This window comes from Mytilus edulis, chromosome 8 (genome assembly GCF_963676685.1).
Source record: "Mytilus edulis chromosome 8, xbMytEdul2.2, whole genome shotgun sequence".
In the NCBI taxonomy this organism is placed as follows: domain Eukaryota; kingdom Metazoa; phylum Mollusca; class Bivalvia; order Mytilida; family Mytilidae; genus Mytilus; species Mytilus edulis.
Window position 1 is genome coordinate 72,578,960 of NC_092351.1, and position 60,948 is coordinate 72,639,907.

The 60,948-nt window shown below is 32.9% G+C and overlaps 3 protein-coding genes and 1 long non-coding RNA gene across 6 annotated transcripts in view; 2 read left to right on the forward strand and 2 right to left on the reverse strand.

Annotated features, from left to right (window-relative positions):
- Positions 1-8,714, reverse strand: part of LOC139486222 (stomatin-like) — a 20,508-nt gene extending 11,794 nt beyond the window's left edge. Inside the window, exon 1 of one of the 2 annotated variants that reach the window (XM_071271013.1) lies at positions 8,320-8,714. In XM_071271013.1, coding sequence (XP_071127114.1) covers positions 8,320-8,332 — 13 coding nt within the window. In that variant the 5' untranslated portion in view covers positions 8,333-8,714. Of the gene's footprint in view, positions 1-3,567; positions 3,668-8,319 lie in introns of those variants that run through there. The other variant, XM_071271012.1, reaches the window with a different exon arrangement.
- A 20,651-nt stretch (positions 8,715-29,365) lies between these two features.
- On the forward strand, positions 29,366-30,066 carry LOC139486197 (uncharacterized). Its single transcript, XR_011655503.1, has 2 exons — positions 29,366-29,536; positions 29,783-30,066. It is a non-coding gene; the product is annotated as an uncharacterized lncRNA (long non-coding RNA).
- LOC139486196 (stomatin-2-like) lies at positions 29,824-45,880 on the reverse strand. Of its 2 annotated transcripts, none has more exons than XM_071270986.1 (9): positions 45,806-45,880; positions 40,361-40,446; positions 37,497-37,612; positions 36,897-36,969; positions 36,155-36,237; positions 33,618-33,821; positions 32,616-32,671; positions 31,356-31,434; positions 29,824-30,616 (listed from the first exon to the last, which is right to left on the reverse strand). In XM_071270986.1, exons 2-9 carry the CDS (start codon positions 40,374-40,376, stop codon positions 30,431-30,433), a joined length of 813 nt encoding a protein of 270 aa, XP_071127087.1. In that variant the 5' UTR covers positions 40,377-40,446; positions 45,806-45,880; the 3' UTR covers positions 29,824-30,430. The 2 variants fall into 2 exon arrangements, with proteins under 2 accessions (XP_071127087.1, XP_071127088.1); XM_071270987.1 differs by lacking the exon at positions 45,806-45,880 and adding an exon at positions 42,326-42,451.
- A 1,187-nt stretch (positions 45,881-47,067) lies between these two features.
- On the forward strand, positions 47,068-56,816 carry LOC139484322 (uncharacterized). The gene is made up of 8 exons (XM_071268059.1): positions 47,068-47,596; positions 49,010-49,192; positions 50,000-50,092; positions 50,637-50,785; positions 53,428-54,078; positions 54,776-54,974; positions 55,326-55,448; positions 55,774-56,816. Exons 1-8 carry the CDS (start codon positions 47,068-47,070, stop codon positions 56,559-56,561), a joined length of 2,715 nt encoding a protein of 904 aa, XP_071124160.1. The 3' UTR covers positions 56,562-56,816.
- Positions 56,817-60,948: the final 4,132 nt, after the last annotated feature.

A 60,948-nucleotide genomic window follows, 5' to 3' on the forward strand; every position in this document is an offset into this window, starting at 1 on the left:
AATAAATTTCACCTGACTGAACATGCTTACTCACTGATAACCACCAAAAACATACAATATTACTGTAGTATTACTCTATGAATTTCACGTGACTGGACTTGTTTACTCACTGATAAATAACATACAATATTACTGTAGTAGTACTCAATAAATTTCACCTGACTGCACATGCGTACTCACTGATAACCACCAAAAACATACAATATTACTGTAGTATTACTCTATGAATTTCACGTGACTGAACATGCTTACTCACTGATAACCAACAAAAACATACACTATTACTGTAGTAGTACTCAATAAATTTCACCTGACTGAACTTGCTTACTCACTGATAAATAACATACAATATTACTGTAGTATTACTCAACAAATTTCACCTGACTGAACATGCGTACTCACTGATAACCAACAAAAACATACAACATTACTGTAGTATTACTCAATAAATTTCACCTGACTGAACATGCTTACTCACTGATGACCAACAAAAACATACAATATTACTGTATTATTACTCAATAAATTTCACGTGACTGCACATGCTTACTCACTGATAACCAACAAAAACATACAATATTACTGTAGTAGTATTCAATAAATTTCACCCGATATATATTTTTTCTAAGGTCTAAGTTCAAAACCTGGCGAAAAAAATATTTCGAATGTGTTTTTAGTGAAAGTTTTTTTGAACGTCAACTGGGATCAAAAAATGATAATTTACGATTTTTTTTTTAACTTTTAAAGTCTGAGGGTTTGACAAATAACGGATGGCTTAATTAAACAACAACATGAACTGTTTGTTATCCATAAAAACAAATTACAAACAGAAAAGACTATTTTCCTATTTCCGACTTTTAACTTTCGACAGGTAACCTACTCTGCGGTTGGACATCCTAGTACTCAGTAAAATAAGAGTGACCAAAATAAGTAAAATCAAATATATAATCGGTGCAATTTGGGGTTTCTGTTTGCTGATGATTTTGTCGTGTACAGAAAAGATAAAAGAGTTAATTTTCACCAAAAATTGTACCGATTGAAAGCTTGATATTACTTCTTTAAGTCTCTCTTACTTGATCGAGTACCAGGATGTCCTACCACAGAATAGGTAACCTGTCGAAAAAATATAAATTCTGGAGTCAAATTAAGTCGGTATTATGAAAATGGTCTCGATTCTTAATCTTTTCATGCTTGGTATAAGGTAGCAATACAAAGTTAGGAGTTTGGTTTCGCATTTTGGCCCCTGTGGATTTTTCAAATATGAAAGTTATTGTGCAATAAAATTCATTGTTATTTCCGACTTTTAACTTTCGACAGGTAACCTACTCTGCAGTTGGACATCCTAGTACTCAGTAAAATAAGAGTGACCAAAATAAGTAAAATCAAATATATAATCGGTGCAATTTGGGGTTTCTGTTTGCTGATGATTTTGTCGTGTACAGAAAAGATAAAAGAGTTAATTTTCACCAAAAATTGTACCGATTGAAAGCTTGATATTACTTCTTTAAGTCTCTCTTACTTGATCGAGTACCAGGATGTCCTACCACAGAATAGGTAACCTGTCGAAAAAATATAAATTCTGGAGTCAAATTAAGTCGGTATTATGAAAATGGTCTCGATTCTTAATCTTTTCATGCTTGGTATAAGGTAGCAATACAAAGTTAGGAGTTTGGTTTCGCATTTTGGCCCCTGTGGATTTTTCAAATATGAAAGTTATTGTGCAATAAAATTCATTGTTAGACAGGTGAGTGCTAAATTAGCCTTTAAAGATGGTTTATAAGAACATCAAGATTATTTTTAACATGCTTTATGGGCTCTTTTCTGTTTGACTGTTCGTATTTGCATAGCTAGACCGGCCATTAATGTAACATTAATGTGATGTTTACAAACACATTTTTTCTACACGCAGTTTGTCGAAATTTTACCAAAAAAATGAGATGAAATACATATGATTTTTATTGGATTTCTTGATAGATATATGTAAACAGTTTCAGAAAAGGTATTAAATCAAGCGATTGAAATTCTACTTCTGGCCAAATTTTGGGGGAAAATGTGACATCTTTTCCCCCCTTTTTGCAATATTTTATAACAAATAAATGCAGATTGTTGCCATAAAAACACCAAAAAGAAATTATATTTTACCATTTTAACTACTGGATATAAAATCTATGGAAGATTCTGATTACATACATATGCACATATTTGACACAAACAGCTAAGCTTAATTTGCAAGAAAGGAATGAAAAGGGGAAGGTAATATTTATGAGGGTAAGTTTTAATATTTCTTCCCAACTTAAGAACACTATAGAAATTAATTTTAAAACGCATTTATGTTTGACGTTTTTTTAACACTTTTACCACCAGCTTAGTTTCTCACACGAGGCGTAAGAAGTTATATACCCAAAAGGAACAAAACACTTTTACGAAATCTATATGGTTCGTTATTTGTATACAAAAATCAATATAACTAAATAAATATTTATCATGTTTTTTATTTGTCATGATTATACATTTATATTTTGTGTCAATATCAGTTATAACTATTATCGACATTTTGCAATGTTATAAGGTTAAATTTTGGCATTTCGTTAAATCAATATGCATGTACAAGTACCTAAGATTCAATTGATAAATTAAATATTAAGCTGTTGGTTTCATTTGAATTCAATGCTACAATTTCCCATAGGAACTCCTTTTACGCATGTATTACTTTTACTTTGATTTTTCATGAAATATCCTATACTGGAATGAAAACTTAAACATGTACATTTTTTTTTTCTGCAGGTCTGTATGTAGGGTCGTGTGGCACGCTTATAAGCCTTCATTTCCTAACAACTGTGTGGTATATATAATCAGTGGCGGATTCAGAGGGGGTGTACCTTTGATTGGAAATATATCATTTGTATTAGCATAAGATCGTATACAAAGTACGAAACATATAGTGATTATGATTGTTTTTAGTTATACTCCCCAAAAGAGACGTGGTTTGTGAACCAACTATACTCCCAATAGAGGCGTGGTTTGTAAACCATCTAAAATCCCCAATAGAGGCGTGGTTTGTAAACCAGCTATACTACCAAATAGAGGCGTGGTATTTGAACCAGTTATACTCCCCAATAGAGGCGTGGTTTGTGTACCAGCTATACTCTCAATAGATGCGTGCTTTGTGAACCAGCTATACTCCCGAATAGAGGCGTGGTTTGTGAACCAGCTATAATTCCCAATAGAGGCGTGGTTTGTTAACCAGCTATACTACCCAATAGAGCCGTGGTATTTGAACCAGTTATCCTCACCAATAGAGGCGTGGTACGTGAATCAGCTATATATACAATATTCAAGTGATACTTGTACATGTATATAATATAGCCCATGTTCGTTATATCGGGTATCTGTTACAGTGACACGTAGCTTACACATAATTTGATCTCTTTTCTGATTTATACAAAATCACATATGATTATGTACTTCCTTCTTCATCTATTGTGTAAAAACAACTGTAGCTGAAGATTCTAAAAATAGACCTATATATCCCGTTTAGACCACTGTCCAAAAGCTGTTAAAACTTACTTGAATTATAATATGCAGAACGTACAAGGATAGACTTTTCACCTAAAAATACAATTCCAAAAGATTTCATGATTGGAGACCGCATAATACGCCCCCAAAATAATCATGATAATATAATAAGAATTCGTGCACATATTCACTTCTAGCGTTTTCCAATCCGTTGAAAAAGGGCTGGTTTGAAAAAAAGCCACCAGGGTACACTATTCTAAATTGCTTTTTCAGAATCACTGATGAAATCACTCTTAGGTTAATTGAATGTTCCTTGTTTAACGCGTTCAGTGGCTTACTCTTAAATGAAGTTTGGCCATGCACATGCAAGCCTATGTCATTGTGCACATAAAAAAGGTAAATTAAACGAGTAGTAAATATTTCAGATACCAAATTCGTCTTTTCAAACAAAATGTGCTACGGTCAACAAGCGGAAAATCTCGGGAGATTTTGGTACTTTATATCTATGTATAATCTGCCGAGGTGTGCCGAATGTGCTTTTACAATACTATAAATCAGCACAAAAGGGCTTTTAGCATTACATTGTAAAGCGAAAACCAGGAAATAACAAGTTAAATCGAGCTTTTCATTTTTTTTTAATATAATATTCCAACGTATTGGTACGTAGACAGCACGTGTCGTCATGGGTGCAAGTTGTGTTGTATTGGGACATAAACACAACGTGATTTTTGTCAGGGAATCGTGGTGAAACATCTATGTTATATGATTATGAAAAGCTAAAGATAATAAAATGAAATTTGTATATTTGTATCACGGGACTAAACGTGAGTAAGCATTTTACATGATTATGGTTTTATAGTTTATTGGTTTTAGTACAATAGCTTGTTCATAAACTAATTATAAGGGCACGGTTTAAATTTTCAAATTCCTCTATTTTCATGTCCAAAACTGCCAAAAAAAAGTGTTTACGAATTTCGTTGACTAATTCAAATTCAACTTGTTTAAGCACAAAATATTATATACCCAATAAAATGCCAATGACATATATACATATAATAATGGCCAGACAATATATTTACTTTAATCTTACCTTGTTATGGTTTGAATAATATAATAGATTGTTTTTTGGTTTTTTTTTTTAATTTTGTCATTTTTCTGACAAAATAATCTATCTAAGGAAATTAACTGTAAAAAATGTATCGTATTACTATTAACATCCATGAAAATGTGATTACTGATCATGCTGATAAAACTAATCAATTATAATGGGAGAAGACTTTATAAGTTTGGTTAACTTGTGTCTCATCCCTTTTGCACATTTACGCAAATAAAATATGTTTAAACTAACTAATCAATTCAAAAAAGTGCAACAAATACTATTGGACAGGCGAGGATCCAGAATTGTTTTAAATGGGATGTTAATCTAGGCCAGGGGCGGATCCAGCCATTTTTAAAACGGTGTTCCCAACTCAGGAGAAAAAAAAAGGTGTGGGGGGGGGGGGGTTCCAACCATATGTCCCCATTCAAATGAAAAAATCAAAGAGCAGAATGCTCTGAGGGATACGATTGCCATATAGTTTTCATTGACACATGTATAGCAGTTCTGCCAACTTTTCATTAAGCAAATTCGTGAGATTTGGCCAAAATAGAAAAGATCAAAGAGGAAAAAATTGATCTCAGGATACTGCTGCAAAAAAGCATGAACATGCGTGAGTCTCACGCATTTTTAACAGCCCTGGCCTTGATAGTCCAAATAATTATGACGTCTTGGAAGGCTATTATATTTATTTTCTTTGAAGCCCTAATTATGACGTCTTGAAAGGCTACTATATTTTTTTTCTTTGACGCCTTACTTCGACGTCGTTTTTTTCAAAACTAATTCAACTGCACATGCAAAGGTAATATAAATCTGAATAGTCACTCAACTTTAAAAATAGCTAAAACAAGTGTACGAGCAATGTACTTATTGTGTTTTATTTGTGTGCTATGAATTCCAAGTTTACTTTCCACAGCAGTCACTGAGAGAGAGAGAGAAGGTATTTCACTTCATAGTTCGAGATTACTCTGATGTCCGACGGCTGATTTGCCAGACAAGCTGGGACCGTGGGGGACTTTTATGCTAGTATACTTAAATTACAAACTTAAATAGTCCCAGTCCCATATATTATATCAAGTATTATTGGATGCCGAATTGAATTTTAAATAGGTGCCGATTTGACTAGATGCCGATTTAACTAGGTGCCGATTTGACTTGTACCCAGTAATCTCGGGACTATTCACTTCGTAACTTATCACCGTTAATTCTAGGAGGAACCCCATTTCCCAGTCCCATATATTATATCAAATATTATTGGATGCCGATTTGACTAGATGCCGATTTAACCAGGTGCCGATTTGGCTTTTTCTATGGGTGCCGATTTGACTTGTACCCAGTAATCTCGGACTATTCACTTCGTATCTTATCACCGCATTTCTAACTCTTTAATTATTAATTTCCCTTGGGTCAGTGGGCATGAATCCTTCCGTACACACTCCTCTGTTTAAATTGAGATCGTTCTTAATATAATACGACGTTTATCGACATCTAACGAGTTATTTTTTTCTTGACGATTTTGACGGGAAATACTTCTAAAAGGGAGACAACTCGAAACGATAATATGGAAGACTCCATTTCGGCTAAAGGGGTGTTATAGGTAAAACTTCATTGATTTTAATTTAAATGATGCATATGATTTTAAATTATGCAACAACAATATTAAACCCTCAATAGCAGGCAGACATAGAAAGAATCCAATGAGTTTCAAATTAATTAATAAGCGGGGAATCCAGAACAACCACTCAATCTGATACCCCTTGAAATCAAGAAAACTATACGCATGCGCATTAATACATAAACAAACCCGCGACTTGAGATTTGGAACAAGAACGTTTATTAAATTTATGATATGATGAACGAGTCTCAATTTCTTTATGAGAGTACAGTATCAGTTTCATAACGGTAAAACATAGAAAACTCCACTTCAGTTCTTATATGACAGAAATAGAACTATCGGAATTCAAAGAACTCTCGCATTTATCAAAACTGGGGAATTCCCTCTGACGTGTTTCTAAATTTATAAAAACACTAAATATAAATACTGCTTAATTCTGATTTTCCGTGTTGTTAAAAACACGCATATAAGTCAAGGGAAAAATCAAACATGAAGATTATGAGAAGAACATTACAGGAAAGTGGTTTATGTTCAATCCTTTTGCTTGTTTTTACCTTTTAAGGCAAGACAATCATACGAATCTGAGATGTTGCTGAATGTTTAGAATAAAACGGTTGACGTGAGGGAATGAGCCCTGAGTCAACGGTAAAAGTCTACAGATTGCTTAAAAGCAATCGTATCCCAAAAAACGATTCATTGATCGTCAAAAAGGGGGTTCCAACCAGTGGAACACCCCTCCCCCTTATCCCTTTGATCCACCACTGTAGGATGTTCCTGCTGTATATTGGAAGAGGGAGTCAAGCCTAATTTCCAAAAATTATTTAGATTTAAAAAACATCCGAAAAAAAGGTGTTTCCATTTATTTGTGCCCGAAATTTCGTCCAGCACTTTTATTGCATGTTTTTCTTATCATCATGATCATACTTGTTAAGCAACCTTAAAATCTGACGAAGTCAGTCCTTTTATATTTGGTTTGATTTCAGCTAAATCACAATATATTACATGGTTAGCAAGGATTGCATGGTGCATGGATGTTTAACGATAGGCGTGGATGAAGATTTTTTTTAAGTCAACTGGGTTTCACCTGGAAAAGGAGGATGGTTTCAACCTAAATTCCGTCGATTTAAGGGATAAAAAAATCAAACAAAGGGGTTTCTACTCCTGAACCCTTTTGATCCGCTTACGAATTTAATCAAGCGGAGAATCTTTCGTTAATATATAAGATGAGACAAAAATATATCCTGGTAGAATTTTGGTACGCAGCTGCGGACCTGCATGCTATCATGAGACCAACAAAGCGGCTTTAATCATCAATGATTCGGTTTTTTTAACACGTGACCCACTGTGACGTGACCCGAAGAGCAAAGATATATTTTAATGTCGCATATACAATATATAAGTTGTTTACGGATTTCCTCGCAAGATGTGTACTTGATAACAAACATACATGCGTAAATAGTTGTGGTCATAGCATACGATGTGAATATAAAATAATGAAATGAACAAATTTGTCTATTAATTGTTCTATTCCAAAGCAACAACAACAACAAAAAAACACACAAAACAAAACATTTCAATTAAAAACGAAACAAAAACAAAAATTATATTTATATCATGTGTTCAAACCGGGAAATATTTCCTATTTTTAGGTACAGCACATACATCATTTTGAAATAACTTCATAAGATATAGAAATAGTTTTGTGTATTTGTGTATTAATTGGCCATTGAAGGAACTTCTAACGGTTTAACAATCGATACATGAGATAATTAACAAAAATAAAAATAAAAATTTATATTAACATCGCTATTTTGCACACAACATGCACAAAATCATTTGATACATTTGATTGCACAATAAGCATGATAAGTGTATTTAAATAAATTATATTTTTTCCACAGTCATTAAACGCTTACGGGGAGACGTTAATTACTGTCCCAAATGTTGCACTCAACTGGGCTAACTCATTATAAACTGTGTTTATGTTGTTCGCCGAAGCCAAAAGTCACCATGACCCATTTTACCTTTACATATTAAATACAAATCAATAAACAAATGTTTCTCAATACACTGGTTATAACTATAAGCTTACCTTTGGTTGACATTTCAGTGTCTAGATTTGTTGACAAAAACTGAGTTGTCTTAATCTCCAAAACGAAATTTAAATGGTCACAAGTCTCAGAGTCACAGGTAACAATTTAAGAAGCCGGAAAACAAAAATAGATACGTCACAACACACATGACTATCAAATGCATGTATGTTTTAAATCAATAGGTAGGTATATTTTGTTATCTACCCTTGCTCATCCTTAATTTAGCTCTCCCCGAATATTCACGTACAGTTCGATTTTTTAAATTATATCCTGCAAATATTAATAATTGTTGTAGGGTTTATGAAATTCAATGCGCTCTAGTTTATAACGGAAAATAAATAAATACAGTTTACTTTTAATTAAATGCGTTGAATTTATAAATAAATGTCAAAATAATAAATTGGACTAGCTAAGTCCTTAAAATTATCTTTTAGGTAAATCTTGTAAAATTTCAGAGACTAGGGGCAGATTTAAAAAACGTTATACAAGAACATGAAGAATAGATTTTTTATCTAGTATATAAACATGATAAATATAACATGGTGTGTAAAATATTCCACTCCGGTTGTCATGGTTGTATAATTCAATTCAATTTTTCAATTCAAAGTTTTATTGCCATATAAACTTTACAGTTTGTGACATATAACAACAACAAAAACAAATAAAGACAATAACTAAGTAACTCAATATATATACACAAATTCAGGTAAATATTAAAGGGTCCCCTGTCCTCAGTTCCATTGACTTTTTTATAAAGGATCCTAGTTTATTCACTTGTGTTGGTGTTGATGGGTTAAGTATATATATAACTTTGTCATTGTCAGTGAGATTAGCAAATAAATTACTTTCTCTATTAATGCAATCAAAATATGTTAATCTAATATTTGAATTATGAGAACAATTTATTAGGAAATGTTTCTCATCATCTAGTACTTTACATTTTTTGCAAAGTCTCTCTTCGCGAGGAATTTTAAAATGCCTCCCTTTTTCAATTAATAATGAATGGTCACTGATTCTAAGTTTTGTAATTAATTTTCTAAATTCAAAGTTTGGGTTAGAGAGGTAAGGTTTGATCAATAGATTTGGCTCAAGTGCTTTATAAAAATTTAATTTACTTTTATCATCAATAGATGTTAACTTATTTATCAACAGGTTGTTGTAGTATGAGTTTATTTGGGGTTTAATAAAGCTTTTAATATTTTTTAATTGTTTTAAATTATCACAGGTTTTTAGTCTATCTATATCAATGTTAGATTCAGAAAGAATATCTTTTGCAAAAGTGAACCATGAATAGGTGCCACTAGAATCCAAAGTTTTAGTTAATTGAAAAGATTCATGTAATAAGGGATTCAAATTTGAGGTGAAAAGCCTTGCTAAATACATAATAGTTTGGGTTTTTATATGACATTCAATAGGCAGTCTTCCCAATTCGTTCCTTGTACCAAAATTTGAGGCACTCTTGTTAGTGCCAAGGGTAAACTTGCAATACCCAAGATGCAAGTTTTCTATTGGAGTCTTGTCAATAAAATTAAATGGGTCCACAATTTTTCCAGAAACCAAAGCTCTTTTTTTAGCTTTGAAATATGTTATATATGAGTCCAAATATGTTATTTCAGAATTATAAGTCAATATAGGTCTCACTAAGGTGTCAAATAAGTTATTTGACACTCTGATAGGAAGGCTGCCAAGAGAATTAGTATATGTTTTAATAGAGAACAAAACCTTTTTTGCCTTTTTTGTTAATTCAGCTGTACTATGACTAAGATTACCATTTGATTTAATCAGCAGACCCAAGTAAGGATATTCTGAAACATTCTCTATTTTTTTGTTTTTATATACAAGTATAGATGTTTCAGGTTTTTGCTTTGTTGTTGAAAAGACCATACTTTTTGTTTTATTTATGTTTAGAGAAAGCTGCCAGTTTTCACAAAACATGGAAACTTTATTTAGACTATTTTGGAGACCCTCCTTAGATTCTGATAGTAAAAGCAGATCATCAGCAAACAGGAGGGAGCCTAGTTTACTATTTATAAGCTCCAGTGGACTTGAGTTGTCATCTTCCAAACCTTTAGTGATATCATTTATAAAAATATTGAACAAAGTAGGACTTAATGAATCCCCTTGTTTCACACCTCTAGTAATGTCAAAATAGTCAGAAATGTGATCTTTATGTTTTAAAGAGGATTTTGTATTTAAATATTGTTGTTTTATTACTCTGTAAAAAGACTTTCCTACTCCCATTTTGCATAATTTATACAGAAGGGCTGTCCTCCATACAGAGTCAAATGCCTTTCTTAAGTCAATGAAGCATGCATATATTTTTTTGTTATTTTTGTGTATATATTTATTAATTAAAGATTTTAATATGAAAATACTGTCAGCAGTTCTGTGGTTTTCTCTGAAGCCAAATTGACAGTTATTCAGCTGTTTATCCACAACTGTGATTAATCTATTATTGAGTACAGCATTGAATATTTTAGGAAGATTACTGATTAAAGATATACCTCTGTAATTATTGGGATCAGATTTGTCTCCCTTCTTATGAAGTGCAATTATATATGAGTCCTTCCATGATTTTGGGTATATACCCGTTTTTAGAATTAAATTAAATATTTTAACAATTGACTTAATTATTACTTGATTTGAGGTTTTAATTATTTCATTTATAATTCTATCTGGTCCAGCAGACTTTTGAAGTTTTAGTCCTCTGATTACCTTATTTACTTCTGAACAAGATATTGGAGCATCTGTTTCAGCTTTGAAGTCTATATTATTTTCTAATAGCTTTAACTGTGATTCAATGTCTATCATAAAAGCATTATTTATAGATGAAGGTTTACCTTGATCTTGAAAATGTTTTATTAAAACTTCTTCATCTTTTAATACCTCTGGTATTTCATCTTTTTCTGTTTTATTCTTAAGAGATTTTAAAATTTTCCAATATTCCTTTGGATTTTGATTGATATATTCACTTAAACAATTATAAAGTTTTTGTTTATATTCATACTTTTTGTGTTTAACCATTTTCTTCAAGTTTTTTTTTAACTCAAAAAACTTTTGCTTTAAACTATTATTATTTGGATTATTTCTTATTTTGTTTCCTATTTTATTTATTTGACGCTTAGTTTCATATATAACATTGTCTGACCAAACTTGTTTAAATTTCCTTTTCTTCTTCCTCCTTTTAGTTTTTGGAGTTGCTTTACAAGAAAGGCTTGAAATATTATCTAAAATTTTTGTCAATTTTTCTGTAGCCTCATCAACACCAACCTGATTTTCCTCGTAATTAACCATTTCAAACTCTATTATCTCATTCTTTACATTTTCAGTCAATAAAGCATCAATAAGTTTAAGTTTAGAATTTTCTGTCCATTTATATGATTTAATCCAGTGCCAACCTTTTTCCTCAAGGCCAATTTCTTTATCTATATTTATAGAGCACTTCATATATAAAGTAATTTGAACATGATCTGATAGGTAAGTAAAATCGTTTGTTTTAAAATATTTGACTGAGGACAGGAGACTCTCGCTAACAACAGCATAATCAACAGTACTAAATCCACTGCTTGACATATATGTATAATATCCCAATGAGTCACCTAAAAATCGACCATTGAGTAAACGCAGCCTTGAAGACAAACACAAGTCTAATAACTTTGTACCAACTGTATTTACAGAAGTATCTTGATTGTTTCTATTAATTTCTGAATCAGTAATATAATTTTCAGGGAGTAAATCAAAACCATCAAAATTATTGATGTGATCAGAATCATTTACAATAAAGTCAGCTCTTTGGCCAGTTCGAGCATTTAGATCTCCAATTAATACAATCTGTCCATTCATGGAGAAAGATGATATCTCATTTTCTAAAAAATCTAAGTCATTATCATAGTGAGATGATGAAAAGGGGGGTATATAAAGAGCGCACAGATAAATATCATGTACAAATCCAAAAAAGTTCTTATTCAACTTAAGCCATAGTCTATTTGGCGAGGTTGTTGCTTCTTTTAAATATGTAATGCCTTTAAAGTATGGCTTTTTTATAGTAACAATAATGCCCCCACTATACCTTCTTGCTTTTTTTCTTTTTTTACGGGACTTAGAAATAATACAATGGCCTTCCAATTTAAATTCTTTAGATTCTCCCTTCCAGGTTTCTAAAAGTATGTTTATGTCACCTTTTAAATTCTCAATAAACAATTCATCTTTCAGTTTGTCTCCAAGGCCATGAACATTCCATGAGGATATAGATAAATTTTTATAACAATTTGACATTTGAGCATATAAATCTTTCTTATTTTGTTGTAAACCTGAAAACCTCAATATTCACAATATAAAGTCTAAATGATATTACCTTGTGTATGGTCTATGGGAGGTAACTCTATTCTTTAAATTCAGAAAAATCAATATTTTAAACCCTTGCATATATATATATACTAGTATTTACCAATTATATTAAAATCAATACCAAAGACAATTTGATGTAATAAACAAATTTATATTTATATTGTTGTATATATCAGTGCAAAAACCTATTTGTCATATAATTTTATTTTATTTCTAGTCACACTTTGAACATATAAAAAAAGAAATTAAAAAATAAAAATAAAAAAGCTTTTCTTTTGAATTTATTTTGCATGTACACCTCCCATTTGTGTTTTAGTTCTATATATAGAAAATCAGTTTGTAACAGGACATATGAAAATTCCATAAGGCGGTAAACATATACCAGTAAGCAATATATCAATAAACTATACATTTTTCTTCTAATGATTCATACATATTATTCATTGACATAAAAAATCAGTTTGTAATCAGAACATATGAAAAGTACATATGGCGGTAAACATATACCGGTAAGCAATATATCAATAAACTATACATTTTTCTTCTAATTATTCATACATATTTATCACTGACATAAAAAAATCAGTTTGTAATCAAAACATATGAAAAGTACATATGGCGGTAAACATATACCGGTTATATCAATAGACTAGATTTTTCTTCTAAACATTCAGACATATTACCACTGACCCGTTCTCATTTCCTGTAACATGAGCTCCATCATATTTACAATTTTATTTCTGCCATTCATAGCACTTTCACTCCCTACATGTATAGGGTTATTAAAATGAGATTTCTGCTCAAAAGCTTGATGATCTCTCTGCTTTCTGTTTGTTATTGAATTTGGCATTTGATAATTAGGTATACCATTGTTTCTTACATGGTTTGTTTTTGTGTTATATTCATTGTTTTCCCATAACTTTACATTTAGTAGTGTATTGAGTACTCTTTTAATGGACATAACCATCATTGGAATGCCATGACCTTTAATATGTATTCCATCTACAAAATAATCAGGCTGAATGAAATCATACCTTACAAAATGTAAATCTAAATCTTTACATAATTCATACAATTGAACATTAAAAATAAGGCGGTGTTCATTGAAAAACTTAGCATAATATCTGTCACTCAAAAAACGTGGCAGTATTTCACCAAAAGTGATTGTTGCATCTGGGTTATATCTTTGTGTCACTCTGACTAGTTCTTCTACTTCTTCGATAACCTCGTCCGGTGTTTTCTGTTCTATATCATTGGAGCCTATTTGGAACATTATATGTTTTGCTTTATCTCTAAACGATTTGATATACTGAATTGCTCCAAACACTGTTTTGTCGTGTAGAGTGGTAACTTTAACTTTTCTATTTTTGTACAATCTTTTGCCGTCAATGTCTTTGATAATCGAAGAGCCTATTATCAATAAATCATAGGTATCCCTGTGGTGGCTGTTTTCCTTCCTTAAAGTTGGATTTCTCACACCAGCATAAGATTTTATATTATTATTGCTTCTGTCGGGCTCATTTTTCTCACTGTTTTTCTTTTCAGATATTCTTTCGGTTTGTGTGTGATTATCTTCTTCGGCACTTTCTACATGTAGTTTTGTATCCTTGGTTTTCGTCTCTGCATGGTAGGTTTGGTCCTCTACGCGTTTTTCTGCTTCTTTTTCAATTGTATGTTGCAATTCTTTTATGTTTTGTTCCATTTTGACAACTCGTTGGATTTCTTGATTTCTTTCATTTGCCATTTCTTTCAATCTATCCTCATTCTTTTTTATTTTCAATGATTTTTCTTTGTCAATTTGTTCATTCAAATGTTCTATCTTGTTTAAATTAGTTTGCAAGTTAGTACATAGATTTTGTACTGCTTGTAATTCAGTGTCTTTTTTCACAAGTTCAATTTCTAGGTCATGTATTGTTGTTTTCATTTGAGTTATCTCCTCTTTGTGGCGAGTTTGTTCGGACCTAATCTTTTCAAGTTCAGATTCAAGAATCTTCATCTTAGCTTGATCATTTCCCTCTTGGTTGTTTAGGACAGATGTATTCGGTTTGAATGTTTCATTTTGTGTTTCATTTTCTGAAGGTACATGTATCTTTTCAATATCAATTATAACTTTATCTGCCTGTACATGTACATGTTCAGCTATTGGTTCCAGGTCTTCTGGAGATTCTATATCAATTAGTTCATTCTTCTTAAACTTTAATTCACTAAAAATTTTATCTACATCACAAGGGAGGTTCCCTTTCTGTTTAATCTCTTTAATTTTATTGATTGTTTCATTTATGACTTTAAATTCAGATTGTAACCATTCACTTGTCCCCTGACCCTGGATAGTGGCTTTTTTGGTTGTATAGTAAATAGTAATCACAAAGAGTTTCTGTTTATCCAATGTAATCGACACTGCTGATTTGAATAATTCTTTCTTTGGGATTTTATTTGTAAATGCATGTTTATCATCAGCAATTTCTATCAGTTTCGATTTCTGGTCAAAGTCATTCCATTCAACTTTTGCTTTTTCATGACTTCCAAGAATTTTGAAGTAACGAATTAAAAGGGCTCGTCTCCATAGATAAATATTCTCATTTTTTAGTTCAAATGTTGCTTGATTTGATCCTATTGTGTGTTTAATTGTTGTTGCCCCTGTTTTTGACCTCGTGTCCGTCGTGGTATGGGGGTTTGGGCTGTCTTTTCCAATTGATGGCATTTTAAACGTTCAATTTAAATTTTTGTTAAATTTCTATATTCATACTTTTGTTTTGTTGAATTCTGTTACTTTGTAGCTTTATATTGAGGGTTTCAGGCCACAATTAAATTAAATTTGCTCTAGCATGTTAAAAAACGTGGGCGCCGCCATTGCACCGGAAGTGATCAAAAAAAAGTTTGCAACATATTTAACATTCTTTTCGAATGGAGGTGTATGACATTTTTCAAAAATCAATTAACCATAGATGTCATAGATTTGAAAAGAATACAGTGATTTGTAAATAAAGTTGTGATGAACAGCGAGAATGACTGTACCACGGTGTTGCAAGTAAATAGTATCTTCTGCCTGAAATTCTTCTTTTTTTTCGCTTAAATTTTAGATTTTTTGACATGCTAAAAATGTCATTAAAACTTATTTGCAAAGCAAAAGCTTACGGATTCTGAAGATATCAACCTTATGAAACATAAAAAGCACAACAGAGACAAAATTCAGGTGTTATCTTGCAAATTATTAACTTTTGAAATCAGTAAGCAGCATCAACCTCTCTGTACCAATCATTTTTCAAAAGTTGGCATGATGCCAATTCATACCATTTGACGGTAAAAAACGTTTTATGCAGTTGAAAACATGTTTAACTTGCATTATGTCAAAGAAAATTACTACATTTGCTATAAAAATGAAGAAAAAAAAAACAATTACAAAGATGGCCATTTTTTTCATAAGAAAATGCTTGTGCCAATACTTGGATGTGTTCTAAAAATAGATTTGCTTATTTCTAAAAATAGAATCAAATATTTGCACTTTTGATGGTGTACACAGAGTCCCTACATGGTAGCCTTCCAGATACGTAACATGTCACATAACATTATATTTCGAAACTAGCTTCCGGACGATTTTTGGCATATTGCATGGTTTTCTCATAGACAAGCTCTTAAGAATATAATGTGACGTTTAGCGCCAAAAAGCGAAGAGATCACCGGTAGTTAAAAAAAAGGAAGGTTTTCTGCTTTTAGCTAAAAAAAAAAATAAACAGATGAACGCCCATTCTCTTTTTTTTGCAATTGATTGTGCACTGTCTGCTCCAAGAATGTTATATTAATTGCAAGAAAAAAGACTTTCTTCTGTGTGCATGCATTTGTAGATGTCATATAGATGTGCATGTCATAGATCAAACTTATTCGTTCAGTGTATATTTACTTGTTTTTATGTATTGTCTTTTTGATCGAATTAAGCCATTTCAATTGATATTTTATTGTGTGTCTTTTTATGTTGTAATGTTATAACACTGTTTCAGGTTAGGGTGAAGGTTGGCACCTGTGAAAACGTTTAAACCCGCTGAATTTTTATGCACCTGTCCTAAGTCAGGAGCCTGTTGTTCAGTGGTTGTCGTTTGTTGCTGTGGTTCATAAGTGTTTCTCGTTTCTCGTATTTTATATAGATTGGTTTTCCTGTTTGAATTGTTTTACACTAGTCACCGTGGGACCCTTTCTAGCTTGCTGTTCGGTGTGAGCCAAGGCCGTACTTTGACCTATAACTTTTTACTTTTTACACTTTGTGACTTGGATGGATAATTGGTTTTTTTTTTCGTTTGAAATTTGTGTGAATTTGTCGGAAATTATTTGAAATATAAAGTTTTGTGATTTAGCCTCAAACATGCCGAATCATATCAAACTGAAATATCGCGAAGACTAGAGTTAATTCTGCAGTTGTATTTTCCTTTGCATATTTCGAGAGTGCATATCAAAATTGACTTTGTGCTAAAGTTTCAAAGCAAATTAAACACTGGATGTTTTCTGCATCTCATGCCCTTCAATGTGAAGAACGTCTCGTTGGTATGGTGGCTACGTGATAGCTTCAAGTGAGGGGAATCATGGGTTACATCACAAGCCGGGTCAAACCAAAGACTTGCAAATAGACCACTTTCGAGTTCATCCGTCACCGGCAAAAACTCGTCAATTATGCACGCCTTTATGACGACATTTACCAGATAGAGGGGGTCGCCTGTATCCCTGCACTATTTACGTTCATCAAGCGTCTTAGTGATCGTCTTTGTGCAGGATAAACTAGAAATAATGGTTGCTCTGTAGGTACTTACTGACAATTCCCTAATGACAGCAGTGTTGATTGTCAATTTTGAGAATTCAATTTGCCGAATAATTCGTATAATATAGAATTATAGTTTTCCAACCACTCGCTCAACATTGGAAGGGAAGTGATGACGCCCCATAACGCACAAATGACGGTGATAAAAGCGCGTATAATTGACGAGTTTTTTCCGGTGACGGATGAACTCGAAAGTGGTATTTGCTACTTCACAGCTAGATAAGTTATATTTAGGTGTAGGAGCAAAGACTGGTCGGTTCGGAGTCATAATAATGTGTCCACATCTTCCTGAGGACCTTTAAATCCAACCTATGTTGATTTGACTATTGTAAACCAAATAACTTTTGTTCGCGGATATTTTGTTTCGCGTTTAGCCCTTTCTCACTCTCTTCGCGTTTATTTAATTTTGCGATTTTAAAATTTATTTGATGTAGTTAAATAAGAAAAGAAAAAAACAAGTTTTACATTTTCGCGACGATTTATATTCGAGTTATTTTTCTACTTTCGAAAGTCGCGAAAATAAGTTGGTTTACATTATTCTTTGTATGACCCTTAAGTGATATTGCTTCTCAAGGTTTCAAGTATATTTTTTATAATCTTTGCTTTGTTTATAGGGTTTGAGCATTCCTTGGTGAAGGCACTGAAATCCAGAAAAACACTTTGGACAAAACATATTTAATATTAAAGTGTTATTTTAATTTTGTGAACTAGCACGTTAAAAATCAGCGTGTTGGTCTATTACGTAGCAAGGTTCATATGCATATCACATTAACATATTCTCGTCTAGATATGCATGTGATATTTGCCACTGGACATCAACCACTAATTCATCATCGTTATTTTACAGATTTTAATATGTTTACTGCGTGGTTCATCTCTTTCTAAAAAATAATTGACTCTTTCTGTTCAAAGGAACTATAAATGTAAAGCTAATTCTCCAGTTGATTTTTGACAAGTTTTTTTTTCGAAATTCGAAGGAGGCAGTGCCAATTTACCATGAATTCAATTATTTCACAATTATAAGTGCCGTTTTGAAAAAGTCATTCAAACTTTTCTAATTCTAAAATTAAAATTATTAATGCTTAAAGATGGCTGAAATTTAAGTAAAGAATTAGTAATGCTTAAGATGGCTCAAAACTTATTTTCAAAGATTTGACAACTATTTAGAGTTTATCAAAACAAGGGAAAGGAGAGGGGGAGTAAAAGAAAAATAATGACATTCGTAACCGAAAAGAAGAAAGACAGTATAAATATGCCCGCATAATCAAACGGACTTCCAAGATAAGGGAAGTAATACAAGTAAAACACATCAGAACACATTGATAAAAAATTCAACTACTTATTTACAATGTCTAACAATATAAATAAGAAGATGTGGCATGAGTACAAATGAGACAACTCTCCAACTAAGTCACATCGATAAAAAGTTAACAATTACACACACATAACTAACAATGATTTGCACAGCAGACAGAAGCTTATATATATATACAAACCAACTTCCAAGCAAAGACTGAAGCTCATAAACTCGGCAATCACGCGCGTGCAATCCTTGCCGTCACCGTTTTTTTTTGTATTTTGTTAAACGCAAGACTTCATGAAAGTTCGGAGAGCCGACAACCTTGATTCGAAAGTTAGTTGTATACAAACAACATAAAAACTAACCAATAACCATGGACACAAAAGCGTAACACAATTTGGATCGCTATTTCCAATATGATATTCAAGCATCTTTTTCTTCAGCAGAGATAATTTGAATTCATGGATCAGGCAGGATCGACCCACTTATTTTTGAGAAGGTACAGGGTCTGGGTTAGTAAATAAACGCACGACACATGTTTCTTGAATAATCCTACCAGGTTCGCTCGAGATCAACCAAGGACATCACCTCCGTCAGCCCCCCCCCCCTTTTTCCAAAAAAAAAAACCCCCAACCAAACCAAACAAGTTGCTTGCTTTTAAAAAAGAAAAGCGATACGTGAATTCGAGACCGCTGGCAGGTCAGCAAAAAAAATATTGCTGATTTTTTTTGCTTTTGATATGAAATGAATGACTGTGAATAAGGTGCTAATGGTGTTATAAAACATTTTATTGGATACATTGTTGGTTTAAAATCATCAAACTGTGTAGATTCTTGCTCAAGTCAATGAAAACTGAAGCACTGTAGTTGGATTTTAGTTGTAAATAAAAAAAAAAGTGTACACAGTTACCGTTGGGTTTTACCTTTTAAGGGTTGACTGTTTTATTTTATTTATTACTTGGAATTTCATCGTTTTTCTTTCGTCTAGTATAAAAAGTCCAAATCCTACTGCAATTTCCAGAAATGATCATGCAAATTGCAAAGACCAATCGCAATATATGACTGAATATTAGCACTCAATGTGCTTGCTAATCTAGATGCATTTATTTTATCTTTCGTTCCTTCATATTTTGTTTCCTGGGTGCCTTCAGTATATTGCCCCTTCAGTGTTGGCCTTATATCCATTATTGAAGCTGTCTGTGACAACCACACATCTAATGTATTTGCAAATTTAAGTCCTGGGGGAATATGGGATATCAAGACACTGTTAGTGTTAAAGTCTGTACAATTCAAATTGGACAAATTTAAAAACGTGAATTTTCACATTACTTATCTAAATTCCGGACGCGTAAGAGCTTGACATGTGACTTTGAAGCATGGTCATCATTAAGGTATATTGACCTTTAGTTGTTTCATTTTTTGGGGGGGGGGGGGATTGTGTTACTGTCCTATTGACTTTTATCCAACATATCCTTTTATATACATTGGTTCTTTTGAGAGCATGTTCAGGTAAAACTTCTTAAACCAAGATATTTTTCAAAACTAAGTTTTTCTTGTAGAATATTTGGAATTGATTTAAGTAACTTCAGGAAATCCTTAAATTTGTACCACCTCTACCATGAGTAGTTAGTCATGTATAGATAAGTCGTCAAATTATAATGAATTTTAATTGGAGCAATAGGGACCGTCTCATAGACATATATAATTGCGCGATCATTGTACTTGATTTCTAATAAGCATTCACATCAAAATGCCTATCAAAATGTCTATGTTCTGTCAAAAGGCAGTTATTGTGGGTATATATATTAATGATTTTTGTAACTGCAATCTAGTCTTTAGTTTTTTACTTTCCGATCTAAGATTAGAATGAAGTTTTGTTGTTGAAATACACAATATCACGTGCCGGGACGGTCTCAAAGACATGAATAATTATCTGTACAATAGGCTATTTGCCAATTCCCGTAATTGACCCTGTAATTAGAGATCCCTTCTTTTAGTTGTCTCCCTTATGAGGAACATAACTTTTTATTTACAATGGAGAGCTAGCAGAAAGAGCAAAATTACCTGTGCGTAATGTAAGTAATCTTTAAGGATATATCCCTTTCAATTCATCATGTTTTGCATTGGCAAAAGCCATTTTTGTCCGGTATGGAACCAGTCTAAGGGAAGTAATTTGTTTAAAAAGTGTGTAATAACAGAATCAAATCGGTAATTGGCAAATGGACTATTGGTCGAACTTTTTCGAGGCGTTCACAGAATCTCGTTTCCGAGGATATCTGAATGGCCCATAGTCGTTACCAAACTGACTCACAAATATATAAAGTCAACACTGTCTTAATCTATAACAAGAACTATCTTTAAAAAAGATATCCGACGTATTTAAATTTGAGTATAAATTAATATGTTTAAAACTATCATTTCGATAACCTTCAGAAGCACAATGACTTAATGATGCAGGACCTCTTTAATTAAATCTCCATCTGAATGTAACTACAAGAAGGCGATTGCAGTGCACTGAAAACCTGCATAGTTTGGAGGCCCCTCATGGGGGGGGGGTCCTAGTAATCACATAATCACCATTTTTTTGCCAATATAATCACATAATCATTAAATATTTGCTTATCTTTAGTAATCAAATAATCATAATCTAAAAATACAGTCCTAGGTAATCAAATAATCATGAAATATTTGGCTTAATAATCAAATAATCATTAAAAAAACGGCCAAGTAATCACATAATCAAAAACCCCATGAGGGCCCTCAGTTTGACACAATTTGTCCTTGGTGGCAACGCCCGTTCACTACCTTCATCTTGTGTACAACAATGCTCTAACAATTATTAAAAAATCAATGAATTACCAACAAAAGAACATTACAAATTGTTTTGTGAATATTCCGATTATATTTAAATAAGCGATTTACCATTTAAAAATCTATAAAAAGCTCATTGATCGAGAAAACAAAACAGTTATTATTGTCGTTAATGCCATGGTTGACAAACAGGTCGAGAACTCTAGATTTTCTGACGTCAGAATATATTTGCATAGTAATTTCCAAAACACAAGGCCAATATGGCCTTGAAAAACTGACCAATCGACTCAATGAACTACAATGCATTGTGGGCTACTACGAGTAAACTACTACTTAAAACACGTGGAATTAGTGGGAAAACAGTCAATTAATATATTGTCTGGGACTCTCATTACCAAAGTTTTTATTCTGCAAATATATTTAATGTAAAATATATAACGTAATCTTCAATTTGCATGCTCAGATTAAAAAAATATTGTTTATTGGCTTCACGATTCGACTTTCTTTTTCGCCTTGCAAAAGTAGTTGAACCGGTTTTGTGCATTGTTATGAATTGAACCTGCATTAATTTCACGACATGACACTGAAATATCCAATGAAGTGACCACTGTCCAGTAAGAAAATCATTTGAGCTCTTTTAAATCTGTATAATGTCATTGCAAAATCATTTCTGCCTAGAAAAACACGAAACTTTCATTGAAACACTTCTTTCTGTACTGAATGTGTATTTTTTTATCAGGACCTGAACTTATAGTAAGAACATCATAATATTCAGTATGCTAAAAAGAAGTGTTATGAAAGCGGCAGGCGCGGGTCCAGCCATTTTAAAAAGGGGGGTCCTAACCCTGGACAAAAGGGGAGGGGGTTCCAACTACATGTCCCCATCCAAATGCACTGATCGTCCAAAAAAAGGGGGTCCATCCCCCGGAACCCCCGCCACCCTGGATCCGCCACTGTGCGGGTACGGTATATAGCTCAATACATTTTTTTTTTATAGTTTCATCCATCGATAATATCCGTTTGTTGCTAATTTTATCAAAAAATATACCTCAGAGGTTTTTTATCGTTCGGCTGCTGTCCTGTTGACGTATGTAAAATATCTCCAATATTAAAAGTCTCTGGATCATAGTGGGTGCCATATTACCTATTATTTTTTTCTAAAACGTGCTTTGTATATAGAAATAAGAAGATGAGGTATGAGTGCCAAATGAGACATCTTTCCAACAAAGACATAATTTAGTAAAGTAAGCAGTCATAGGTCCAATGCTGAAAAGTAAGCTATTAATGACCCCAAAATTACTTGTGTAAAACAATCCAAACAAAAACAAAAAAAAACAAAAAAAAAACCGGCCCAATTAATATATAAAAGGACAAGAAATCTATCCCATAAAAAAAAATATATTGTATAGGAGCCTGTATTTCAGTGGTTGTCGTTTGTTTATGTGTTACATATTTGTTTTTCGTTCATTTTTTTTATATAATTAAGGCCGTTAGTTTTCTCGTTTGAATTGTTTTACATTGTCATATCGGGGACTTTTATAGCTGACTATGCGGTATGGGCTTTGCTCATTGTTGAAGGCCGTACGGTGATCTATAAATGTTAATTTCTGTGTCATTTTGGTCTCTTGTGGACAGCTGTCTCATTGGCAATCATACCACATCTTCTTTTTTATTATAGATCCAACGCTGCAATTTTCACAAAATATATCAAATGTTCCACCTTGTCGCACATACATATGGATAAAATCCTTACAGCTTATTTCCTAATGCACGTGGAGCAAAACTTTGGTTAGCTTGCTTGCTTTGTTTGTATATTGTACAAAATATAAAATATACAAGTTAAACTATGCCTATATATATATATATTGTTTAAAGATGTCAATCTTATTTTCAAAGCTTGTATAAACAACTATACAAACAAAGCAAGCAAGCCAACCAAAGTTTTACTTTGCAGGTTTAAGAAATCAGCTGTAATGATTTTATTCAGTTTGGCAAATGTCCGAGCCCGTTAAAAAACGAACAAACTGAAACTACAGTTGCTGACTTCACTACCTTAAAAAAAAGGGAACAGTTTGGAAGTCCCATATACTGAAATGTGACCAACAAAAATACTTATTGATTTTGTTAACACTGCCATGTATGTAAATATTTCTTCGCCTTTTTAACGAACACAAAATTCAAGGATCCAACATTTGCCTTTAATTATCTATACGAACATTGCTGTACTCTTGAATATCAGCACCGGCTGTTATCGACGGCTTACTTTACACCAGTAAGTTTGTCTCATGGGTAATTGTGTTTTTCGCTGTTGTTTCGTTGCTTCTGGTGGACAAATACATGAAATCTCGATCTGTGCCATTATCAAACATGTTAATGGCTATATATCGGGTAATTCAAACCCTTTTTTCTTCGCATAGAAACAACTCTTCGTTAATCTGAGCATGGAAGTAATACTTTATATCACGAACTATAAATGAGGATACACAAAATGAAAAACTAAGCGAAATTGTGAATCCCGCATTGCACGAAAAAATGTGTTGTATTTCAGTAAATAACACGTGTTCTTGGTTGATTGTAAACACGTAGTAGTCCATCATGCATTGTGACTCATTTAGTGGATTGGTCAAAAACCTAGGTAAAAATAAATTGCGTCACATGTAAATAAACAATTACATGTGCGAGTACATAAGTATGCTAATTTATGCATTTCCATATAAGGTAGTGGTCCCGACCTGACAAAGCTTATCCAATAAATAATTTATGTTTTAATTTATAATTTCTTATTACAAACAGGAACAATCGATTTTTAAACATGTAATGAAGTGATACATGTGATATATATATAAACAAAAAAATTCATTGAAAATATATAGATTTGTACTATATTAATGTTTACCTTAACCCTGAACGCAATCTACGTCGTTTATAAGGTCTCGGCCTGATAACTGTACAAACAAATTTAGTGTAGAAGATATGTTGTTTTTCACATGGGTTTGCAATGACAATGAAACATGACTATTTTGTTTTACTTTTTCGCTGTTTTAGCCTCCATTTGCAACATAGTGCAGCCCCAGGCCACAGAATAACAGAAGATCACAGAAGGTAGTGATTGAGAAGGGTCAAACATGATGAAGCAAAAGTTTTGTGATGCTACCATTACAATGGAAATACTAGTCATTTGATATAAAATTCCTAAAAATGCTGGGTTGTTTTGTTTGTTTGTTTGTTTTTTTTTTTTTGGGGGGGGGGTCGGACCTTTATCGGGACTCCGGGATCGGGTGTTTTTAAGCTCGGGATTGAGGGATTGATCCTTTTGGGATTGATCTCTGTTGGAAGTACAGAAACATATGTATAGGCCAAATGACCTATAGGTTTTTCAAGGTATTTTATCTAATTTGTGTTCCCTGTAGGTACATTTATAAAAAAATTACTGAATTTTATTTAAAAAAAAAAAAGAAATAAATAAAAAATAAGGACATTCGTAACTGAAAAGAAGAATTTTTTATAAAAAAAATACTACAAAAAATATTGAATAAATAAATTCAACACTGTGTAAACCTATTAAAACATTTCTACAAGGACCTTATTGATCGAGAAAACAATACAGTTATTATTGTCGTCATTGCCATGGTTGATAAAACTCATTATGTGTATTCAATTACTAATGTATGTTTTAATTTATAATCTACGATTACAAACAGGAACAATCGATTGCAAACATGAAATGAAGTGGTATGAGTAAACAAATAAACTTATTGAAAATATATAGATTTCTGCAAAATTATTGTTTACCAAACCCTCACGTCGTTTAAACATCCTCGGTCTGATAACTGTACAAACAAATTGAAAGGTATTTCGCTTTTCACATTTGTTGGCATTGAAAGTGCGACGTTCATACAATAACTGTCCTAGATTTGGGAAAAAAGGGGTGAGATTGAGCGCTCATATACATGTTTAACACCGCCACATTATTTATGTGCCTGTCCCTAGCCAGGGAACTGTAGTTCAGTGGTTGTCGTTGATTCATGTTTTGGTGGGTTTCTTGATGCTCATTATCAAGTTTTCTGTGTTGTTTTTCGTAGACTGTTGTTTTCTTTGGTTCGGTTTTCGTTGTTGCCATGCCATTTACAGTTCGTTTTTGCCATGTAATAAACGGAGTTCGTTTTTGCCATGACATTTACAATTTTGTCGTTTCATACGTTCGACAATCCCTTTGGTATGTCCGCCTCTCTTTTTAATTAAAATCAGTGCATTATTTAATTTGAATTGTTATTGCTCATTTAAAAATGCAAAAGAACACAAAAACGGTTTCTGGTGTGCAGGAACTGTGATAAAAGATCTCAAATGCTCGTTAAATGCAAAAGACTGCTACGTAGTACATAAATGGTTTCTGATACATGTAACTGGAGGAATGTATACATCTCTATTAGATACCCCTGTCCCTTGCATTTCTTTTAAATACCACAAAGAATTAACCTTGTAAACCTACATTCCAACCACTTTCGCATCAAACCCTTTAGTGGTAAACGGTCACTTAATATTGTCGGGATCTTTTAAAGCAGACAACTAGTATACGATATGGGTTTATCTTGATTTACTTCTTCGCTTTATAAGCCATCATTCATTACAACATCTTGCAGCCACACACAATAACAGAAGGTAGTAATTGAGAAAGACAAAGACTAGATGTAGCTTTTTGGGAAGTTAGTTTGTTTATCTTCGGGGTTTTTGTTGTAGTACATTAGACAAATTTGTCTGTACATGAATCTTCATATTTTTCTTTTCTATGATTATCCAAGATACACCCGAGTTTAAAAATTGCCTCTGGATCGAAATATTTTCAGTTTTACAACTTGTTTTTATTTTCAACGACGGTTTGTGGAAACAAAATTTGGCCAATTATTCTTTACTTCTCACACATCATACATGTAATCCCATTGGGACACTGAATCCAAGAAACACATTAAAGGGGCATTAGGTACGAGATTTGAAGGAAAATGAATATGATTTTTGTTGTTGCAATCATTAGTAAAAGTGAAATAATGAAATAAAAATTCACTTTTAGCTGCCAATTTGGTTCAATTTTGTCAAAAAAAGCAAAGAAACACCGGTGATGAATTATTTACTTGCAAGTGAATAATTCGACCTCATTGAAACCGTATTCACGCGACCTTCAATTTCACCCATTAGCTAAAGATTGGTTGCGCATGTATTAGTCATGTTTTTAAAAGGAAAAGAATGTCAACATTGAAAGTGAAACAAAGGTGAACCATTTCGTTGACTGATTCGATCCACAAATACATTTTTATACAGGTAAAACGATAGTTAACTTATTTTTAGAACATGAAATCGAACAGAACTAGAGAAAAATCCAATTGCACGAGGTCGCTAACTATTTATGTTTATATCGGGTTATGAGACCTTCGGCAGTTTTCGAAGGTCATCTCGATAGTGAATTAGATGTTGTCTAGGCTAAAATACACGTTTTAGTGTGTTATAAATCGAATATGAGAATTTGAGTCAAATCGATGAAGATGAATTTGACAGCTAATGCCCTTTTAAACTATCCAGCACGTTGTTAGTTTAGCACGATCTAAAACCCGGGTTTTAGTCGTTCGAAAGTGTATGGTGATACCAAGTCAAGATTACGACAGTCATCACATTATTAGCGAAGGTCTGAATGAACGAAGACTGGGGTCTTCAATTCTTTTTTCGTTCATTTTATTAGGCCATTTTTTCTCTTCTGTATATTTATGACAATAAACCAAAACAGTTTACAGTTACCTTCAACTCTTTTGGCTTTGTCATGGCGGCGATGTTTTATTGGTGGGAGCCGGAGTGCCCAGAGAGAACCACCGACCTTCGACAAGAAAACTGATAATAGTCAATTAAAATTGGAATTAAACGTTCTAGATCTAACTCGGTACTATTGACAGATGACAGGCTATTTATACAGTAGTTTATACCTGTTTACAAAATGTTGATTTTTTTTAAATACTAAGGCTTTTCTACCTCAGATTACCTTAGCTGTATTTGGCAAAACTTTTAGGAATTTTGGTCCATAATGCTCTTCAATTTCGTACTTTATTTGGCCTTATTAACATTTTTCTGGCGTATATACAAAATTTAGTCCTGGTATATATCTATGATGAGTTTATTTATTACTTATGAAAAATACGTAAGTGTTCCGCGAAAACGACAACGACAACGACGACGACGCCGACGGAATGTAGGATCGCTATGTCGCAGGCTCGACAAAAAGATGTGGTGTGATTGACAATGTGATAACTCTTCACAAGAGACCAAATGCCACATGTGATTAACAACTATAATAGGTCAACGTGGCGTACGGTCTTCAGCAATGAGCAAAGCCCGGTAAAATGCCCTGAAATTAAAGACAAATGTAAAACAATTCAAACGAGAAACTAACGGCCTATTTTATGTACAAAAAATGTAACACATCAACAAACGACAACCACTGAATTACAGGCTTCTGACTTGGGACAGGCACGTACTAGTACATACAGAATGTGGCGGGGTTAAACATGTTAGCGGGATCCCAACCCTCCCCTAACCTGGGACAGTGGTGTAACGGTACAACATAAGAACGAACTATAAAAATCAGTTGAAAAAGGCTTATCTCATCAGATGGATACAAATAGAAATACATCTAACAAAAGCATAAAGTGGACGTGGCCGGGTACTTGTACATCCCAACAACAAAAAGACAGTAAGTACACATCTAGCGATATTAAGACTATTTGTCTGAAGTTGTTTAAACATATACCCACTGAATTCTCACTGAATGGCCACACTCATATCTTCATGATATTGGCTTACATCTAAAAATGACAATGAAGGTCGTTTGAGATCAAAACTTAATTAAAGACAAAAGGGATGATTTCAGCTTTCCATGCAATTGTTAACTTTCCATTTCTATGTATATCAACATCCTTGCAGCGCCTGCATAATGATTATATATCTGTCACGTTGATACGACATTCCAGAGTTTGCGTTTCCTTAAATTATTTCCTTGACAGAGAGTTGTTGCTTACAACAAAGCTATTGAACCAAGGGTTCCTTGAAGTGGCAGTCATTCTTTGGATATCTTTGGCCCAGATGACCACGGGTTACTGTATGTTCCAGTTGTAGTTGCCACAATCATGTCCTCTTTCCCTCGATTTTGAAATCACTGAATTTGCACTTATCAGGAGCAGTATGAAGGGTGTCACTAGTGGAACAGGTACTTTTACTCTTCCGGGACCCCCCCCCCCCCATCTTATGGTAGGATTCGTGTTGCTCAGAATTTAGTTTTCTATGTAATGTTTTGTTTCAATTGTAGTCCTCTTTTTCTTAATTGTGAAATCACCGAATAAAGTTCTTTTCATGAGCATCATGAAGGGCGTCACTTGTGGAACTAGATCTTTTATCCTTCCGGAGCACCTGACATCACCCATATCTATGTTGAGGTTCATGTTGTTTGGTTTTCTATATAGTGTTTTATTTCAATTGTTCTAACCTCAATCATGTCCTCTTTTTCTCGTTTGTGAAATCACCGAATGAGTTCTCACCACGAGCAACATGAAGGGCGTCACTTGTGGAACAGGCTCTTTTCGCCCTTCCGGGCCCCCCTCCCCATCTTATGGTACGGTTCGTGTTGATGAGGCTTTAGTTTTCTATGTAATGTGTTCTTACCACGAGCAACATGAATGGTGTCACTAGTGGAACAAGATCGTTTACGATTCTGGACCACATGAGAACACCCTATCTTACTTATGCTGGGGTTTGTGTTGCTAAGGCTTTAGTTTTTTATGTAGTGTTTTGCTGACTTGTTTGTCCTATCGTCATCTTTCGTTTTTAGGTCAATTACCTGCTACACAATGTGAAAACTGGAGAGGCAAGAACAATAGAAAAGTAACTCTTCTTCAATCGTGTATGTCCTTTATCAAACATGCGTAGGTATCGAGAACCAGAAACTCTTAAATTGTATTGTATTTGAAAAGATTTTTGGTGTATATTTTTTATGGATATGTTCCCTATTTCTCTGGTACTATACTCAATCGGTCTGTTGTTCGTAAGTGTTGTTTGTTTTTCTCGATTTTCGATTCCCCCTTTGGACCTCCTCCCCAGTTTTCAACTGTTTATTAACTTGCCGTTAATTTGACTCATATACTACATGTATTAGTATTTTCATGTTTCAGTTAAGATGTATGATAGATCTTGTCTGGCAGAAAGAATTAACTTTGTATGCGTAACCTTTACTTATTTCAATGTAAAATAAATAACATACAATCATATTTACAAAAATACATTTGAGTATACCCTACTTTTGAATCAATGAGTAAATAAATAAATAACACAGTCAAACAAACTACGTTCTTAAGGCACATGTTGTCATCGTTATGTGAATATTGCACACTTGAGTGATAAATGCGCCACTTACATCAATGATCATCAATCGTAAGGGAGCTACCATTGATTTTTCGGGGGAAAGGGGGGGGGGGGGGGGTTGCTAGGATGAAAAATTTTGTCCTGCCTTTTATTTTAGTTGTAATTTCTGTCCTGCCTTTTTATTTTTTACTCTATTCGGTCCTGCCAAATTTCAAATTTCATCATAGCCCCCCAATAAAAGTCAAATGGTAGCTCCATAAGGATATGATGAACAATTTTGCTTTGCATCACGTTCAACCATTCAATGGCAGGTGTTTTTTTAGTTTATTGGAACAGTCTGATCAAGGAAGCAGTGTTAGTCTGCACTAATGTAGAAATATTAAGCAATTTTCAGTAGAGAAAAATGCTTTGTATCCTAAAGCAGATTCATGCACGAACACACACTTTCAAGAATTAATTCACTTCATAAACCCTCGTAATAGATCCATTGGAAGAGGGAATATAATGGTGGAATTCCTCTCTGCTGCAATGCTGTTCAATGTCTGCAAATAACGGAGCTGAATGGCGGCTGGTGATTGGGCCATGATGTCGGCTGCTTCCTTCAGGGCACGTGAGGCATGCTGTTCTCCCTCAGCTGCCACAACCTGTGGAAAAGTTCAATTATTAATCTTTGAATGGCATAATTTATAAATACTTTTAATTTTGCTTCTTCGAACTCAATAAATGTGTTTTGTGCGGTTTTGGTGTAACATTTTTGCCTGAAAATGATTATTTTTTTAATTTGGTATTAACATGTTTGAGGTAAAACTGTACTGTTTTCGTTTGGAAAATAAAGGTACTATTTAATATCAAATAGCATTGGTGTTTTTAAAAGTCATTATATGTCCTGGTATCTTGGTTAAATAGCGAGTTTGATTTTATACTTTAAAGATCAACTGAGCTCTCGTTATAGATGAATACGTATCTCATGTGAATAGGAGGACAATATCATATATGGTGTTTACGACAATAAGACAGCAAACCTACATCAAATGACATCAGTAGAGGTTATTCCACTATGCTATATATATATATGATGAAGGCATAATCTAAGGTAAGTGACATAACTCTTCAAAACCACTTGTACGTTTGTTTCGAACATTTTTTATAATATATTCTAAGCTTCTTAAAACAACAAGATTACAGTACTTCTATGTCACATGAGAGCTTAAAAAGAATTGATGAAACGGACGATTATGAACGCATTACTGATTTAAAGTGTTCTCCAATAACCAAGGTCCCTCTTCCACTTTTATCGCCTGGGTCAGTTTGTAGAAGTTGTACATGAATGTACCCCTTTTATCCCTTTATCTAAATATATAAAGTATCTGCCATGTTACTCACCTTAGCACGTGCTTCTCTAGAAGCCTCAGCTTCGGCAGCCATTGCTCTCTGTAGCTGCACAGGTAATCTTACATCCTTACTGAAAAAAAATGAGTGAAAGTCTAATATATAAACAAGTTGTCTGAATGAATGAAAGAACATGTAGGTTAACGTCAACCCAAGCTTAAGGTGGTACCTAACACAACAGGGAGATAACTCTGTAAAGTCATCTAAATGTTTTAATTACGTTGTGTTGTAAAAGGAATATTTAGCTTCTCAATGATCAAAATAAGTGTTTGTCAAACTGCTATATAACCAGTGTTTTTTTCTGATAAAACGGTTGGTTCAAATTTTTTGAAATTTTTATATTTTTGTAAAAGGGTCAAAGTAAATACTTTGTCAAAATTTTAAGAAAATTAAACGAGCCAAATTAATTTTAGTTCAAGCTTAAGTCAGGTTTAAGAATTTGTGTCAGATGTTCGGATTCCTTGGTTTTTTTCCTACGATACAGGGTAAAATATTTTGCCCCATAACACCCATTTTTCTTTTCATATAAGGCTTCAATAGCTTATAAAAAGTCATTTACCAAAATTTTCTAAGCAGATTCTAGATTTCTTTTCGATTTGAGACCCAAATAATACCAATGCAAATATAAAAAGATAAAAGAAGATGTGGTATGAGTGCCAATGAGACAACTCTCCATCCAAGTCAGAATTTGTAAAAGTAAACCATTTTAGGTCAAATTACGGTCTTCAACACAGAGCCTTGGCTCACGCCAAACAGCAAGCTATAAAGGGCCCAAAAATTACGAATGTAAAACCATTCAAACGGGAAAGTCTTAGTCAGCCTTTTCCCGCCATTTAAAAATAATAAATATCTCGAAAAGGAGCTTCATTAAACCTATCAATATTTTTAGCTTATTCTGTTCCTCAGCTAATGCTCTTCCGACTTATAGTATCAATTTTAAATTCTAGTTTTTTTTAATTTCACTTAAGTACATCCTTAAATCTTATCTAGATCTAGATTAACAATGACCACCAAAAATAAATTCAGGAGAAAACCGAAAAATATGGCACAACCACTGATATGAGATAAGAAAATAACCATATTTATTGTGAGCTTGGCAGTCAAAATCAGAAATTGTGCTATAAAGGTGGTAAGGGCAGTACCCCTCCATCTGGATTAGCTTCTATATATATATATTGGTGCTATTTAAGTAAAATTCAGATATGGTACTTTATAAGGACACACTTTTTTATCAGTTGGTTGTAAAATACTCACATTTCTACTCTTTCAACTTTGATACCCCATGGGTCTGTTGATTCGTCTAGAATTTGCTGGAAAATGCATAATGATATATATAGTTAACATATGCGTTTGGCACAAGGTCCGTCTCTTTTTGTAAGAAGTAAATGACATTAAAAATATCAATATTAATTATTTCAGCATGTTTTCTTTATTCAAATTAAATGTGCTTTTACTAAATCAAATATGTATTTCTTAATGTATGCCATCAACCTCATTCCGGTTATTATAGTGTATTATTTTCAATAAACTTAATTATTGACATAACAGGAAATGATATAAGCTAGCACAAAAGAACATACAATATCTTTTCACAACGTATAAATAACGATCACATATCCTTTTATAAAATGACTGTTTTATGATAATACCTTCCTTGTAAAATTTCTTTTGTTGTTTATCAACACAGAAGATATTATCGTTCACTGTCCTATAAAAATAGTGTTTTAATTTTCATAACTTTTTTGAAAAAGTCACATTTAAGTTTTTTGAACTTAATTGACAGTACACAATTAAATGATTTTCATCGTCAACCGTATTATGGATGAACGCAATCAGTTTTCTCAAGGAAGTATTAAATGTCACAATGAATTCTGTCAAAATTCAATATTTTACTCCCGTGATTAGGGATCATAGATTTAATCTTACGAGGAAGCTCTGCGCATGTTCGGAGGATGCTCGGAGCTTTAAGTAGGCTCTTCTCAGCAATTTATGTGACAATAATTATCACGATCCATTAAGATGTCAATCAAATCTACACCACTTCTATATTAAAAAAAGTATAGCATTATATAGGAAGCTCAATTAACACCTGTGTAAACATCTAGTCTATTCAAATAGAAGAGTTTATTTAAAAAGCTCCGAGCATCCTCAGAGCTTCCTCGTAAGAATAAATCTATGATCCCTTAATATCCTGACCCGACAGTTGGGGGACAAACTATAAAAATAACACTGAAACCAGATGATCGCAAAACCTACCTGCATTGAACTGGCAATAACATCCCTTTCGCTGAGAAGTTCTGACATATTCTTTGTCCCAAGCACGTTTCTGAGTGTAGTTGCTGCAAGAAGTCGTGTCGAGCGATCTGCATTCTCGACATTACAGACCGACATCGTCGGGTCAAATATCCGACTGTAGATTACAGCATCCACTGCTACTGTTACCGAGTCCTTAGTCAAAATCTGAAAGAAAACATCGACATATAAATACAAACATCGTCGGGTCAAATATTCGACTGTAGATTACAGCATCCACTGCTACTGTGACCGAGTCCTTGGTCAAAATCTGAAAAAAAAACATTGACATACAAATATAAAAAAGTTTAACTTTTAATGAAAAAAAAATCGAAGACTTCTATTTTTCCAGTGCCGGCAAAAAAATCACTACATTGCTGTTGCCGGTCAAACAGCTATTTCTATAGAAATAGGCTATTTTGCCGGCTTGAATTAAGATATTTAATCAGAGCCGGCAAAATAGCCACTGTCTTAAATCAATTACTAAATGTAATTTCGCAGTTGACAAAAGAAAATTGAATTTTGAAAATAAACACGAAAAACACATGTCCGCAAGTTCGAGTGCCTTATCTTCTAGTACATATTATTCAATTGCAATTGGATGTCTTTCCCACTCCACTCCAACAACATAAAATAGAAAATTTTGTATTGAAGAAGTTCTTAATCTATGCAAGGAGAGTTTATTCTACAGTTGTTTCGAATTATCTCCGTTTTTTTGTATGGCGTTACCTGTTTTATGTTCAATCTTCAATTTTATGAGAGGTGTAATACATTCTGCACACCTCTGCAGTTTAAACATATAGGGTAGGGTTTTTCCGGTGGAGGACTTATTCAACATTTTAACTTTAAAATAATTTTTGTGGGATTAGGTTTATTATTTTAAACTGATCCGTTAAGTAAAGACAGCTAGCTGTGTGTGCTGCAACGTTGGAGGGATTTGCGTAAAGAAGAAGAAGGTCTAAGGTATGACGATTAAAGCTTATTATTGGCCGTTGGAGGAATTCACGTAAAGAAGAAGAAGGTCTAAGGTATGACGATTGAAGCTTATTATTGGCCGTTGGAGGGATTTATGTAAAGAAGAAGAAGGTCTAAGGTATGACGATTGAAGCTTATTATTGGCCGTTGGAGGGATTTATGTAAAGAAGAAGGGAAAGGTCTAAGGTATGACGATTGAAGCTTATTATTGGCCGTTGGAGGGATTTATGTAAAGAAGAAGAAGGTCTAAGGTATGACGATTGAAGCTTATTATTGGCCGTTGGAGGGATTTATGTAAAGAAGAATAAGGTCTAAGGTATGACGATTGAAGCTTATTATTAGCCGTTGGAGGGATTAACGTAAAGAAGAAGAAGAAGATCTAAGGTATGAAGATTGAAGCTTATTATTGGCCGTTGGAGGGATTTACGTAAAGAAGAAGAAGGTCTAAGGTACGACGATTGAAGCTTATTATTGGCAGTTGGAGGGATTTACGTAAAGAAGAAGAAGAAGGTCTAAGGTATGAAGATTGAAGCTTATTATTGGCCGTTGGAGGGATTTACGTAAAGAAGAAGAAGAAGGTCTAAGGTATGAAGATTGAAGCTTATTATTGGCCGTTGGAGGGATTTACGTAAAGAAGAATAAGGTCTAAGGTATGACGATTGAAGCTTATTATTGGCCGTTGGAGGGATTTACGTAAAGAAGAATAAGGTCTAAGGTATGACGATTGAAGCTTATCATTGGCCGTTGGAGGGATTTACGTAAAGAAGAAGAAGAAGGTCTAAGGTATGAAGATTGAAGCTTATTATTGGCCGTTGGAGGGATTTACGTAAAGAAGAATAAGGTCTAAGGTATGACGATTGAAGCTTATTATTAACCGTTGGAGGGATTTACGTAAAGAAGAAGAAGAAGGTCTAAGGTATGACGATTGAAGCTTATTATTGGCCGTTGGAGGGATTTACGTAAAGAAGAATAAGGTCTAAGGTATGACGATTGAAGCTTATTATTGGCCGTTGGAGGGATTTACGTAAAGAAGAAGAAGAAGGTCTAAGGTATGACGATTGAAGCTTATTATTGGCCGTTGGAGGGATCTACGTAAAGAAGAATAAGGTCTAAGGTATGACGATTGAAGCTTATTATTGGCCGTTGGAGGGATTTACGTAAAGAAGAAGAAGAAGGTCTAAGGTATGAAGATTGAAGCTTATTATTGGCCGTTGGAGGGATTTACGTAAAGAAGAATAAGGTCTAAGGTATGACGATTGAAGCTTATTATTGGCCGTTGGAGGGATTAACGTAAAGAAGAAGAAGAAGGTCTAAGGTATGACGATTTTTAGCTTATTATTGGCCGTTGTTTGCCTTTTCCACTTCTTTCTTCTAGTCATTGTGTTGCATGTCTATCCTACCCGATTTATAAGTATACCCCTTCGAATCTTCTTCTTTTTTAAAAGGTAAAAATTGAAAATTCATTTTTTTTCACAACTGCAGAAAATTTGAAACGATTGACTCCTTTAAAATCTTCCTTTATTTACCTCTTGAGGGGGTACATCATATGAAACTGTACGCAGGTCAACTTTCTTGAAATCATCAAGGCAAGGTAGAATGAAAAACATTCCTAAAATGAAGAAAATATAACATACAGAAAAAGAAAGAATGACAGTTAGTTTCACCCTTAAAATATTCATAAAATAAACAGAAGCAAGTATATGTAACATATATATTGAATGAAAAGGCACTGACTGTTGGTAGGTTAAGGGGTGGAGCTGTGTTAAACAAGATTGCTCTTTAATGACTTATATGTTTTCTTTATCAAGTTTCATCACTGCCTCTTAAGTATCCATGTGAAGCAGAATCAAAATACATTCAGTGGTTGTTGTTTGTTGCCGTGTGACATATTTGTTTTTCGTTCATTTTTTTTGTACAATAATTAGGACGTTATTTTTCTCATTTGAATTGTTTTACATTTCTCATTTCGGGGGCTTTTATAGCGGACTATGCGGTATGGGCTTTGTTTATTGTTGAAGGCCGTACGGTAACCTATATTTGATAATTTCTGTGTCATTTGGTCTCTTCTGAAGAGTTGTCTCATTGGCAATCATACCACATCTTCTTTTTTATATGTATCTTGAAAGTTTTGAAAATAAATTAGAAAGGGATTGACACAAACGTTCCTATGACTTTACATGCTTTAAGAGTAATATCCCCTATATATGTATGTTAACCTCAAAGAAAAATATAAGAAAGAAAAAAAACAATCAATTATGAACAACTTACCCGGGCCCTTAGCTCCTCCAGGAAGTACCCGTCCCAGTCGAAATATTACTGCTCGTTCATACTCCGTCACGATCTGAAATATTACAGCATATAATTTTTTTTGTTTTTGTTTTTTTTGTTTTTGTTTGCAGCAATACTATTTGTGCACTGCAGTTGTATTGACCGTAGCAAACTTCGGTTGTAACTTTAAAAGCGTTGATATCAATAAAATAAAATATATATGTAGGGTATGTCAAACTCTCGTCGAGACAGCAACCTAACGACATCTGGGTCTTCGGTCATAAAACATTACACAGTACTCGGAGAACAACATTTGTACTCAAATCACAAAATCCAGTATTTTGATTGGTTGATGATGTACAATAATCATACTTGAAACGTCCATGACCGCAATGCCTGCATACAACACCGTGTATTTCTTTTTTATTAACTATCTTTTTTTATTAACCATAAAAAACACTAAGATATACGACAAGAGAGTCTACCGCTTGATTAAACTGTTGCAGTATGATAGAACATTTCTCAGAGTATACATTAATTTTGTACAACAAGAATTGGCCCGGAAACATAAATTATATTAGTTTGGCCTATTTGACTTACCTTAATTGTCATACACAAAGAAAACGGGAAAAACAAGACGACAAGAATATATGATAATCCTATCAATATACAACCACAGCATCCTATATCGTTGTCACTTCCGGGTGCTTCGTGCACTGAAAAAAAAATGCAATGGTCAAATAGGTGTTTTTCAACATGTAGCATAGCCTGTAACCAGAAGTTGTTACTGATCATGATGTAAGTGGAACCTAGCGAATCAGTTTTGTTACTATGGTTATTGCTTATAACATGTGTAATTTGTCGTAATTTTATATAAATCTTCAAGTGAATATCAAGTTTTGTGCAAATTCACAATTCCATTCAGCACAGTCACTTTTTTTTTTGGTTAATCATTTTTTCAAGTCTTTGTGCATACTTTGCGTTTAAGGTGGTACCAAACACGTCGACTAAAATTAATTTGGCTCGTTTAATTTTCATAACATTTTGAAAAAACAAGTACTTTGACCCTTTAACAAAAATATAAAAATAAAGAATTGAACCACACACTTTATGGGAAAAATTTCATTGGATATATATATATAGCAGTTTGACAAACTCTTATTTGGTCATTGAAAAGCTTAATATTTTCTTAACAATAGAACGTGATTAAAACGCTCAGCCGACTTTTACAGAGTTATCTCCCTGTAGTGTTATATGTACCACCTTAAATAAAATTAATTATCACATGGTTTATATTTCTGATAAAATGAGTACTCGTCAATGTTTACTACCATGAATGTAAGATATCACTGGAAAGGCGTGTATATATACTACTAGAACACACCCGGCCGTGATATCGCGGGTCCGTGACTGAATTAAAGTATATAACTATGCGCAAGCCTTATCTTAGTATTAGTACTGTCATCTGATAAAGTCATGCCGATTATAAGATACTTAATTTTCTCTGCTTTCAAATCTTTCTGTTTGAACCCGTCGAACTGGAACTTATCAATTATTGGTAATATTAATTATTTGGAAAACAAAAGGTCCTGGAATGGAGTATTTTTTAATCAACAGCATTGTCCTATATTAGTTATAAATAAAGTTGAATTCTTTGATTCGCTGTTTTACGTCATGCCAGCTATTAAATTGAAACTTATTTTTAGTCCAGATTTTTAGTATTCGTATTGTTATCTTAGAAAGTCTTACGGATTAAAATACTACAATAGGTAACAATTTGACAATTTAGTAGTGTCAACCCTGTGATTATGACCCGTGTATATAGCATATTAATCCTGAATACACCGTTTGGTGGTGCGCCTGTCAGATGCGGAACGTACAGATAAGGTAATAGGTAACAGGTGATTATACTATTGGTATCGGTATCGGACTCGACCCGGAACTTCCTAATTATTGGCAATATTAATTACGTGGAAAACAAAAGGGCCTGGAGTGGTGTAATTTTTAATCTACTCCTTTGTACTATATTAGTTGTATATAAAGTTGAATTCTTTGATTCGTCGTGTTTACTTGATGACGGCTGACAAATTGGACCTCGTAATTTTAGTATTATAGATGTATATACATAGAAGGCATATAGAAAACAAATTTGTTACGAAATTAAAAGGCAGTCTGATGCAAATGTGAGCCTTGGCCAGTTTGTCTCGTACGTTAGGCAGCATGTTCAAAAATGTACACCAAAAAGAAAATTATATCAACGCTGTACGTTTAATATCAAATTACACCGTAAAAAGAGAAAACTTGAAAGTTAACGTGGTTTTTTTTTTCTTAGCTTTGTGTCTACATTTTTTTGTCAAATATCACATGATTAGATAAGGGATTAAGGTCAAACCATTGGAACAATATGTTTGCCGTTTCTATTAATGAGACAGAAATTAAAAAGCATTCAAATTCTTCATTGCCATTCCAGAATAGTTTGTGACAACAACAGGATATATAACAATACAAACTTGAGATTTCTACACGTCGAGCACATATTTTCGGATTAACTTCTCAATTCTAATAACCTCTTTAGTATAAAAATAATCTGTTATTGTCGTAAAGCGTATCAAATAATTTAAAAGCTTGTGACAACAAAATACAAACTACAACATGTATACATCAAATCTTATAACAATCAGTTAATGAAGAGTCCGTATTACACATATTACACATAACGATTGCATTATGATTGGTTGATTGGTTATTACATTTAACGCTACTTTCAGCTGTATTGGCTATATCGTGGTGGCCAATTCGCCTTTTCAGAATCTAAAGGACTATGGGTAATCTCATTCACACACCAACATGAAAATAACGTTACGACATTGGTTGAATTTCCATTGTTTAGTATGTTTTAAACCAATCACAACGTTTTGGTGTAAGCTTTTGAAAATGTTACCCAGAATGCTTTAGATTATGAAAGTTTCAAAACGGCCAATTTGTATTGATGGAGGAAGCCTGAGTGCACAAGAACACCACCGTGATTCGGCAGGACAACAACAATCCTAGTCAATTCAGATTGTATTCGAACACACAAATCTCAACGATGATATAAGGGAGCTATCATTTGATTTTAATGGGGGAAGGGGGGGGGCTAGGATGAAATTTGAAAAAAATGCAGGACAGGCGTTTTGAGTATAAAAAGGCAGGATGAATAACTTGGCATAAAAAAATGCAGGATGACAATTTATGTAAAAAATGTCAGGATACACTAATAAAAAAAAAAAAAAATGCAGGACCGAATTCTAGTGAAAAATAAAAATGCAGGACAGAGATTACAACTAAAAAAAAATTTCGTACACGAGACTAATGTGTCACATATATTGCATCTCCGTATCAATACTGCGATGGTCGGTAATACTGAAAAATCTACACACACAAAAAACAAAACAATGAAAAGTGTAGTAACAAACATGATTTACCTTTATTAGACTCCATGTTTCTGCTTTCAAACTATTATCCCACGGACTTTAAGTAATACTGTCACGCTTAGCTTAATCTTTTATATCTACAATGTACACATATATATATATTTAAATTATCACACGGGTATTTCTCAATTCATCTGATAATTGTACCATACGTCACTAGGTAGGTCAACGTATTGACGTCACAACAGGTACATTTTGAAAGTCCAAAATGTTTTAAATGCCCGTCAATAGAAGTTCTCTAAGATCAACATTGAACATACAACTGCAACCGATCGTCGATTTATTTCTTAATATTTTGCATGTAACCATGCAACTTGTATTCGTTCGATTTATTGTATTACCTGAAGAGGTTTAAATACTGTATACATGATAAAAATAACCCAGACCTACTGAGCTATTTTTGTTTAATTGTTTAGTCAATAAATGGAACGTCAACTTTGAATGCACTCACATTTTTAGCAAATTTGTTTACATTTACAACGCCATAATGAAGGTGGTCTTAATTAAAATCCAGATTTTTTTTAATAATTAATCAAAATGTAGATTTAATAATTTGTCAAAATGTAGATTTTATCATGCTTTATTCCAAAATATAATAAAAAGTATGGGTCACCGGACTTTTTTTCACGCTACAGGTTGTGCAAAATTGTCAGCTTTAGCATAGCTAATAATTTGTCAAAATGTAGATTTTATCATGCTTTTTTCCAAAATATAATAAAAAGTATGGGTCACCGGACTTTTTTTCACGCTACAGGTTGTGCAAAATTGTCAGCTTTAGCATAGATCATGCATGGAAAATCAAATTTTGAGTGATAAAAAGAAATCTACATCATATAATTTTAAAATGTGAGAAGATATAGCTCTTGAATAACATGCTTTCAGATAAAAAGAAAACATGGGGTCACCAGACTTGTTTTCTTGCTACATATTACAATAGGTTAATTCGTACACTAAGTCTTTCTATTATAAAAATTACTTTATATGAGTTATCTCCCCTTATGTGGCAAAGATGAAAAAACATGAATCAAACAAAAATATTGTGTTTTATAGAAAATACAGCCGTAAATATTACAAAACACATAATTTTCTATATCAACACGAAAGTTCTTACACATGAATTACATACTACTCTGAAAATTTGCACATTTTATTAAAGATCTAGACCAATTGATAACCGCTACTTCAAAATCCAAGATGGAGGAAGACACCTTAATAAAGAAATAGTACCCTTATTATAGGTAGTCAAGGACTAGTAGATTGGTACTGGTAGTATAAAAATAATATGTACGGGTTGATATGTCTTCCTGAGGAAAAGTAGCTTGTGACTAACATCCGACTCCGCGAGTCGATCTAGTTTACAACAGGATAACTTCATATGACAGAAACATGCTAAATTAAATGTCCATCTTAAACCAGCGGAGATCATGGTACACCCCCTTCACTAGACATCGGATTTAACGTCCCATTTCCATCGACAAAAATTACTGCGCTTACAGTACAATGTATGCAAATAAAACACTATAATGATATCATTATCCAAAATATTAAATGTTTATAACCTCACTTTCATGAAAGTCTCATTATACACAAAATATAACATTGAATAACCTCCCTTTAACAAGACAAAATTTCATACTCGAGCTCCATCTATGAAATGGAAATCGAACTTTTCTGGACATTATTTCATAGATTGGGACAAAATTTCATGATACAAAGTCATGAGACAATATTTCATAGGACAATATGTTGCTTTACATGTACACCTCACATGGAAAACAATAATGTCATTATGATGTACCCCAGTCAACTATTGGGAAGAAAAGTTGTGAGGTAGGAAAGTTTGATAAGTAAGTAAAAAATAAGACCAGAAATGGTCGAGTTATCTACCTTTATGTCCAACATGCAGTCACTATTGTAGGATTTCCCCTAGATATGAGTGAATAAATAAATAAATACCTATTTTTAAAAGAATCTGTCGGTTACACACGCGGTCTCTAGTTCTCTGTGTATCCCAGCATATATAAATATATATAAATGCAATACTATCCTCCGATTTTATAACACTTTATAATATTCAATAATAGTGTAATGTGTAGATGCGTTAACCTTCAACTATTTACCTAACATGGATAGTCGTTGTGAAAACGTGTTGTCATTGGTTACTTCAATTGTCAATCGATTTCTGTTATTTGCCTGTGTCTCTAATTAATAATTTGTTGTGTGTCAACATTTAATTACTTGACACATTAATTACGTTTATAACTATTTACCGACACAATTAGAAAAAAAAGAGGTCAATTGATTTTCTGATTAGACACAAAACTCTAAATGAGATGCATCTCTAATTATGAAATATTAATAAGTTAGATCAAATTTCAAAACTGACGTCAAGAACTCAATGAACAAACTGACTAGGATCGGAAAAATATTTTTTCAGTGTATTTCCAATCAATTACCGCAATCACTATATATGAACAGTTTGTTTTATTTTCTTTAATTTTCTCTCTTGAAATTATTTACATATTTAGTTCGGCTATTGTGCCATGTTCTTTTTATAAATTGTCCGACATCAAGTTGCTGTGTGAAATCTAAAATTTGAAATCAGCGACAAATATTAGAGTAATGAAAGGATTTCCACATCAAAAGTTATAGTACATTGCTTTCAGTAACTGCAAACAATCTATGAGGCTCCAACACGGTACCCCCTCAGGTCGCTAGGTCGCTTTTAATTTCGTCGAGAGGTCATTTTTAAGGGAAATGTTCAGGTCGCAGGTCGTTTTTTTCCAACACAGAGAACGGAAGTCGGTCGGAGGTCGTTTTTTCCAAATTTTACAGGTCGCCGGTCGTTTTTAGAAGGCCCTCAGGTCGGAAGTCGCCTCTAAAAAGCCCAGAGGTCACAGGTCGTTTTTGACCCTGCGGGAGCCTCATCTATGATACGATATTTTACTTGTGTCTAGTAACTATGTTTTTTTTGGTCGTCTGTGTTGTGTTAACTGCCTTTTCTGTGTCGATACATGTACTAAAAATGATGTGATATGATTGCTTATAAGACCAAATTACATGGATGTAAATATCTACTACAACAATAATGAAAAAACAAATTCTATATAGTAACGGGTTTAGTATGAAGTCGGGGTAGTGATAAGCAGCCTGCGATAGACCGTACTTTGACCTATAGTTGCTTAAAACAACGTCATTTGAACTCTGTTGGATGATGTCTCATTGGCAATCATGTCATGTCTCCTTATTTTGAAATGACCTTGTGTAGTCCGAGTTTGTTCTGACCGTGCGTCCCACTGCCCTAGAAGTTTATGCATCTTCTAAAGTAAGAAAAATAGTTAACGTAACGTTAGAAATAAATTTCGTAGCTTCAGTATGTATTATTATACTTCACGTTAGAATGCCATATTTCGATTGGCTTATACGAGGGTGTTAATTTACTCTATCACATGGCTGAGCGGGTGACATTTTTTTGGAATGTCATCCTCTCGTCCAGACCAATCAAAAATCGATAATTTAAAGGACAATGAATTGAATTTACATCAAGTTATTACAGACAATGCTCAAGATCTACGTTTTGGCTCAGATTCTATTATTTGACTGTCAAAATAAAAAAATAATATATCTTGCTTCACTTTTGTTGATTTTTTTAATACCCGTAATGTTGTTATGTACACGACGTCATGGAAAATACTTTTAAATAAAATTCATCTGTGAAAGATAATAATGATAGGACATTCAGTATAATAAATTAAATAACACATAGCTGGTACCCCTCAAAAAAGCATTATCAACCTTGGCTTCGCCGCTGTTGACAACGTTTTTCGGGGTAACAATCTGGTCTATCACCCTCTCAGCCTCTCAGCTATGTGTTATTTATATATTGGCACACGTCCATTACCGACATTCATGCAAGCATGGATCGAATCATGAACTCAGTAATACTTGTGGAACTTCGTTAAAAAAACTGGCGGAAAATACCAAATCGGACATTTAAAACTTATGAGTCGAAATCATTTGACAACGCCATGTCACAAAACGAAAGACGACGAAAAAACATACAAAATCATGCACAAAGAAAACTTAAGACTTTAATACAACACGAAGTGAAAAACCCGACTCAGGTGCTCAGAAAAGGTAAGCAGATCCTCCTCTACTGGTTGTACTCGTTTTGTTGCTCATGGTACTAAGTGTATATTCGTCAGTAAAGATTCTTATTCGTTTATGTCACAAATCGAGGAAATTAAGAAGGAGTATGGTTACGACAATTTGAAAATGTCCGTGGCAATCTTTGACACAGCTATCCATAAACAGTAAACCAACTGGTTGTGATGGAGTCCGTAAATTTTCGAAGGGATGATTCAACTTTACCACTTGGAAGCCTTGATTCAATAGCTTCCTTGTAAGCAGCAACCCATTTAAACGAAATCATGATAGGAACAAAAAGCTCTGGTAAAAGCTTATCAACTGGGCGATATATATACCAAATATACAACTACTGAAATGTAGCACATAGAAATGAAAAGTCCACAAATGGAAAGCTGAAATCATCCCATGTGTCGTAAAGTGTTGTTCTCAACCGACTGTTGTTTATCTATCTTTAGATGAAAGTCTAGATATGTATGAGGCAGACTTAAGTGTGTCTGTTGTATTTTGTATTTATAGTTCAATGGAATATATGCGTTCACAATAGTCACCACACTTTAAATGATTTAGTGAGAAGATAATGGAACAATCCATATCATGGAACATCATGTGGTTTATTGTGAAGTTAAAGGCAAATTCTGCTTGCTTCTTATCCTTCCCGGGCAGCGCTGGAAACATGAATAATGGGTCTAAGAAGTGTAGCATAGTTGGTTCTCATAAGAATTCCGATTGATTGGAACCCGTCCTCAACACGTAATAAAATAACCCAGCATCTCGAGACCAAAGAAACTACTTTCTTCTCTACTGTCAAAGTACGTATAAACTCGTATAAAACTTTTTAATGACATCTATTCGCTAACCCCGGCTGACCCGGCCGCTTGAATTTTTGACGTCATACAACAATCACAAAAAAAGGTTCATTAAACAGACAGGGTACTCTTTGTTATTTTTGCTTGCGTCTTCAAATCAGTCTATTTTTTTGTTTTTGTTATAATTTGTATTTGTCACAACATTATATCATGTTTTATTTTATTTTCGGGGCATTCAGATTTGCAGGGACAACAGAGCTGAGAAGTATGACAGACATTTATATTTTAGGATATTTAGCGTACACGAGTAACATATATGTGTATGCGTGACAGGCTTCCGGTACAGGATACAAACAAACAAACAAACACACATAAATATCCATATGATGTTTACATTGGATTTCATTTTGGAATAAGTGAAACAAAACCTAACCGTATAAGACATTGACCCTAAAGTACTATTATGCAGTGACAAACTTACCGATTCTTTGTAAATAGTTAACCTTCTTCTAATCAGAATCAAACCCTTCATCTTTTAAAACGACATGGTAGTATATAAATGACGTCATAAACGTAAGATGTAAACAAATGTTGCGTATTTTGGCAAAGTATCGGTAACGTAAAGACTAGCGTTCTTTAGAATCACTACGGCTGTGGGTAACTTAACTTAAGTGGGCTTCTTTCAATCAAAAGACAGTATAGAGAGGAAAATTTTTATTTATGTTTTTCCTCATTTTTGTTGAGTCTGTGTTTAACAGCAAAAGTAGGCGAGACACTGGGTTCCGTGGAACCCTTACGAATTTTTCTCTGTTAACGAACGAATATATTTTGTACTGATAATATGGATCAGATAACATTGACTATATTCCTAAATTAATTCTGAAACAAATATATATCATCATTTAAATGATACCATCTTTCCTTTACTTTTTCACAAGACCGCTAAGACTGAGGCACATCGATATTGAAAGAGGGGGGATAGGACCTTATTCGGGATTGGGTGTTTTTAAGCTAGGGATTTCGGGAATAAAATTTATTTAAATTCGGGACCTTGGGATTTCGTGTTTTTAAGCCCGGGATCAGAACCCCTCCTACCCCCTTGAAACTATGCTCAAATATAAATGAATATGGGCGTCTTTCAATAAAAATGAGATTTCTTGTCCCAGCCACTTTAAAAAAAATGTTTTTAATCTTTACAACTAATTTTTTGTGCAATCAGTACATTTAATTACATTTAACAGTTTTAAGGTGGTATTGGAGTTTAAATTTTCGCGCCTTCTGCGCAAGAAGTTGCGCATCTGATATCGACATTCGATCTGTTGTCGTAAATGAAATACTTTGTACCAAGATGAAAATAAAACATAATTCTCTTCATTATGTCCTTCAATTAATCGGGTTCACTTTTTTTATTGAAAAAAATTCAAATACACATCTTTTTATAATAACATTTGGCAGTGATCACTTCCGGCATGCACGGAAATGCAAAAATGGACACAACAAAAGACGTGGAGATGTTTACATTGCTCAACGGTGAACTGCTTTTTACAATAACTAACTTGCTGCTCAGAAAATATAGAACATGAGCAGCATTTTGGTGTACTATGAGGCAGTTTCACATAAATCACATACACAGAACGAATCCTCAAACAGTCGTGTTGATCCGTCGACAGAAGAAGAAAAAGGTATAATTTCATGTTTAATGCGACTATCGTAATATCTTTATATGTCGTCTGCCTCCTAGAAATGCCTACCATTAGGAGTGTTAAAGGGCGCTTTTCAACTAAGAAACCTGTAGAAAGAATACATAACTTTATTGAAAGTAGACGAAAAGTTAAAACACAACCAAAGAAGTTCTCTGTCTCAGACATAGTTTTAGAAGACCACCCTTATTTTATTTCATCATCACTGCAAACATCATCTACATTAACCAAATATTCTCCTGAAACCAACAAAAGCTATCACGAACATGACAGAGATGATTTATTTAATGAATATATTCCATCTGATCTTGTCCCCCTAGACCATTGTAGATTCCTGTGTGAATTAGAGTATTTGGCTAGTCAGCTGAAAAGCTGTATCGGGTGTAACAAACCCCTTCATTTGCACGATGCCAGGGGTGTTAGATGCTATGGCGTTTCAGGAATTTTGTATATTGTCTGCCATAGACCAATATGTGGTCGTTTAAACAAAATTAAATTAGGGAAGACGCATTACCCTGGTGAAAACAAGAGAGGCATAGGTGTATTTGATGTCAACACTAAAATAGCTACAGGTTAACATGCATTTAAAAATGTTTAATTTTATGTTTATAACAGTAAGGCCAAGGGACATCAGTTCCCGTTACCAGGTTTTAATTGTAATGATATTCATTGAGCAGAACAAATCGTCCCACTTGTGAAACGTGTTAACTTAAATCCTGTCAATCATGTCAATGTTCCTTCGGCCAACTTGTCCAACTTAATGAAAAAGGCAAATGCTAGATGTACATGATGTATATAATTTTCATGTGATGATGGCTGCTAACTCTCCAACTTTTGTTGGCATTCAAGTCAAATAAATACTGATAGTCACTTCTTTATGCTTTATTTCAACAAAAAGAAAAGAACTACAAATTAAATATAAGAAGATGTGGTATGTTGAGCAATGATGACATCCCTTCACAGAACCCAGTATCTCGCCTAATTTATGAAGTTGAGGAACGTTTACTGCAGATTGCATGTAATATTTACCATGTTTACTGGAAGACCAGCTACGTCCATATATAAGTAACATTATATTATACAAATATAAAATACAAATACAAACTTTAACCACAGACATGACAGAGTCAATATTTATTTATCTAATGTTTTCATAGATATTAATTTTATTAACTAGTGGGATGGGAACATGATAAATATACAACAGGATTGCATCTTTTTAATCAAGTAGGGCGAGTTGACAATACTTAATTCATCAGGATTAATCTATTTCTCACAAGTGGGGCGAGTTGACAGACCTTATTTCAGAGTGATTTTTACCCTTTTCATAAATGGTGCAAGTTAAACAAACCATTTTCAATTCTTTTTCACAAGTGAGGCCATTTGGTAAATCTAATTTGGTCAATTCAGAAAGTGGTGCAAGTTAAAAAAATGGGGCGGTTTGCCAGTGTGATGATTCTTCATGGATTCAATATACATCCTAATGTCTAAGAGATCCCAATTTTTTTTATACATGTGTATTATATGCCATAATTTCATGGGTATGTTTGAATATAAAAAAAAAGATGTGGTATGATTGCCAATAAGACAACTCTCCACAAGAGACCAAAATGACACAGATATTAACAATTACAGGTAACTGTACAGCCTTCAACAATGAGCAAAGCCTATACTGCATAGTCAGCTATAAAGGCCCTGAAATGTCAATGTAAAACAATTCAAACGATAAAAGTAACAGCCTTATTTATTTCAAAAATGAACGAAAAACAAATATGTAACACATAAAAAAAACAATAATGATTGAATTACAGGCTTCTGACTTGGGGCAGGCAAATACATACATGTTCACTATGCTGAATTTAATATGAATGAAAAAAGTGGGTTTATGTTTTTTAAGTGCAACTAAAAGTTGAAATGTGTCGATTACATATAAAGTTCTCATAATCATGATACATGTAATTCATTATATATTTCAAAATATCCAGGTATGATACATTCCGGCATCGGAGGAACACAGTTGAGCAACTTTTTGTCTGTACTCAACATACATAGCATAGATTTCAAGGCATTAAAAGAGAGAGAAAATGAAACTGGAGCTGCTATAGAAGCACAAGCAGAAATATCTGAGGAAAGATACTTACAAGAAGAAATAAACCAGTCATTTACAGGTTTAACATTTAAATTAGCCAGATACAAGCTTCTGTTAAACTGGACATCTGTGTTGAATTGTTACTTATTTTAAGATTTACTTGAATTTAAAATTGAATACTTAAAAAAGTTCACCTATATGTATTATAATTTTAATATGAAAATTGATGAAAAAAAAAAAAAGGAACTTCAGCATTTTTACATCTTATACAGACTTTGAAGTGAATTCAGACAAAGGTCATTAGATTTTTCAAAATGGAACGTTAACCAGTGTTTAAATTTAATTATTCACATGATTAAGAAGCCTTTACATTTTTTTTCCATGGAGAGTGTTTGGGCATGGTCCGTTGACTTTGAAACTTTTGCATATCTTACATATTAAAGTTCATTTTACAGGGAACCCTTAATTGTAGGTCTATGATATTTAGTATGCAGTAGAATTATTATTGCCATATCATATTTCTAAACTATTATTGAATATTATTGTCCATATTCCTTCAGTCATGACATGGTTCAGAAATTTTACTATTTTTATGAGTTAAGTGTTATAAAATATTGCTACTTTAATTTCATTATTTTCTATTTCAGCAGTACATTATTTAAAACCTTTCATATTATTGTTCACAAAATTCTTTAATAAATATTTATTTATCTTTTACTACGGTACTGTTATTCTCATAGTCATGTTAGTTGTCTAATTTGGAAGTGACTGTTAATTATACTATAGTACAAACAGTGATCATATAACCACTATATATCTTAGCTATAGGAAAAAAAAAACTTTCTCTCTTAATTATCATGATTTCAATATATGTATTTTCGTGCAGAGGAAAATGGTGACACACAAACAGGTATATCTGTATCAACCGACACATGCTGGCAGAAGAAAGGTTCTGGTAGATCCTACAATAGTTTGTCAGGTATATATGGTTTGACAAGTAATATCCTCCTTGTACAAATACTCATAAACTATTTCTATTGAATTATGTACAAAATGAAGTCAATTGAGATTCTACATCTATAAATATTCCACTGACCTGGATTTTGGATTTCATAATTATCAATAACTTAGCTAATTAATATATAATTTAAAAAATATGTGTCCATAGGAAATTTCATAGACAAAATTTTGTTTGTCGAACATAAAATTGAGATTTAAAATGGGAAAAGCATCATGTAGACAACAACAGGACTAAAGAGCAAATACAGCCCAAGGCCACCTATATAATTTTTCAACACAGCAGATAGGGATTTAGCTGGTCTTCTAACCATTATCCATACTAGTTGAGTGAAAATGAAAGTACACTTAATTCTGAATCACATAAATGAACCTTGACTTGGTTGCGATAACATTACATTGGTTTGCATTTATGACAAAGAGGGATTACTGTTGTTCTAACAACGACTTCCCTGTTTACAAAAATAAGTTTATACACATGGAGATTTTTTTTTAACTATTTACAGGTGTTTCAACTTTGATAGGGACGAAAACAGGAAAAGTGGTGGATCATCGGTTAAGAATTTCCTCCTGTAAAATATGTGAAAAGGCCAAATCGAAGGAGATGATTCCAAGGATACATCAATGTAGAAAAAATTGGAGTGGATCTGCTAAGGTAGTCTCCCAAAAATACAAAACAAATATCATTATATAACACTGATGTTCAGAATTAAGTTTTCAGAAGAATTGCAAAATTATGACTTTGAAATAAATTATAAAAAATACAGACATTGTACACATCAAAATTAGAAGTACTGTCATTCACAAGCTCAGATGTGTATTTTGAATTATATATATATAGGGATTGTCATCTTTTTATAGAAGTTGTAAGTTTCATAGAGCTTAAGAATAAAGGTCAAATTTTATTTTCCTGATTTTAGCTTTTCTCCTTGTTCAGTTAAAGCCCTTTCATAATAATTGAATTTTTGATGAAATACTTATTAATTATTTAAAATAGAATTCTGTTCAAAGGGAGATAACTCACTTTTAATTTTCCCTAGTTAATTATACCAATAAATATATACAAATATTTTATTGGCACAAACTCAATTACAATAATTGGCAACAGCCCATACAACTAGTATACAAATAGTAATGATGCAGCAATTAAACAATACTACATACATGTAGCATATCATTGGGCACTTTTTTAACCATGAAATTTGCACAATCTTTCTTCTCTGTTAACTTTCATGTATCTACCTCTTTCAATTTCAAGATTTTTATACGACAGCAAAAATTGAAATTTTTTGGTCGTATATTGGTATCACGTTTGCGTCGTCGTCGTCCGAATACTTTTAGTTTTCGCACTCTTACTTTAGTAAAAGTGAATAGAAATCTATGAAATTTTAACACAAGGTTTATGAGCACAAAAGGAAGGTTGGGATTGATTCTGGGAGTTTTGGTCCCAACATTTTAGGAATTAGGGACCAAAAAGGGCCCAAATAAGCATTTTCTTGGTTTTCACACTATAACTTTAGTTTAAGTGAATAGAAATCTATAAAATTTTGACACAAGGTTTATGACCACAAAAGGAAGGTTGGGATTGATTTTGGTAGTTTTAGTTCAAACAGTTAGAAATTATGGGCCAAAAAAGGGCCAAAATAAGCATTATTCTTGGTTTTCGCACAATAACTTAAGTATAAGTAAATAGAAATCAATGAAATTTAAACACAAAGTTTATGACCACAAAAGGAAGGTTGGGATTGATTTTGGGAGTTGAGGTCTGAACAGTTTAGGAATTAGGGGCCAAAAAGGGGCCCAAGTAAGCATTATTCTTGGTTTTCGCACCATAACTTTAGTATAAGTGAATAGAAATCTATGAAATTTAAACACAAGGTTTGGTTTGATTTTTGGAGTTTTGGTCCCAAAAGTTTAGGAATAAGGGGCCCAAAGGGTCCAAAATTGAACTTTGTTTGATTTCATCAAAAATTGAATAATTGGGTTTTCTTTGGTATGCAGAATCTAACTGTGTATGTAAATTCTTAATTTTTGGTCCTGTTTTCAAATTGGTCTACATTAAGGTCCAAAGGGTCCAAAATTAAACTAAGTTTGATTTTAACAAAAATTGAATCCTTGGAGTTCTTTGATATACTGAATATAAAAATGTACTTAGATTTTTGATTATTGGCCCAGTTTTCAAGTTGGTCCAAATCAGGGTCCAAAATTAAACTTTGCTTGATTTCATCAAAAATTGAATAATTGGGGTTCTTTGATATGCCAAATTTAACTGTGTATGTAGATTCTTAATTTTTAGTCCCATTTTCAAATTGGTCTACATTAAAGTCCAAAGGGTCCAAAATTAAACTAAGTTTGATTTTAACAAAAATTGAATTCTTGGGCTTTTTTGATATGCTGAATCTAAACATGTACTTATATTTGATTATGGGCCCAGTTTTCAAGTTGGTTCAAATCAGGATCCAAAATTATTATATTAAGTATTGTGCAATAGCAAGAAATTTTCAATTGCACAGTATTCAGCAATAGCAAGAATCTTCAATTGCACAGTATTGTGCAATAGCAAGAAATTTTCAATTGCACAGTATTGCGCAATAGCAAGAAATCTTCAATTGCACAGAAATTTGAATTGAGATCAGTTTTGGAAAAAGGGAAAGGGGGATGTGAAAAAAAGGGGGGGTTAAATTTTTTTCTCATTTCAGATTTCATAAATAAAAACATTTTTTTGAGAGGATTTATATTCAACAGCATAGTGAATTGCTCAAAGGCAAAAAAAATATTTTAAGTTTATTAGACCACATTCATTCTGTGTCCGAAACCTATGCTGTGTCAATTATTTAATCACAATCCAAATTTAGAGCTGAATCCAGCTTGGATGTTGTGTCCATACTTGCCCCAACCGTTCAGGGTTCAACCTCTGCGGTCGTATAAAGCTGCGCCCTGCGGAGCATCTGGTTTGCACTTAGCCTTATAGTTTTGCAAAAGGTGCCCTATCTTTCAACATATTCAATTGGTCAACATAGTTTGCCCGTTTATTTGAAAAACAAAAATTTTGAAAAAAATGATGATTTTGATGATTCTGTAATATATGAATTCTGTTCTTGAAAAATTTGGTCATGAATTTGTTTTATTTGGGCAAACATAGATGTAATAGGTACATTAAAAGATTTTAAACATAAGAAACCCAGATTATGGATACATTTCTTCATATTACTTGTCCATAGGTTGTTTTCTCTTGTTTGAATAAATATATACAAGAGAGACAATTTCTGGTATACCTTCTTGCAATTTTTTTCTTAGGGTATGGAGCCAGATATGGTGGTAGAAATGCTAAAAGGACTGGATGACAAAGACATAGTAATTTCACAGGTTGTAGGTGATGACGACTCTACTGGCTTTGACAGGGCAAAAGTATTAATGCCAAGTTCCTCAATGGTCAAAATCAGTGACAAAAACCATATAAAACACAATATAATAAAAAAAGTAAATGATTTAAAGTCAAAGCATAGAGAGTTGTCAGGGATGGTTGCAGAATCAATAGTTAAGAATGTGTCATATGTATTGGAACAGAATATTGGTAATCCTGAAGGAATTGAAAAAGGTTTTCATGCCACAGTCAACCATATGTATGGTGACCACCAATACTGCACAGAAAATTGGTGTGGATATTTGAAAAACAAACACAACTATGTCCACTCAAACCTTCCTTATGGAAAAGATTTATCTTCCGCATCACTTAAATCAGACCTAGAAAAGCTATTTATACAGCAGATGGTACCACAGTCGGACAAATTATCCCAATTAGGGTCTTCACAGGCAAATGAGAGCGTTAACAATATAATAGCTTTAAAAGCTCCAAAAACTAAGCATTTTTCCTCATCTTCCAGCCTTAACTACAGAGTCAGCTCTGCTGTACTGCAAAAGAACGAGGGATATCATTACATTTCAGAGGTAATAGAATTATTTAAATCCTGTATTACATTTAGTTCTAGCACACATGACCTTCATTTGAAGATATCTTCTTACAGGAGTTGATGCCTTTAATTTTTTTTCATCTTAACCCTTTTCATCATCTTTGAGGAAACTAAACCTAAATTAAAGTTGATAGAGAGTACCTTTGGTTAATAAAAATAGTTCAACCAATATTATCTTAAATTATGTTAAAATGGAGGAATTTTCAATTATAAAAGTTATTGCCCTTGAAATACTTACTTTTTCAACAAATAAACATAATTAACAAGATCCACACAGATTTGTTGGCTGGACTGAAATTGTCAACTGAACCTAAATATCTCCATACAATAATTATTTTTTCTGAATAATGATAAAATTTGTCAAGATCTATACAAATTACAGAACTTTTTCAAATATCAAGTTTAGAAAAAAAAGCCATATCAAGTACAGCTAAGGCATCATTAAAATTAATTACCAATATAGTTCACACAACATTATAAGCAGTCAGCCCATCATATGATGCTTTATAATGTGCACATTATCTAAACCGTATTCATGTATACACTATATAATAATTTTGTAAGTAGTATAAAGTAATCATATGGACAAGAAACAAAATATTCTGTTTGGTGTCTTGTACTTATATTGACACATATATATGATGTGAGTATGGATTACCTTTCTTTAATTTCAGTTAAATACATCTATAGGACTATCACCAGGAAATGAGACAATACGAAGGGGTTCAAAGCTTAACCTGCAGAGATCGAAGAAGAAAGCAAAGACCCAAAGTAAGGAATGGAAGAAGAAGAGAATATTTTTGAAAAAGAAAAGAGCTAAAAGAACAGTATTGTCTGAAACGAAGGAAGGAACAACATACCAAAGTTCAATCGGTAATTTAAGAAAGATTTCAACACATATAAAAATGTTGGAATATTTACATTTTTTTATTTGCACCAAGGTGACAACTATCAACCAAAGTTAAAGCCATGTTGATATAGGCAATTATTAACAATCTATGACCTTCAACAATGAGAAAAACTCAAACATTACAGTCTGCTATGAAAGGCCTTGACCTGAAAGATATGAAAACATTTAACTACAGGGTCATTTGCATGCCACATGTGAAATACATACCTAACATTCTGGTGATAAGAGTATGAAGAAAGAAGCATTTTGAAAAAAATCTGATTCTTTTAAAATCAATATACCTTTATAGTATGAAATTTGCTTTTAAAATTTAGGTTTACAGATTGATCAGAAGAAAGAAGACATAGAAAATATACCAGATATGCCAGATGATAGCCACCAAGTTGTAACTACTGATGCACCATTAGTGGTTTTTGATTTGGAGACGACTGGTCTCAGTAAGTAGAAAGCCCAGAAATCATATCACTGGCCTGACTAAAAGGAGATATTCTCATTAGTCATATGCATTCTTTATGCTTATATGTAGGTCAACATTGTTTTGTTAAATGATATGTCAAGATTACCTTTTAATGAAAATCAGTCATTTTAAAATATAGTTTTGAGTAAATAGGTTTTTCAACGTAGAACTAGAACTTCTTACATTTGATTATATATTCATAACTTAATATTGCAGTTTTATAACTTATGATGAATGAATTTTAATGCTTTAAAAGAAAATCTGAAATTAAAAACTGTTTCTTATTCTAATTTTTTTTTTTTCAGGTAGATATTCAGATATTACTCAAATTGCAGCTTGCAATGTAGACAGAATATTCAGTCGTTATATTTTCCCTAACCAGCCTATATCAGCAGAAGCCTCTAGAATTACTGGATTAACTGTAGTTGGTAATAAGATGTATCACAATGGTTCATTGGTTCCGTACAAACTACCCCATGAAGGATTGACTGACTTTTTAAGTTATATATCCGAATTTAAAGACAAACCTATATTAATAGGACATAACATTAAGAGATTTGATTGCCATGTTTTATTTAATACATTGTGCTCTCTAAATATGTGGAATGATTTTTCTTCCCAAATATCTTGTTTTATAGATTCTTTGAATTTGTTTAAACAGGTTGTTCCTGGTTTAGCATCATACAGTCAGTCTTTTTTAGTTAATAACTTACTAGGACAAGAGTATGAGTCACATAATGCTGTCCATGATGCAAGATTATTGCTTAAACTAATAACTGACAAGGGAAATATTTCAAATTACCTTGATGATTTAGCTTTTTCACCAAACTATCCTGACCAGTACCACTTGCAGTTGTGCAATTTGAAAACATATTCCAAAGTAATAAAGGAAAAAGTAATTTCAAAAGCTATGGCACTGAAAGCAGCTAAATCAAATCTGAAATTATGCCATTTGAAAATGTCTATAGATAGAGGTGGTAAAATGGGGCTAATAGCATTACTGTCAGAAAAGTCAGTTAAAACAGGAGATGTCAGAGTGACAAAAAACAAGAAAATATTACAAAGAATATTTGATTACTTTGAAAAACAATGAATTTTTACTTGGCCTACATCAACTTTTAGTACAGACATACATGTAAATGAGAATTTTTGATATAACAATGTATGAATTTGAATGTAGAATTCTTTACTTGGCCTACATCAAATATTAGTACATGTATCATAATGTTAGATATGACAATGAATGAATGCATATGTGGGGTTGTTTACTTGGCCTACATCAAATATTACTACATGTATCATAATGTTAGATATGACAATGAATGAATGCATATGTGGAGTTTTTTACTTGGCCTAAATCAAATATTACTACATGTATCATAATGTTAGATATGACAATGAATGAATGCATATGTGAAGTTTTTTACTTGGCCTACATCAAATATTAGTACATGTATCATAATGTTAGATATGACAATGAATGAATGCATATGTGGAGTTTTTTACTTGGCCTACATCAAATATTAGTACATGTATCATAATGTTAGATATGACAATGAATGAATGCATATGTGGAGTTTTTTACTTGGCCTACATCAAATATTAGTACATGTATCATAATGTAAGATATGACAATGAATGAATGCATATGTGGAGTTTTTTACTTGGCCTACATCAAATATTAGTAAATGTATCATAATGTTAAGATATGACAATGAATGAATGCATATGTGGAGTTTTTTACTTGGCCTACATCAAATATTAGTATATGTATCATAATGTTAGATATGACAATGAATGAATGCATATGTGAAGTTTTTTTACTTGGCCTACATCAAATATTAGTACATGTATGACAATGTTCGATATGATTTTATAAGACAGGGGATATGAATTTTTTTTAATTGGACTGCATTACTAAGAGATGATGATGATAAAAGACAGATTAGATATGATTTTTTTTTTCTCTTAGTTATTTGTTTATGTAACACAATGTTAGAGAAGATTGATAAAAAAAAAGTGTATGTCGAGTTTTTTTTACTTTGCCTACATCAGTCATAAATACTAAATACTTGCATGACGAGGCAGATATGATGATATAAGACAGTGGATATGAGATAATTCTTTTGCTTGGCCTACATCAATTATTTGGTTATATATAGGACAATATATGTACTATGGATAGTTATATAAGACTGTGTATATAATATTTTTATCTAATTTTGCCTGTAATTAATTGCCTGTCCATTGGCATTGTAGAATGTTGATATCAATTATTTCATTTGGCCTATATATGTCCAGGTCTGTATTGTTAAAATGATTATAAAACTTATTTTTAAAATATTGTGAAATGTGTTAAGTAGATTTCTATAACATGTATTTGATGCTGTTTAAAATATTTAACTGGCTGGAGAAAATGTATACTGGTACATAAATAGATAATTTTGTTTATTCTATACACAAACATGAATTTTTAAGGATTTTTTTTTTGGTTATAAATGATAAAGAATATAATAGCACTACATACAGTGACTTTCAGTCTCGGTACAGGATAATTAAAACAAATTTAATTCTCACACGACCTTTTAAGAAATAACTTATTCCAACTTTAACTGTTAATACATTGAATCATCATTGTCAGTTCTTTCTCCTGTAAATTGGAATTATATGCAGGTGTTTAATTTTTCAGCTACTAGTCTTTTTGTTTGGGCTTGGTAAATTTTTTAATGTAATATGACATTTACATGCTTTATCCAACATTGACAACTTACTTGTAGCATTTTTATAATGTTTAATTCATAAAAAATGCTACAGAACCATATACATTTTTCATTTTTATGTTTGTAGTTATAACATTGAGTACTAACAGTCTGTTGTCTACTTGGTCATATTTGTGTTGGACTACACCTGTGTTTATAGTACTGACAATAAAAAAGAAATTATCATTCTTTTTGCCTTATTCTATATTTTCTTAATTCTTTAAAACAAGAGTGCAGACACACAAGTCAAGGTCAGATGAATCCCACCAGGCATACATGTACAGCTTAAAATCCTTCATACAACAAATAAAGTTGACCTATTGCTTTACTGTTTAAGAAAAAACAGACCAAAAAACACAAAAACTTAACACTCAGCAATGAAACATGAAAATGAGGCCAAGGTCAAATACAACCTGTGAGAATGACAGTACATATTACAAACATTCCATACAACAAATATAGTTAATCTATTGCAGTATAAAAAAACCCAGACCAAAACACAAAAACTGAACTATAACCATTGAACCATGAAATTGAGGTCAAGGTCAGATAACACCTTTCATTTATTCATGTACACCTTACAGTTTTTCCATAGACCGGAAATAGTACTAGACCTATTTGATAATGTATCTGAGATATGGACTTGACCAATAAAACTTAACCTTGTTCACAGATCCATGAAATGAGGTCGAGGTCAAGTGAAAACTATGTGACAGACATGAGGACCTTGCAAAGCTACGCATATTCCAAATATAGTTACTCACAATAAAAGTAATTAACATTACAAATATCATAACTTTTTTTCAAGTAGTCACTGAACCATGAAAATGAGGTCAAGGACAATGGACAGACGGAAACTTAAAATCATGAAGACTGGAGTATCTATATACAAAGTATGAAGTATCCACCTTCTAAAAATTTAGATATAAAGCTTTTAAGAAGTTATCTTATGCCGCTGCGGTCTTTGGATCACTACCCCTATGGCATGCTTTCTGCCACAAAAGTCGCAGGCTCAACAAAAAACACTTTAGTCCAAATAATACATAATTTGTCTGCTCTGGTTGTATATAACACAACCTGTCAGTTTTCAACCTTCACACAAATATATGTGCAGTAATTTACACTTAGAAATATAAGTTACAGGACATATTGGAATAGCTTGATGAGACAGCAACCAAGCAACACAAATATACAACATAGATATAGAACCTATACCTGGAAATATACCAGTGCATCTAAATGTAAATGTTCGACATAACAAAATTGATCTGTGATCGCATAATCATAAAAACTAGTATTTATACCCATATTTGTTTTCATTTATGGCGAACAAAATAGTCAATTTGTTTTATTTTAACAATTTGATACATCTGAAGCCTGTATTTAAATTTGAACCATCATTTCTATTATTGTGCAGTATATATATAATAAGATGTGGTATGATTTTCAATTAGAATATGTAACCAGAGAGCATGATTCTACACAATGCTGAATTGGGAACCTTGCAGAAAAATGTGAAAATAAGGAGTTGTGGAATGATTGCCAATGAGACAACTATCCACCATGTAAGCAATTCTACATTCAAAATCGATTTCTCCCCATGGACTCAAACCCAAGACCTCTGTGACAAAAGTCAGTCTTTGTTTTTTAGTTTCCTGAGCTCAACGGCCTACGGATAACTAAGTATATTCAAATAAAGGAAAAAAATCCTGTCATATAGACAACTCTCATAGAGGTTATCAATAAAGGTCATAATTAGCATTCAACAATGAGCCAAATCCATGTGGCATAATCAGTTATATAGGGCCGAAATATAACAATTTATACGAAAAATAAAGCAGCTGATATATATAAATTTTTCAACTAAACCAAAAAAATCTAATGCAGAAAATCATCAAATTTCATAGAATCGCGTTTTCTGGTTTTTATATTTTTTTGTTTACATAGAAACAACAGGGGGCATGACCCTTTTCGCGACTTTGGGATCGGGTGTTTTTAAACTCAGAATTTCGGGATTGATCCTTTCGGGATCCGGGATTTTTTTTCGAATTTTAGGATTTAAATTTCTTTGAATTCGGGACCTCGGGATTTCATGTTTTTAAGCCCAGGATTTCGGAATCAGGACCCCTCTGACCCCCACCCCACCCCCCTTAACAAAGCATTAATACAGATATATTTCTTCGATAGTTCATTAATTTTATTGTTTTTTAGAACTCCTTAAAAAAAATCCTTCCAGGCCTGATGTAACGGCATTTTCAATTGAGTATTTTCATTTTACATGTTAATATAGGGACAAAATTACCAACTTAAATGTTATTGTTTCATTTGTTTCCATGGCAACCGTTTGTTATTAGTGTTTTTTAAAGTCTATACTCTTGCACCTTCACATAACTGATAAAACATTAATAAAATTCCATCATTTGAGCCTGTAACTATCCCTTAATTGAATATTTTCAAGAAATATCAGTAAAGTTTCCATGGAAACCGAAATAAAATGATATTTTTCTTTCTTATATGCACGGTGACCTATATTTTTTTTCGTGTTTTTTTAAAGCTTATGGTATCAGCACTTCATCTCTAAAATATATCAAATTTCTATCATTTGTTTTTTAATGAAAATATGACTTGAAGCATAGAAGGTGACTAATTTCCCTATATATCTATACAAAATAAGCCGAAATTTATGGTTTTTTAAAGTTCACGTAATTTTCTTATATGGCC

Coding starts and splice junctions, on each gene's coding strand:
- LOC139486196 (XM_071270986.1), bottom strand. Junction 36,970..37,496: donor CTTTGTGTATGACAATTAAG/GTAAGTCAAATA, acceptor GTAATATTTCAG/ATCGTGACGGAGTATGAACG. Junction 30,617..31,355: donor CTAGAGAAGCACGTGCTAAG/GTGAGTAACATG, acceptor ACTTTTCCACAG/GTTGTGGCAGCTGAGGGAGA.
- LOC139484322 (XM_071268059.1), top strand. CDS start 47,068: ATGCCTACCATTAGGAGTGTTAAAGGGCGCTTTTCAACTAAGAAACCT. Junction 50,786..53,427: donor ATTGGAGTGGATCTGCTAAG/GTAGTCTCCCAA, acceptor TTTTTTTCTTAG/GGTATGGAGCCAGATATGGT. Junction 54,079..54,775: donor GATATCATTACATTTCAGAG/GTAATAGAATTA, acceptor CTTTAATTTCAG/TTAAATACATCTATAGGACT.